Genomic DNA, 71,129 nt, shown 5'->3' with positions numbered 1-71,129 from the left:
ATTACCAGTTAGATGAAGATAAAAACTTTTAGGCCACGTATAGCTTAATATAAATCACTGGACTGATTGTTTCACGATAATTAAACTGACATACAGATACGATTGTCCTTTAATAAACAGAAATCTCAACAAAATGACGTTCATATTAAGTCTCAAAGAAACACAAAAAGAAAAGAAATTTGTTTTCACTGTTATTACAGATTAAATAAATATCGTGATAGCACATTTTAACATAGGACCTTTCGATTCCCTCCATTTTGTGAAATGTGCACTAGCAGGCTATAATTTTGTATTTTGAATTTAGTAAATGAACGACACTGACTGTGCAGGCATTTTTGGTACTAATGAAGCATGAAGTCTTGTGAGAACTATAAAGTCACCCAAACCCTCATGTTGGAAGTGCATCAGGATTCAATTCCAAAGGCAATTACGTCCTAGCTTTGTATGAAACTGACAAATGGTATAGTTTACAAAACCTGACCTGCTTATTTAAACTTATCAACAGATGGCATTATAGCCAAAGTCTGAAATATGCTCATGTCAAGGGAGGCAGTATCTTTGTGGGCATAACAGGCTAGGATTGAGCATAGCTAGTGCTTTGCCAGATTTTAATAAGACCAACGAATCGAATGTTTTTGTTGTCTGCTATATAAACATATAGGAAAAAAAAAAGCATTGAGAAATACTATGCAAACACTGCAGACACCCCTTAGACAGTCTGAAAATGTGTTCGAAGTTAGGACCAGTTTGTTTATTTATGATGCTGTGTAAGGTAAAGTGGGGAATATGTAACACCTGTCAAAAGAAACAGTAAATGATACTGAGAATACTGGTATACATAAAATACTTTTGAGCTGGAAATTATTTCCTTTGTAATAAGACTACTAGAAAAGATTTATTCTAATAATAAGCCAAATGTCCCATGACAACCCTCCCAATAACAGATTTGAAGTAAAAAGTAAACCAAGCACTTTGAAGAAGTGCAATGAAAATACATCACCACAGCAGAAGCGTCTCTGCAGCACCCCTCCGCCCTCAGTACCACTATGCAATATTTCACCGTTGGAACTAGGAGCTGTAATTCCAATCATATGCCATGGCAGGAGAGAAATCTTTGACATTTGCTTTAAGAATATTAACAGAACAATTACTCTTACACTGAGAAAGGTATAGGGTACTTGGTTTTGGAATAAGTCAAATTTATGAGCACATATCTGGAATGAAATTTTCCCTTGGAAACTGGGAAGTCAGTAGTAGAGAAACAGTATGTAAGAGCAGGTATTTCCCACAGCCCCATGAGAGGTTGAAGGATTTCCATTTTACCTGCCTGTCAGAATCACATCCAGTAATAAACCTTCAGCACAAGATATGCAAACACTGATATAATACCCAGATTGTCTCTGAAATTAAGAGACAACATCAGAAGTAGATCAGCATGCAGACTATCTTGCTCAGATGATCTGCACAGCATTGCAAAGGCATATACAGAAACCCAGGCTGAAAGAATGCAACATGCTTATAAATGAAAACTGTATTATTATTCACATTAAAAAAATGGGTCTCTCGGTGAAAAATTACTATTAGCCTTGCATTTCAATGACAGCAATAGTGAAAAGCTTCTATGGTAGAGAAAGGAAGGTCAGCCACGTATAGGGAAAATGAAAATTTGACTGCAAGTGGTCAGAACTTGTTCACCAAAGGCTGAACCACTGAAAACAGATTAGTCAATATGAACTCTGTAATAGTTGCTGAACAAACCACAACCCACTTGTGGAAACGGGTATCAAGCACTAGCAAGAACTCTGTACTGAATTCATAGGAAAAAAGGAAATTGTTATCAAGTGCAGATTAGTTGTATACCACGTGCCCAAAATGTACATAGAGCACATGCTCCCAGAGTTGAGTTTACCAAAGCACTGCAGAGAAGCCTGTTAAAGAGGAGTCTGAGAGCAAAGCACAGCTGAAACTGAAGTTGGAGAATGATCAGAAGAATCAAATAATACTGTGTGAGGCTCATAAATTAAGTTTCAACCACTGTTTTAACATAATTCCTTTTTATTATTCTTTTAGCTGTTATTCTCAAACTGACAGAACTCTCTTCCAGTAGACAAAACATCTGACAATCCCTGGCCTGGCTCACAACTCGCAAAGATTTGTACCACACTTGAAGGTCAAGAGGATTCAGAACCACACTGCCACAGAACACACACCCATTAATGGTTTCTCCTTGCTTAAAACACTAGTACTGCTGCTTGGCTTTCTGCAACCTACTCACAAAATGCTCCATTTTGTGTATCATCCTGAAACTAAATCTTCTGTCCATCTCCTTACAAACACTGGAAGAAGTCCCTTTCTTCCACACACATGCTTGCCACAGTTGTCACCTTGCAGCTTCAGGTAAATATCATTCTGCTCTAACCTCGAACATTCCAGTCTTCAAGATGCTGTGTCTTTGCTTATGACAATCTGTATTCCTTTTGCAATCATCCTTCTTCACAAAAGGAGCCAGGGAGAGTGGGGTACATATAGTAAGATGACTACCTTTGAGTATCAGTTAGACCTTTGGATAATTTTCAAAAATGCAAATAATGGCTATTTGTATATTTGAAAACAGCTAATTGCAAATATGCAATTAACAGTGCGACTCAATGATCTTAAAGGTCTTTTCCAACCTTAATAATCCTAGGATTCTATGAAATAAGTACTTTCCAGTATGTCTGGCCTCTATTGGCTGGCAATATTCCTGTGTGTATCAAGGTATGAGTCAGCTGAGGAAGAATGCAAAGAGATGTTCATGCAAAAAATGGAAAAGCACAATGTCATGCTAGTGTTGCTGGCAGAGCAAAGGACAATGCAGTAAGAGACAGTGACAGATAGGGGAGAAACAGAAATGTGAAGGCCCCTTAGAGTGAGCACAACAAGCTGGAACCTTATGTGGTGGACGATAGCCAAAGCACAGGCTTGTCAAGGAGGAGATGGCAACGTGTTGAGAAAGCATGCCAGGAGGACAGCTTCAGCAATCATGTTTTTTAAGATGACGAGAAGGTAACACGGTTGTCAGAGGCCAGCAAGAACAGCTCACAGTAACAGAGATGGTAAATGAAGGAGGAAGCATAAGGGTTACCCAAAGAGACTGAAAAAGAAGCAGCAAAAGATTCAGGCCATGAACAGGAAGATGAGTCCCTACACTGTATGTTCAGAGCGAGAACATATTATAGAGGCCCAACTGTGGAAGCTTGCAGCAGAGGAAAGCAGGAAACAAAGGCAAATCTCAAAGGAGCTTTCTCGAGTTCCATAGTGGCCTCAGGGGTCTTAAACTTGCAGCAATTAATTTTAAAAATATGTTAAGGTAGTATGCAAAGTTGCATAATTTAATATCCCTGGCATGAAGGAGGTAAAGAAAAGCAAAGAGAGGATACTAGAAGTGGGTCATTGTGTCTAACTTACGAAAAAAAATAAACGGAGGGAGGTAAATAACTTAGTGCAGAAGCTACTGAATGAATGACTAGAGTAGTTAGGAGGGAAACCAGGAAAATACTGTCACAAAAGTCAAGGGAGGACAAGATTTCAAGACTGGGCACGATCAAGTGTCAAAAACAGCAGGGAAGCCAAGAAGGATGAAGATGGAATAGAGACCCTGAGACTTGGCCAAGAAAAGGTCATTAGAGATCTCAGGAGAAGCTCCAAGGGAATGAGAATATCTATACTGAAGTCAACTTACAAAACAGTTCTAGACTGCACACAATCATACAGGATCTTTCAATTTTGGAGTGACTGGTCCCTCAATGAAACAGAAATGTATTGGGGCATCATGCTTTCACTGTTTCCTAACAGCACAAAACCCAGCATATATAAGTTCTGAGTTCAATATCACATTGTAATTAGGGCAATCAGCAGCAAGAACAGGCAGCCATTATAAAGTGGTTTTCATCCTTATACTTTGGAACCCTTATAAAGGATCAATAACCTATTCCAGGATAAATGGGAAGCCATGCATGGAGAAGCATGCAGCCCAAGGTCAGCCAGGAAAGGAGTAGCAGAACCATGCAGACAACATTGCTCTCCCAAAATCCAGACCAGTTCTCTACATTCAAACCTTGTCTGCTCTGTTCAGGTGGAGATAAAAAGAATTTCAGATATAACTATTCTAGCAGCTTGTTTTCTCTGCAAGTTCCTGATGGGGAGGGAGAATTTGCCTTGGTTTTACTTAACAATAGTTTTTTTAGGGGAAACGGAGAATTCAGAAACTTTGCTCCTTTAATTTGTGACCACAAAGTGTTCAGATTCTTTCCCAATTATTCAGATTTGAACTTTTAACAGTAATTACATATTTCTGCTATAATCAGCCACAGTCTTTATAGAGCAGAGAGCATAAACAAAATTTGAATTGCTAATGGTAAAAAACAAAAAAACAAATATTTTTTTTCCTCAAGGTATAAAAGCTCTCACTCATCATCTCACCCTGTCCCTCATTACTCACTCTCTCTTATACATAAAAAAGGCCAAAAAAGAACACACATTCCCTTAGTTCTTGATTTCACATCAAATAAACTGACCAGCTCAGAAAGATGAGGAATAAGGTACAGGGCCTTGCACAAAATGTTCAGCCCAGTTCTGAAAACCAAGATCCTCAAGTGCTAGAGGGAACCAGAGAATGTAATGGAAGGGTTTTTCATTCTAACCAACTAAAATCTAGCTATTCCTGAGGAAGGAAAGGGGCCAGAAGAGAAGGGAGGGTGGGAGACTTAAATGAGTTGGACTATGGAGACCAAGTGCCATTTCCCAGCCAAGCAGAACTGGGTATTATCAGTGATAAAGAAAGAAGTTTCTTGAGATAACCTCAGACAAAAAATCCTATGTGCCCACAGGCATATAATCTAACAAAAGGCAAGCCAGGAACAGGTCAAAATGCAGATGTGGAAGTAAGAACAGAGCCTGTGAGATGCAGTAAAAGACTCCTGCCAGTGAAGAATCCTAGAGAGGAGATGAGGGATGCTTGCTTGATGAAGAGAAAAGCAGCATTTTAGGCTTCTAGGACCACAGGACAGAATGCCACACGAGAAAAGAGATGCAAAGAGCAGGAACAACTGAGAGGAGGAGTGGGTGCAGGAGGAAATGCGAGTCAAGAAGTAGGCAGGCTGGAAACATGCCGGGCCTTAAAGGTGCAGGAGAGGTACATGAGTGCCACATGATGCTATGGAGCCCAGGGATTCAGGAAAGGTCGGGTACTACCAAAATCTCTGCTGCCTACCTTTAAATCTGTGCTGCCTACCTAAGTAAGTATCAGGTTCATAACAGGATGGGGTGGAAGACTGGGCAGGTCAAAGACAGATGGATAAAACGACAATCTAGTCCGAATCTTGGCAAAGCATCACAGGATACAGCATTAGATTGGTCTTAAAGCTGGTTGTGAGATCTCCAAATTTTGAAACATTCACAGTATTTTGCATTTCACTTCAAACTTAAGATGAAAATTTGCAATTAATTAATTGTGAAAACATACTGCAGCATGCTTGCTCTCTCTCAGTAACACACATACACAGATGGCCTTTAAAAGTGAAAAACATCAGTACAGGGCAGAAATATGTTACAGAGTTTTTACATTCGTCACATATCCCTTAGAAGGAAGAAGGAAACAAAACCAGCAGAACAGATAGCAAGTAGCAATACTGCCTCCTACAAAGACAATAAGCATTTGGAGGTTGAACACATCAACTGGATACTCTTGTTAAAATAACATGCGCAACTGCCAACAATACAGCAAATTAAAGGCTTTTCTTTAGGCTTCAGAGTTAACACAACTGGAGAGCTCAAACATGTTAGCTACCACATTAGGCTGCCCATTAATCTAGGGACTATTCGTCTTCTCTAAGATGCCTTCCAGACCAAAAACAGTATCCTTCAAAGTTTCAGTTCTGAAGCATCACTCAGAAACAGGTTTGGCAAATGGAGTACTACAAAACATAGAAGGTTCTGTGTGAAAGTCACTGATTACTATTCTACCCAAGGTTGGGAGAAGCAAATGGAAAAATGTGTCCAGAACCATTTTTCATCTTTTGGTTGCTAATGACTGAGATCCAATTCCTGCCTAACAGCTGTGTAAAATGAGATAATCAGCTCAGTCCTGCTCTTGAGGGACAGCTGTCCATATCACAGTTGCCATTAACCACACCTCCTTTCTGACATTTGAAGTAAAGGGCCAAAGATCCAAACTGGGATTCAGACAATCTCCCACTATATGAAGGTCAGCTGAAGTTTAAGGGAAGAGGTAGTAACCTGTACCTATGTGATAAGAATAAACTTCTTCAGAGACACCAGCATTCAGCTGTATTTTTAGAGGGGGAAGAGAAAAAAAACCCAACAAAAAAACCAAACCAGAAGTATTACACTTCCCTTGGACTGAAAAACTAGATCCCAACTCCTCAAACTGTTTCATTCTTTCATTCCAACTTCTTGGACTCCTTATTCTATCCTAGAAACTTGCCTACAAAACCACATTACAAGATGAAACCCAAGAACTTATAGAACACATACTTAAACAGTATTATAACTTCATGATCTCTCAGGAATCCTTTTCCCATAACTCTTTAGACCATCTCATTTCATTTTGCTTAAGGGCTTGACCTGAGAAATGCCACACCATCAGTTCTCAGATGGGAGCTGACTGCCCACAGGACAGGATCAGACTGCTTCAACTTAAAAAGTCAACTTTGGAAGCATGAATGTCCAAATTTAAATTTACAGAGCCATATACACACAACTAAGTGTCTCTTTCCTCAAATGTAGGAGGCTTCGTTGCTTCTGTTGAAGCCAGGTCTGTGTTCCTGGGCATTTACAAGAAATGGGCTATTTACTTGGATTCATTAATGTGGTTTTTAAAGTCTAATTTTAGGTGGTCAGGTTTAACATTCTTAATGTAAACTCTTATAACACTTGCATTTCATTGTGCCTATAAAGTATTCTGCACTTTCATGAAAATAAATAATACTCTCCTTTTTTCTTGCATAGATACTTTTGTATAAAATAAATGGTGCAGAACAGCTGCAGTATTCTACCTCAGAGGAAGCTGCATTTTCACCTGTGATAAACGTTTGATGTGAATACCATGATCACACTGAAGAGCTGTGCTCTCGAAAAATTATTCCCTAAAATTTATGAGTATGTCCCAGCTTTTGTATAGCTGGATTTTAGATTATGAGATCTTCAGAGCAGAGATTGTCTTAATTTTGTGTCCAAGTCAGTACTGAATGCCTTGTCAGCAATTAACAAATAAATAACAATTAGTCTATGGCACACCACTTCCAGCTTTTTATGTCTGTAATGAACATCTAAAAGCTCAGGCAGCAAATACAGAATCTTTATCATTAATGGAAGAAAAAAAAATGTTTCATGTGCACAAAGGTAATTTGTTGTGGAAGAGCAGAATTTTTTTAAGGCTGGCATACATATTCTGTAAAGTGCCCAGGCATCCATCAGAAGCAAAAGCACTTGAAAAATGTCAAGTCATTACTGTGAGGAAGGGGGCAGCGTGAGGTAAATTAACCTCAAGAGCATGAAAAGTCAGTTTATCCCCTTGAATGTACAAAGGCCAAAATGCCTCAGTTATCTCTTCCCTTGTACTAGATAACACAGCTCTACTCAAAACAGGCTGATTGCATAACTATAGGGCAACAGGTAGGAGGGCATCTAACAGTACCCCCAGAACACAGGTATGCTTGGTGGTTCAGCCTTCCCTGAGAAAGAGCCACCTTCTGAAGCTATGGCTAACTGACAAAATTCTCTGCCAAAATGGGGAATCACTTTGGCATCTTTTGTCTGATCTTGCTAGCACATTACACCAAGGAGCTCCTTCTTCAGGGACTCCCTGTTTAACCACTGCTCTCCCAAATGGCTTCCAAAAGGGCTCCCTGTCCTGACCCTTTGATCTTGGATTTCCTCACTGCTATCTCACTAGAAACAGTAATACCTCAGGTGAGATATCCTTAAGCATGATTCTTCTGCTACTGGAATCTGCTTTGGCTTTATTTGAGATGAAGTCTCCCTCAGACTTGATTTCTCAGGAAACCACTATGTTGGTGTCAGAATACTGATTTGTGGCTGGGAATTAACTGCCTCATTTACAAAAAGCACCAGCGTGCCTCACTCACACAGCACCAGCATCAGGATTCACATTCCTAGCCCCTGAACGCAGCATAAGACACAGATGAAGACTGGTGGCAACTGAACAGCTTCTTTTGGCTTTCAGGGCAGGTTCCACCAGCATAGCTTTCATTCCCAGGCCCCTGAGCACCACAGGACCCATTCTCAAGGGCACTCATTCCAGAATTCATCCCACAGTCCCTTAGGTCCATTAGGACACGCATCTCAGAGTACCTGCATGGGGATCTGTACATTCGGACCCCAAGCACAGCGAGGTCTGCACTGCACAATGGCTTTATTCTCACAGTTACAACCATAGTAGGACCCACATGGAGATCTGACACTCCACCCCACAGGTGCATCCTTGGACACTGGCACTACAAATCACTGCTCCTGTCTCCTCAAAGCTTTTTTTGGCCAGTATTATCGTTCTCAATGACCCCTAAATGACAGAAATCAAGTCACACCAGTGATGATTAAGGCTGAGCCTAGGACGAATAAACCAGGGAAAGAAAGTAGAAGGGAAAGGGCAGAGAGGTTTCTTACAACTAAACAGAGCTAAGGTCTCCCATAAGCTAAACAGTGAGGGAAAGAATCAGGTCAATTCCATATAGCATATAACGGAGCTAAACGACTGAGAAAGAGACACAGAAAAGAAGGTGGGGAGAGGTTCAGAAACAGAAACACCTAAAAGATTAAAAGCAAGCAGATACAGTGAGAGAAGAGACATAGAAAACAAGGACAGAAGGCGAGAGAGGACAGCTAGGAATAGAGAGGTGATATAATGTGGTCACTCACTCTGTCTGGAAGATTTTCTGGAGGGAGGTGGATTATCTTCAGTGCTGGTTGCTGGGGTGCTGCCCTTCACACTCCTTCTCTGAGACCCATACTCAGACGGTTGCTGTCAGCTATTCCAAGGGCTTCTTCGAAAAATATTTCGAGGGCGAAAGGATTGTGGATGAAATCAGGATCTTGAGTATTAAAACAATCTGTTTGGGACTGTCAGTCCCCTAAAACTGCTGGTTTTATCCCGGGATGGAGATCCTCTCTCTCTTTTGGCAGCTAACTACTAAAGGGGTGTTCCCCTGGGAAACAGCCTTTTCACTAATGGTCGGATTATTTCAGAAATCAATTTCCCCAACCTGCCTACCAAGAAATCTCTTTTCTCTAGATACACCTTGTCCTTAAGGGGGGAGAAAATCTCTTACTCTAAAAAAATTCTTGCTATGTCTGTGGATATTATCAGCGAAATCTGCCTTTTCCTCTCCCTGTAACTAGGAGGTGTGTCTTCTCTCCTTGCACGGGGTATTTGAAGAAAACCCTCTCGGGATTAGGGGATGAGGGATCTTCCTTGGGATGAAGGAGGATGAGATCAGTATTGGAAATTACCTTTATCTCCAGTAACCAGCAACTGGAAAAGGAAAGAATAGCTAAATCTCTCTCTGCTTTCTCTCCCTTGTTTTGCTCTATCACCAGCTGAGCAGATGTAAATAATTAAAATTACTAGGTAAGTATCTGCAGCTCCTGCTTATTTCTGTCTTGGGAACTGCCTCTCCTGGGCATACAGGATTTCTTCTGTAAAGACTCCCGTTACTACCTGGTCTGGGGAAGGGCTGTCTGCTCTGCTTGAGAGAGGACTTCCCTCAGTAGCAGGAGAGAGTAAGCAGTAAGGGTTATTCTCACAATCCTCAGAAACTGGGGTCGGAGGACACCTCTCCCTTTAACAAGTATTGAGGGAGCTTCAGAAGGCTCTAATCCACAGCGAGGAAGAGCAGCCCTGCTTCTAGGTAGTTACTAGGGCTGGGTGCCGGAGGCCTCTGCACACCCTTGGCTCGTTAGTGGGGAAGAGGGCAAGTGTTAAGCTCCCTCACCAGCTGCGGGGAAGGGGCCTGGCGGGGGGGGCCGCCGGGGTGTCCGCACACCGGGCGCGGGGCTGCCTAACGGGGCTGCGGACGGGGCGGGGGGCGGCGGACACGGTCTCTCCCCCACCCCGGCAGGCTACGGGGGTGTCCCCCCACCCCGGCCGCTGTCCCTGGCTTCCCCCCAGGCCGCAGCTCCTCCTGCCCGGGCTCGGCTACCCCGGGAGGCCGCGGCGGCTCACGGGCCTGCGCGGCGCCTCCGCCGCCTTCCGCCGGGCCGCGGCTTCGTCCCCGGGGGGCTCCCCGGACTCCGGTGCGGGGGGCCCGGCCCGGGCGGCGCTGAGTCTCTCCAGGCCCCGCCGCTCCCGCGGCTGCTGCTCCGGGCTGCGGCTCCACTGCAGGCCCCAGCTCCTCCCCGGCCGCCGCTCCGCCTCCCCCGGCTCCCCCCGGCCGCGGCCGCCCCCGCCTCCCCGGGTTAAGGAGGCGCCGGTGCGGGGAGCTGTAGGTGCCCGCTCGCTCTGCCAGGTGGAGGGGAGGAGCTGCCTGCCCGCCGGGACCGGCCAAGGCCATCCCCGGCACCGGGGCTCGAGTCACCGCGGCGGTGGCCTGGGGCCCCCGCCCCCCGTCCGCTGCCGGCAGCCGCCTCTCGCCGCTTTCAGCGGGGGCAGCGGCTGCGGGATCACTCCTGCGACAGCCGGTCATCGCCCCGGCACGGGGGCTCGCAAATGGCCACCCTGGGCCGGGATCTCCGCCCTGGGTGACCCGCGCTGCTCACACCGGCCACGCAGTGGTGGTGCTCTGCTTCAGCCCTGGGTGCTCTGAGGCAACTCCCACCCCAAAACAATGCAGCTCTCCGTCCCTAGTAATCTTCCCTCAAGCCTTGTGTGCGTCAATAACCTACTGCAGGGACATCACCAGATCTTAAAAGGTGTTTCCACCACAACCCTTTTAAAAGTCTCATTGCTATCTCTCCTGTGTGTTACAGTCAGCTAGAACCATATAGGAAACCCCATTAATTCACCTCATTAATATGTATAAATATCTAAAGTGGGGGTGCCAAGAGGATGCAACAAGGCTTTTCTCGGTGGTGCCAACCACTAGGATGAAGAGACAGAAGCTGAGGTACAGGAAGTTCCACCTGAACACGGGGAAGAACTTCTTTACTGTGCAGGTAAACTGCACTGTACAGGTTATCAACTGGAACAGGCTGCCCAGAGAGGTTGTGGAGTCTCCCTCACTGGAGATACTCAAGAACCATCCGATTGCAATCCTGCACAATGTGCTCTGGGATGACCCTGCTAAAACATGGAGGTTGGACCAGATGACCCACTGTGGTCCCTTCCAACCTAACTCATTCTGTGACTCTCTGAATTACACTCAGTGCTGTCCCACTTTCACCCAGCTGGCCAAAAACTAGGAGTCTCCTGCTGATGTGTCTCAGGGATGCAGACCAAGGAAACAGTTCATTATCTTATGACATTAAAGGGGACTGTGCAGTGAAGCACGCTTGCTAAATAAGAGCAAATACTCCAAAATGAGTGTGTAACAAGGAGCAGGTGCTGCCTGCCACCCCATACACCTGCGGCCAGTGTCGTAGGCAGATCATTTTGATGTGTCAATCTGAAAAACACGACTGAAACAGCCTCTCCTGGGGCCCCTACCCCAGATATCTGAAAGTCGTCCTGTATTTCATAATCTCATCTTTTTGCGTGTGGTTTCACATCTGCATCCTTCCAAATGGTAGCACTGCTGTAAGGCTTGAAGTAGAGGACAGCACACATACTGGGAGGAAATGGCATTTTCTGAGTAAATCTTTTTTTTTCCTTCTGGAAACTGTAATATGGAAATTGAGATAGTAGAGGGGGTGTTGTAAAACTTGCTGCTTTTGCAGGGCTGAGTTTACCATTGCACCTGCAGTGACTCCTTGCATTCCTTCAACAGGTCAAAACCTGTGCCAAAGTTCCACGCCTTCGTTTCAGGAAGTCAGTCATCATCCTCCATCCTCTCAGGATTCTCTGTGTCCTCCTTCTCCCACACTATCCCTTTCTTCTGCACCTATGCCAGCAGCTCTAGTCACACTTTTCTTCCCTATGCTACTAGCTGTTCACTCAAGAAGGGTTTCCTGCCATTCTCCCCATACTATTTGCATTCCCTCACTACAGATCCCCATTATGGTGTTCCTGATCATTATCAAGGGCCAACAACATCTCTTTCCCTCCCACCTCCACAGCAGAGCTCTGTCCTATTCTGTCCTTTCTCCCAGCTCACTCCCAGGCCTGTGTGGACAGCTTAGTTTCAGTTCTTTTTTTCTTCCACCTCTCTTTTGACTTCTGTTTGGGCTAGGTGGTCTTTGGGTGTGTCTGCTACTCCTAGTCCAAGTTCCCCAGTCCCCCTCTAGCTAGGATTTGTGTCCATACAGAGCTCAGACTTCTCTTTACTAAGAGACAAGGCAGGAGCATCGTTGTGCTGGGAGGCAGACGGGTGGTATCTGCAAGTTGTTTGATCTGTAGCCAACTGCAGAGGTGTTAAAAAGCTGTGGTTGGACTCGACGTGTGCCAGGCATCCGATGTGTGTTCCCTACTTATTTTTCCTTTTGGTTTTCAGGATCCTCTCCCTCAAATGAATATCTGAAGTACTGCCTGCTTTTTATAGACAATTAAAAGGTATGCTGTAAGTAACTTGTTCCACTTCTTCAAAGAATGTAAATTCAAAAACTGCCATCCGACACAAAATGTGCCCTAGGGAGGCAGGGCAAAGGATCAGTGTGGCAGAAATGCAGAGATAAATGTATCGTGATCCATCATCATATTCAGCATTCAGAGAACAAAGACACATCCCAAAGCTTTTCACAGCTAAGCAGAAGACAGAGGAGAGCAGATGGAGACATGGGGAAAAAGAGTAAACTAGTCACCACATAGCTTATTTTTACATTACATTTAACGTATTCTATCCTTCTCCCAATTTTTTCAATATGCCACAGGCTTTGCGCATGACTGAATTGTTAATATTTGTCTAAGGAGATCTATAAATTTTGACAGATGGGTAGCGGGCAGTTGGGGCTTCTGGCATGCAGGAAGGTGTAGGAGGTGCCTTTGGTTTTTGGCAGTTGGGACACTGAAAGTCTCAGTATTTGGGAAGGAATTCTCTTCCACATCCTGGCTGAAGGACTGTTCCTTCCATTTGCAACTAGTAATAAACAGGCATCTCAGCAATCCTGTGTAATATGCAGGTATCCTAATGTTTTTCTCCCTGGGCAGGGTTGGGTGTTTGGCTTGGGTTTCTTTTTAAAATCTCTTCTTAGCCAGGAAAATCTTTGTTTATGTACTTGCACACAAGTACAAGAACGACTGAGGGAGCGGGGGTTGTTAAGCCTGTAGAAGAGGCTCAGAGGTAACCCTCTCATCTTTACAGCCACCTGAAAGGAGGGTGTGGGGCTGTCTTTTCCCCCAGGTAACAAGTGAGAGGACAAGAGGACATAGCCTCAGGCTGTGCTAAGGGAAGTTTAGGGTGGACTTCAGGAGGAACTTCTTCACAGTAACAGTGATTAGACGTTGAAATGGGCTGCCCAGGGAGGTGGTGGAGCCAATGTCACTGGAAGTGTTTAAGGAAAGCCTGGATGTGGCACTCAGTGCCATAGTTTAATTGCTATGGTGGTCAGTCAAAGGTTGGACTCGATGTTCTCAGATGTCTTTTCCAATCTCATAGATTGTGATTCTGTAGATAGGTATGTAAAAATGTACTGGTTGCTCAAGTTGTGTATCTTGACTAATTTCTTAGTGTACTCTACGGAAATGACATTATCTGTGCGTGTAATGATGCATCTTACACAATCAAAAGGCCAAAACTGGTGGTTTAAAACTCTGTGCTTCAATTACATTTGGATTTTTCACGCCATTACTAGCGTTTAGGATCCTAACTACAAGAAAGCCACAGTGTACCTGATATCTCCACCAGTGCCAACCGCACCTGCCGGGAGTTCCGAAGTTTCAAAAGCTGGACAATCGTCGAGGGACGTGTTTGCTGGCCTAGCCTCGGACACACAGGAAGGCACACACTGTCTCCAGCCGCCGCTCCCCGTCTCTGCAGCACGAATCCTCATCTGACAGGCTCTTATCTCCCGCTACAAACCTCCACCCGGCTCCCTCACCCTGACGGCGAAGCGGGAATTCTCCAGCAGCCGGCCCCACACACCGCCCTCGCACCAGGCAGCTCCCGCCGCCGCTGCCACGCCCCTCCTCCGCCCCACCGGGGACACCCCGGGCTGTCCCGGTCCCTCTCCCGTCGGGCTCTCGGGCCACCTTAAGAGCGCGCAGAGCCCCCGCACGCAGCGGCCGGGCGGCTCCTCCCCGCCCCGTGTCGCATCCAGCCAGGGAACGTGTGGCGGGCGGCGGGGCTGCCCGGGGCCGGGAGCAGCCGGAGCCCCTCACGGTGGTGGCGGGGAGGGCGGCGAGGGGGCGGCGGCTGCCCCCGGAGCAGGAGAGCGGCCGGCGGCGGCGGCAGCGGCGACTCCACCGGGGCGGGGGCGTCCCGCCAGGCCCTCCCTGCCTGCCCCCGGCCCGCGGGCGCCGCATTGCGCGGCGGCCATTGGCGGGAGGCGGGGGCGGGGCTAGCAGTCTCATTGGCTTCCGCACCCATCCATCAAGGAGGAGATGGCGACGGAGGCGAATTTGCCCTCCCGATTGGCCGTGAGGCCCGAAGGGAGGCGGGGCCAGGCGGGCGCGGGCGGAGCCGGTGCCATTGGTCACCGCCGCGCGTGTCAGTCACATGAGTCACAAAGGGCCGCGCGGGCGGCCGCAGCCGGGGCCGCTGGTCGCGGCGTGCGCGCGGGGGCCACTTCCTGCGCGGGGCTCGGCAGCTTCCGGCTGACCCGCCCCGCCGCTTCGGGCGGTGGCGCCCCCTCCCGCCTCCGTTCGGCGCATGCGTGTTGTGCGTGACGTCACGGCGTGGGCGGGGCCGCCCCCCGTGTCTGGGGCACGTGGGGAGCGGCGCTCGCAAAATGGCAGCGGGGGGTCCATGTTGTGTGTGAGGGCAGCGGCCCCGCGCCGCCGATGTCATGGCATCAGCTGGGTTGGAAAAGACCTTAGAGATCACCGAGTCCAAGCTGTGACCGAACACCACCATGGCAATAGACCGTGGCACTGAGTGCCGCGTCCAGCGTTCTTTAAACACCCCCAGGGATGGTGACTCTACCATCTTTAAGGGCAGCCTATCTCAATGTCTAATCACCCTTTCTGTGAAGAAATTCCTCCTAGTGCCCAACCTAAGCTTCCCCTGGCTCAGCTCAAGCCTATGTCCTTTTACCCTGGAAGCGTTTAAATTTAATTTAGTCACTTGAACAGTGGGTATGACAGAATTCTCAGGTCTGACGTGTGTTCCTTTCCCCCACACTGCACTCGGGCGTCCAGCAGTGGGGTGTGTTTTGTCTCTTACAACCATTCCCTGCCCGAGGAGTGCCAGCGCAAACCAAACTAGCCGTGCTCCAGTGGTTTTAGGCACTGGGAAAGACAGTAAAATATTTTGGGTGGACAGAAGCCCCTCTGTCTCTCACTACCCACAAAAGTGGTTTCCACATGGACTGTCCTGTCTCTTCCATGGGCCCACCTCTGCTTTCAAATAGGACCTGCAACAGTACAGACTCTCCCTGAAATCCTCAGAAGTCCAAAACAGGCGCAATGGCTGTACTTCCAATACAGAGAGGCTTTGTTGAAAGTCCCTGCGCTCATTCCTTAGGGACTGCAGGTTGGGTCTTTGTTTCCTCCAAGACTCAGTGCAGGCTCCATGCCATCCCACGGAGCTGTGATAGTCACTTTTCTGGCTGCAGCTGCACTTTAATGTGCTTTGAAGCAGGTAGTTCTGTGAATTGCAGAACTAACAAAGCCTGGTTTTGGTCTTGTAATTGGATTCTTTGATGAGTGACAAGGCACAAGTTCTAGCTGAAGCTTTTCCCCTAATTGGTGCATTTGTAATGTCTCTTTTCATTCTGGTTCTCTTAAGCCTTTTAAATCTCTAGTTTGTACTGTGACCTTTCCCTCTGTAAGGACAAAAATAAAGTCTGTCTCCTGTATTTGGTCTCTTATTTTCACGAACCCAACATGAATTCTTGATTTTTTAGATCTCTGCAAGGGACCTTCATTCTTCTCGTGGCTTTTTAGCAGAGGTTTAAACCTGGCTCACCCGCTTTTCCCTTGATCTTTCAGACAGTCATAGTGGCTGTAGGTAGGCACAGGAACAGAGTAGGGCTCGTTCCCAAGGATCATGAGCAGAGAGAGGCTGCTCTTTCTGTGTCCTAAGGTCAAACCCCCTGTTTGAAAAAGAGATGTGCCAGCATATCCTAGGCAAATGCTCTTGTTATCCAGCTTTGGATAATTGGAGGTAATTGCTTTTTAATGCTTGTTTTTCCCCCTTGAAGCTTATCCTCTTTGTGTGAATGATTTATTAAATATTCACGGAGACAAAAATAGGTAGATTATAAACTCCAGTCTTTAGGACATTCAGGCAGTATATGGGAGGTACAAAATGACAAATACTTGCTGCACGATGCTTAACTGCGTGTTCGGATTGTGGTATCTCTGACAGAAAGCAGTGCAGTGAGGCAGGAGTCTGGATACATATCTGCCACAAAATGGGGAAAATATTTTAACCACGATGTTCTTGGTCTGCCCCAGCCCTTCCTATGGGTTCCCTGTGGCCGAGTTGTGCTGTGAATGGGCCTCTGGGAACAATGTCCTCTGGAAAGGTTGGTGGGGAAAGATCATATGGAGGAGTCCTGGAGCTTCCATTCAGACGGAAAAACCTGGAGGGTGAAGTTGGAGCTGTCAGAGTCTGCAAGTGCCTGCATGATTCTAAGTAGTACTTAAATGCAAACTCCTGTGTGATCTTGGTGCTTGTAAGGATAGAGAGCAGGGGACCCCTGGGGAGGGGACTCCTGGCCATCATGATCTGGCAGACCGGGGTGTTGAGGTCTTCACAAGAGTTTCCAGTGGCTTAGGGTCTGCTGTGCCCTATTCTAGCAGACTTGGGTGAGACAAAGGTGCTTTTTTAAGAAGAGAAAGGAGAGTCAGTGGATGAATTTGTTCTGCATACATTTTCAAGTCATTTTTTCCTTCAGTGTAAAACATCTAAAGAGTTTTCCATGAAAAAATTATTTCCACGATAATTGCACTTTCCTGACGCAAAAGGTTTGCACAGTGTTACTGCGTTAAGGATTGTGAAGTACTCACAAGGGAAACATTTCAGTCATTGGACAGACAGACAAATTGGTATCAAAGATCTGATTCTAGGGCTCCAAAGCTCACAGAGATACTGTTAGACGTTGTATTACCACAGGCTCAATGAATACAAAGTACAGCAAAGTTATAAAGGGATTCTCTAAAATGCCTACATGAAAAGGTACCTTCTTACACAGCAGTTAAGATGCTTACATGCATTTTGGCTAATTTGACTTGATAGGCTGAAGTAGTTTTTACTGGTTTTCTTGCTTGTTAGCCCAGCAGAATAAAAATAGCTCTGAGAGAGGAAGCTGGATACTGCTCCTTCCTTTTGAATTGACAAAATTGTGTTCTAATTTTGGATGCTCATAGCAAACAAACCAAAAGATCAATTGGTAGCTGTCCTTAAAGGAAAACCCTGTTTTGTGCATCAAAGTTTGGGTCTTCATACTGGGCAATGGTGCCAGGGAAGGAAAGCTGTGGACACATTCCCAGGACTGGCAGCTAGGAAAGCTCTGGCTGCATGTAAGTGTGGACAGAAGTTGCTTGAAACAGTAAATGAAGAAATTAAGAACCACCTGAAGTCACTTTTCAAAGAGCCAGTACACTTCACAGGCACTGAAGCACAGTGAGTCTGATTAACAGCCTGTCTGCCACTTCAAAAGCAGATGGTGTGAAAATGCAGACAGGATATAAAGTTTGATCGCAATAACTCAAACTAATGAGCAGTTCATGCCGTTGCATTCTGACTGAGAAGCAGACATCAGAGTTAATAGTAAAAGATTAAAATCCTCAGAAGTGCTGGCAGATACCTATGATATCAGCAATAATAATAGTCTTGGATGACAAGCATTCCCATGGATCAAAAGGAAAATAGGATACCTGTGTGACTTAACTTATAATTTCAGAGTCATGCGAGAGGTTCTTCAAAATTTACAGTAGGGAGAAGCTTGAATTTGCAGCATTTAATAATTAGGAGGGAAGATAGAAGAGAGATTTGCAGAGCAAACAATGGAATGAATGAAAAGGATAACTGAGAATCTTCCTGGGTCTGAGAACTGGGAAAGCTGTGAAACAATTCGTGGATGTGTTGGATCAAGGGAGGTTAAAGAGAACAATTGAGAAAAACCTTGTTTTTTCACAAACTTTCAGTTTTGAGGCTTTTGTATCCCTGTCCTGTGTGCATTCTGGTTTTTTTACAATGAGGCAGCTTTCAAGGATTGAGAGTTCATAATGAGAAATGTTGGACCAACCTAATAATTTTAAAACTTAATATGGTATACCTCCAAGAATTGTAGAGGACTTCAAGTGAAAAGTAGTGGGGCATTTTGACTTCTTGGGTTAGAAAAATATGTGGTCTCTCATAGAAAGCTGCCATGGTACCAGGGCTTCAGAGAACACAACACAGACTGTACCCACAATTTTAAAAAAGGTGGTAGGGATGAATCAGGGAAGTAGAATAGTGAAGCTTTTATCTGTTTCTTGAAAGCTGGTCAGAATGGTAATTAAAAATATGTCAAAACACCTGGAAGATCCTGATAACTGAGATTAATTCTTTAAGCAAAGAGTATCTCATAAATCCTCTTCTCGGTTTTCGGGATGTGTCAACAAAGAAGTTAATAAAAGAGAAACATTTAATCTGATATGTTTGGATTTTTTAAAGGCCTTTGAGACTGCTCCATAAAGGCAGAATCTTGATAGGGAAAAGGGATTACTAATGGAGGTCACTTTGGGGCCTTATCTTGTTTCGTATTTGAATTCATGGCCTTGGCATAAATAAAAAGAGCATTTGGATGAAATTTGCTGATGGCACAAGGACAGAATGATCAGGATGTTATAAATGAATACTGAAAGATGGATGAAATGAAATCTTGGATGAGATTCGAGTATGCAAAATTTACTACCATGGATATAGGGACTAATAACTTTTGTTCCTGGGAACTCACCAACTGGAAATGAGAGAGAAGGAGAAAAAAGGATCTTTGAGTATTAGCTGGTCACACACCATGAACTGCTAAAAGGTAAACAGTATACAGAAAAGTATCAAGAGAATATTCTATGTAAAAAGTAATGTAAAAAGAGAATATTGTGAATAATTCTGATCATTCCTTCTCAATAAAGATTCATTCAAATGGAAACAGGTGTAAGAATGGCTTTTAGGAGCTTCTGGAGAATGAAGATCCTACCACCAGAAATTTGATTTAAAAACTTTGCCTAGTAAAATGAAGGCTGGAAAAGGATCTGATGGCTGTCCAGAGACACACTTGATGATAATTAACAGATAGGAGAAGAAACTTTTAATTGGGAGGATGCTACAAATTTAAGAACAAATGCATTGCCCAAGTGAGGATGAACAGTAGGGAAAAAATTCCAGAGTTAATTAAGGACTTTCTAAAATGTCCTTCCCTAAAATCACCCATAGAGGGAAGGTGGCTGGGCAGCACAGCAGTATTTCAAATTCAGTCTCAACAGTGCAACTGCAAGGGTTGATGTTACCCTCGTGGGGTTTAAATTAACTCTATAATAATCATAGGCATGAGATTTCTTCACCATTGAGGACAATGTTGTACGAATGCTCTGCAGACGACACAGAAGTCTGTCCTCAAATAGGAGACTGCAGGAAATGGTGACATGAGCGACTAAGGCATGTAAAAACTGTGAGACACTGGAAAAACTGAGATTGCTATTTTGAAAAGGAGAGATATAAAAGTGGACAGATAGTTTAAAAAATAATTGCTGTGGTGGGAAAAGTAGACTTAGCTTCTCTTCTGCCTGTATCATATATATGAGAACAAAAGGACCATTCAATGAAGCTAGGAAGTGAAAATTGGGAATTCCATATAATTTTTCGTTGAAATTCCATATCATGAGGTTACACTGGAGAATTCATCGCTGAAGGAAGTGGTTGAGCCAAATGCTTCACTAGCTTGCAGAAGGGCCTGGAAATTTGTATAGCTCTCATGGGTGTGTAGTGCTGTCATCAGTGGCAATACAATTGGGGCAGGAGTATTTGTTAGGGTTATGTCCCCACAAGCTGTTGAAAGGTTCTGAGGGGGAACATCCTGGCTACAGATGCCGAGTTATCTGTTGGGTGACTGATGCCCAGGAGAGACAATCGCAAAGACTGTCCCAAGGATGTGTGAGTCACACTGAAATATAACTGAATTTAAAATGAAGATACAGAGCTTGAGAAGGGGACTTACTAATGTGTCCTTTCATGGACAGTCATCTGCTGTCCTACTCTTTCACTCAGCCCGAGGTGGAAATAGGAAAAGGAAACAGCCATTTAACTCTAACTTAATTAACTTTCTTGTCTGAACTAGTCAAGCTTTCTGATCAGTCCACATTTGAAAGCATAACGTATTCCTTCAAGTGGTGTTTACCATTGGCCGGACATGATCCTAATTAGTTGCAGGGGTTTTTGACAGTATTGCTAATTATGTTCTAAAGTTGTTGGTTTATAGTAATAGCCAGGATCAGATGCCCTTCTGTCTAAGGACAGAGGAACGGGGACAACTGTGTTCTTGTGCATAATCAGAAGATTTTTGTCTCAAATGTTTCAGGAAACACAGGATGAATAGAAGGGGGGAAGTATTTTTAAAGGCTTTTTGAGGTTTTCAGTGCATTTCTGAATGGTTGCTGTCCCAATAATACTGTGCCCTTCTTAAGGAGTGAGTCTGTGTCAGGAAGAGAGATTACTTGATACCTGGTAACAGATTGGTAAGAAACATTTGCAGAGTCCTGAAACACCAGTAGTCTTGGTTCAGTCTGTGAGCTTTGAAATCTTAATGTGATTCATTCTTAGTCCTTCTTAAAAATTAGTATGAGCCAGTAGTTCTGTTCTAGGTTGCTTAAAATGGCTTTGCTGGGGTTGTGGCATACAGTCGGGGATGATGTAAAATATTCAGAGGTAAGTTAGTCTGCAGCCATTGGAAAACTTACTGTCAGCAAGATGAGTAGCCATATACCCAAAATGACCAGTTCTGGCCTGGAAGACGAGTTTACCATTTGTATCCTATTGGATTTAGAACAACTATTCTTTCCCAACTCCATCTTTGTAGTGATTTTTGCCATATGCAAGCCGGTAGGTCAGGGATGCAATGCAAGAGGTATTTCCCAGTATTTCCTCTGCAATTCTTGGAAGGCAGCACAAGATTTAAGGAAGCTCTCCTTACCAGCTGTGAAAGAACATGGAGATCTGTAGGTGAAGCTCTGGGAATAAGGAACCCTATGTTAAGCACTCAGAGTAACCTGGCTTTGTTTCAAATCAGCATTGGCTTTGGTTCTTTTAGGGAGACTTCATGTCTGGGATCAAATCAATGGGAGCTGAGGAGAAGAGCACAAATGTGGTAGAGCAATGCACTTGACCTATTAACCAGTGTTTCCAGTGACCCAGATCCTCAAAACCAGCAACAAGCTCTAATTTTCTAAAGGCAAATAAAAAAAGAATAAATAAACCTGGCTCTGTCATCATAGTGAATCAAACATTACGTGTAGAGACAAGTTAGTGAGAGATTACTTTGAACCCAAACTGCATTAGTCTCTTGACCCAAATTATTTTGGTACCATGCAGCGAGCCTGAAGTAATTGGGCCACATGAAAAGTGAATAAAGTGTCGATAAATTGGCTCAATGCCCACTCAGAGAGTAAGGCTCACTCTGGCAGTAGATTAAACTTCGGTTTTGAGGCTATTGAGCATGTAGTGGCCATACTGTTAAACTCTTACCATCTGTAACAGTCTGACTGCAGGCAGACTTCCTTCTGGAACATTCCTTCCCATGTGCTGACTTCTAAACTGTGTACAGAACTGTAAGAACAATTTCTAGTGGGCTGCTAACTAAACTTTAAACATCAAATTTTAGTGGGGAACACTCACAGCCACCATTTCAACTAGTGCTGTTGTGTAACCAACTAATCTCTTTCACAAAATAGTGCACAGTGACTGAGGATCTGTTCCTGGCCTAAATTATAAAAAACGGTTAACATTCTCAATAAAATCCTGTCTTTATGAAGTTTGTGGAGGCTCCTGTGTCTTTTAGACCTATGTGATTCACTGCCACCCTACAGTGGTGGGATGAGGTTTCCTCATTTTGGAGCAGAGTGGTGGACTGACAGGTCGGTTGGGCTGCCTGTGTTTGTGGTGTGACTCTCTAGTGCCTGCCTCTGCTCTGTGGCCTGAGGTAACAGTTGTGAATGCACTGAACATGAAGATGAAGCATGAAGCTGTAGAGAACTGGATGAGAAGATCACTGCCAGTTATGAGCCCTTCAGACGCTCAGCTTTCCTGTCTTGAAAGTGGGTGTCAGAACTGATGTAGAGAATAAAATAATGAATTAACTAAAGTGAAGGATGTTTACAGCTGCACCAGGGCTTTTCCAATCAGGCCCTGTTGGAACTGGGGCTGCTGCATTGCAGAATTCCTTTCTGGGACCACGCTGAGGGTCACAGTACTGCCGGATACTACAGAATCCTTCTGCTTTTGGTTTAATGTTGTGAGTGCAGCTTCTGCTCACTGCTGTCTCCTGGGATCTAAATAAAGGATTAAAAGCAATGCCTCACCTTCTGCAGGGGAGGGCTTATTTGGGCCCTCACCCACACCCTGTGTCTGGTGAGCAAGAGCACATACAGAAGACTGGGTCAGAACCAACCTACAAGAAAGATGAATAGCACCGAAACAACATCAGTGGCCATCATTACTTTTGTGTGGCAAGGGAGGGTTCAGCTCTGAGCTGGGGCTAGTGAAGGAGCTGCTGCACTTCCTCGGATTATTTCACATGGAGCAGAAGCTGATACTGGAGCACCAACATGGATCTGGAGTGTGGCTGGCTGCTCCTGGGATTTCATCAGCTAAGTTACTTGTGACAAGATGTCATGAGTCATCCTTGCCTGTGGGAACAACAGAGTGGAAAACTCTGTGGGCTCTCTGCCTGACTGGTAAAGGCAGTTTGTTGGAGTTTAGGCAACACGGTCATGAAGGAGATTGGGTGGTTCCAGCAGGCAGATGTCGCTGGGCTGGAGCAGGGAAAAGGGGCAAGAGCAAGACTGGCATGAGGGAAGGTACAAAGACAGCTAAGCATGAGTGAGAGCAACAACCAAAGCAGGATTACAATCAAGTGCCATTAGGATGTCCTGCTTCTGCACTGTCTATGCAATCCAATGGTTTGGTGCCCTCCTTAAAGGGGAAGGGAATTATTCTGTACCAGAGAGCAGTGAATTGACAAGAGGGTGAATTTATGGCTATCTTCAGAAATGCTGGTGCTGCAGTGTAAGCCAGGCTCCGGCAGAAGCTGCCATAGTGCCCACAAAAGGAACGTGTCAGGGCAAACCATCTGATGAGAGAACTCTGCCTTTCATGAGCCTCTGCCCCTAAGCCAGAGATGGAATGGGGCCCTGGGCTAGACACAGAGGGAGTCTGAGGCTGGCTTCTGGTTCATATGTTCCTCGATAAGCAGGGATGCAATCCTTTAAGGAGATTTCTGCAACAGCCAGGTGGGGTTGGTAATTGTACATTCATTAACTGACCAACTGTGGATGATTCATTCAACAACTCTCAGAGGCAGAGGGAAGATTTCTAATTTAGAGTGAGCTGAACTGCAGGTTTTGGGGGTTAGGAGAGTCCTCACTACAGCACGTGGAGTAGTCAAGAAAATTGCTAGTGTTTAATTAAAAACTGTGGAGAACACTTGCAATGGCAGGTATAGTCTGAAATCTAGATATCAAATCTAATCTAATATAATCTAATCACATTAACATTCTCCCCTGTTCCCTTTTAAAGTGAGGAAATTTTGATGTGGCCCGAGTAAAGACCTGTGGAATAAACAGAGTCACACACTCATTTAGGTTGGAAAGGATCTCCAAAACCATCTGGTCCAGCCTTTGACCGATCACCAGCTTGTCAACTAGACCATGGCACTAAGTGCCAAGTCCAGCCGTTTCTTTAACACCTCCAGGGATGGTGACTCCACCACCTGCCTGGGCAGCCCATTCCAATGGACGAGAACAAGCCCCTCTCAGAGAATAGCGGGGCGTGGATCTCTGTAATTTGTCTATATTTCCAAGTGCTCTTCACTTGCCACCAGATGGCAACAGAAATCCGTTTCAGCGCGGCAGGATCCTGCAGAGACTGCTCAGTTCCAGCTGCTTTCCAAAAAAGATAGAAGCTGACGTGATCTTGTCGTCACGAGGCGCGTACGCGATGACTTTCGATGAAGTCGGACTCCTGAGGACAGCGAAGCAGTGGTGACTGGCGAGCTGAGGCTCTGCTGGCCGGTGGTGGGCTGGTGGCCTGAGCCTCACAGCTGTGGGCAGCCCCTGCTCACGGTTCAAGAGGAGCGAGGATGTGCCAGCCCACACTGCCACCAGCCTCTGGTGGCTGTGCAGATGTGATCTCGGTGACCCAGAAACAGAAATAGCTGGGGGTGAATTCAGGGCAGGCACTGAGAGAGATGATCAGGCTTTGAGAGGGCCCCGAGAAGCACCATAGCGGGGAGCAGTGCGGTGCAGTTTGGGGGGGGAAGGGGGGTGGCAGATGAAGGGGGGGTGCCGGGCTGCTCAGGCACCCAGAGCTGGCAGACTGAGTCATGCGGCCACTGATGTGGGATTTATCCTCACATCAAAATTAGTTTTCTCTGGCAGCCTCGGTCATCATTTTGACCTCAGATGACTTGAGCGTGGTTGCCGTGGGAACGGGATTGCTCTTCCCTCCATCCCCTCCACTTACCGTCTCTGAGAAGCAGCTAAATGTTCGTCAAACACTACAATAAATCAGCCATCCCCGCATGCCCTCTGCCGCTGAGCAGCGGGTGGTCCTGCCTGTCTCTGCCCTCCTGTTCTGCAGCAGGTGAGGGAAGCGCTTCCAGATCTTAGCTCTGCTTGCCCCTGCCCCCAGGCATGAGCACACACCGCTCAGCAAACGCTGCCTGGGTGACGGCTGAGCCGGTTTCCAGGGGCAGCAGGCACATTTATTTTATCCTATAAATAACTGTCAGGGTGCATCACTGCACACCTCACAGCCTCGGCTCGGAAGCACACAGCGTCAGACAGCTAAGATAAATGGAATCCCTAAAAAGGGCCCTCTGGTGTCCAGGATCGGCAGGGCTGAGCTTGCGAAAGAGGGGTTTCCCCGTCACGCACACAGCTAATGGAGCTAATAGAGCTAATTTAGCTAATTCTGAGACAGGGGCTGGCTCATCTGCCAAGTCCTGGCAGCGTTACAGCATTCAGAGAAAGCAAAAGGGAAGAGAATGGGAAGAAGGAAGAAGGAGGGGGAAGGAGGGGAGACTGATGAGGGAAACAGGGAAGAAGAAAAAGGGAGTGGGTGGAGGAACTGTGGCCAGGAGAGGCAGCAGGGTGGATTGACTGGGAGGGCAGCTGGAAGGCTTTGTGATGGGCACCAGAGAGGAGGGTGGGGCACAGCCAGAAGTGGGAGGTTTCGGGGATGAACATGTTGAAATGAATGCTTACCAAGATTTAAGTACCCCATAAAAACCATCTGAAACTTGTAGCTAAAAAAAAGATAAAGGAAATTTGAAGTTACAAAAGGATCTAGAGATGGGAACCTTAGAAAAAAAATGGGACTTGGCTGTAAGCCTGTGGTCTTACAGCACAGGAAGGAAACCCAGAAACTCTCTTTAATACGCATAGAACTGACATGACGTACATTGCAGAACTGCTGCAACAAAACAGCAAGAGCTCTGCTGTTGCCAAATAGTGCCTTCTATATTGCAATGTCAATAGAAAGGCTCTAGGAAATTTTACAGATCTGTGCACATCTGGGGAGCAGGCCAAGAAGCTCCTGCTGCCTGCTAAGCTGAGATCATACATCACTATTTAAGTACAAAAGGATACAGCAAAACAAATAACTCTTTTCCATGCTATTTAGTGTTATCCACAATACATTATGGATACATGTGCCTACGTGTTGTTCTGTAAATGATCTGGCCTTTTGGGGCTTCCTGTTTATGGTTTTCTTGTTGCTTCTGCCCTCTTTCAACAGCAATGAGGCAAGAAAATCTAAGCCACTGGAGGAAATGGTTAGGTGCCATAAGGAGACAGGAGTGTTGCAGTAGATTTGTGTGTATTTCAAGACATAAAAGGCCTACTAATTGACCTTAAAGTTGAATGAGAACACAAAATAGATACCTAGAATTGAGCTAAAATTCCCCAATAATTCAGCCATCCTTAGTCTCTGAAGAACGCTGCAGTTCAGCAAACAGGTGGTTCAGGTGCTCACCCAGGTCCCTCACATGGTTTGTGTCCCAGGACAAAGCAGGGCAATCCTGAGCCCCCTTTCCTCTGCACTCGGTGCCCTGCCCGGGGCTCTGCACACCGGCCAGCAGAGGGAAGTGCTGGAGTGAGCTGGATCCTGTTGTGCAGTCCGGTTTTTGCCAGCACCTTCCTGTTCCTGGGTACCAAAGGCACCAGTGGGAAGGTGGACTCGGGCCTCCTCCTTGTTCTTGATATTAGCTTTTACTCAGCCCTATCTGTAACCTTTTGCCTTCATGCTTTCACTGCAGCCTTATTTTCTAGTCTCACTTTTGTTCCCTCTTTGCCTCCCTGTATGATTAGCCACAGCCTTCCTGGATCATGGCCTCACCTTACCCATATCTAAGACGGAAAAGAAGTTCTTTGTTCTTCTTAAAAAAAAAAAAAAATTGTCTTTGACTTTGAGGCAGGAGCGATAAACTTGGAATAAGAAGGAAGCACGTTAACATAAACACGTGTGAAAGGGAAGCAGCTTGTATCCTGTTTAGGGTGATGATCAAGTTGTAAAATACAGCCTTTTTTTTGGTGAGAAAGGGAGGAAAAAGAGATACGTTTCAAAAGATAATGACCAGAACAAAACCGAGGAGAGACTCTTGGAAAGGATATCAGAAACTGATAAAACCTAATAAATATGCAAAGTGGTAAATCAGTGTTTCACTGATTTCTTGCCTCAATTAGGATTGTTAACATCACTTAAAGCCAGTCTACTGAGTCCATATCAGGCTGGTTAAATGACCACATTATCCTTTGTGGCTAACGTCACACCTTAAACTCAGTCTAGATTAACTCAGAGAAAGAGAGAGAGAGACAGGAGGAGGTAGGCATTGGAAAAAATGAGGCTGGAGAGAAGAAGGATGATGGAGAAGAGATTATGCATAAAATTAACTTTTATGTTGCAAAAGCGAGGGAGATGGGTAATGTACAGGTGATGGGCAGTGCTGGGTACAGAGCAGGGCACAAAAGTTTGGGGTGAAAGGGGACAGGAGAGCAAATACACTGCAGATGTAAGAGCATGAGGTAAGGAAGGGAGGCTGGGGAATCCAGCTGAACACTTCTGTCATGTTACCTGTCTTGGCGCTTTCGCTGCAGAGGTGCTAAGTTGAAAGAGAACAGAAGAAGTGCCAGGAGGTGGGGAGCAGGGGATAATGGGATTATAAAATTAGAAGGCTTGAAGTCTATTTCCAGGTCTGGCATGACTGATCCATGTCATATGGCAAGGGCATTAAATAACTCTGACCTTTGTTGGGAATATTTGTTGCTGCTGCTGTGGACGTTTCTCTGTGTAATCCTTAACACGCTGTTCTTAGAAAAGGACTTAATGATAAATCAAGGCTGACTTTATCTGGAGTGATATTAATATGTCCAAGAAGGTCCCCTTGTTCTAAGGCCTTTCTGGCTACAATGGCTCATGTTGTCAGTGAACCTAGCCGTACCTAACTTACGAGGGGAAGTAAACTGGTGTACATCTCAGTGGGATAATTATTCTCTAATGATTATCCTTACATCTCTTTCTATACAAAATAAAACCTACCTCAATCTGTAGTAAGTACACACTTTCAAAGCCATTTTTAGTCTGGAAAAAAAATTTTAGAATTTCGAAACAACATGCACACCAAAACCAGATCATATAGCTATCAAAATAATCATCACTGTGGAACAGTCTGATAAAAGATTTTTACAACAGATCTGAGACAACATGACTCCCATGAAAAACTACAAGAGGAATTTGTTTACCCTTGTCAAAAGCTGCCCATTTGTGACCCATACTTCAACAAATTCACATAAAAACCCTAAAATTATCCAGTGCACAACAGAAGAGTCATATTTTCTGTGCTTTTTTGTCCCATGGTGGGGTGAAAGGAAGTGTTGCCAGGAGAACTCATCGTGCTTTAGCATGTTCACAGACACCAACACTCCTTGTCTGAGAGAAGGAAAACTGTCAGCCTTTTACAAAGTTTATGAGCCAGAGTAATGCCAAAGTAGTCACATTTGTTGTATACACATAGAGGCAGAGTCCTTGTCCCAGGTGGAGCAGGTCAGGACACCTGGATTGCTTGGGCTGTGAACAAAGACAACTGGATAGCTTTAAAGAGGAGGAAGTGCCCTATGGTGCTTCCAGGTTTTCCTACATGCATTTCACCATGCCCTTTGGAAATCCCAGAGGCACTGGGGAACCTCTGCAGCCTACTTGTGTTTAAAGAGTCAGCCTAACCCTGCGGGGTCAGTGTTTCTGTCCCTCCAGCCCCTCTGGGGAACAGGGAAAGGACAGCAAACCAAGGAACCTTGCAGACGCTGCATCTGTCCAGGATTTCTAGTCTCAGGTTAGCGCTGGCATGTTGGCTCTGTCCCTGTGACAGTGAGATCCCCTCAGCAGCACCTCTGCCCCAGCCTCTTGGGAGTGAGTGGGGGAGAGGGAGAGCATAGGTGAGGGAAAAGGAGAAGAGGTCCTGATGGTCTGATCTTGGATTGGATCTGAGACCCAGCAGTACTAGAGTCTGGGTTGCTGTCTTCAGTGTAACCACATTCCAGTTTCCTTGGCCTTCTTTTCTCAGGATGTTTGGTCAGTGCTTGTGGAAGAGCAGCAAACAGAAGCTTTCTCAAGGGACAGATATAAAGAGATCAGCCCCTCTGTTCCTCCCAATGGGAGAAGATCTGGAAACAGGGTGAGATGGCATAGCTGATGTGCTGATCCAGATGTAGCTCTTCCTTTTGCTGTGCTACCTTTCACCTTTTCCTCAGTGAGGTGAGGCTAACAGGTTACGTGGAGGTTGGAGATCAAGCCAGGTCAGCTGAGACTGGAAGCCTGGGGGGTGTCACAGTCTTCAGAGCAGAGCGGGAGGTGTTGCCCTGAGGAAAGTGCTTAGAAAATGGGAGGGTAATTGCATGAGAGGGAGTTAGGAAGGTAGCGGAAGAAAATGTCATAGGGCAAGTGGTGAGGGCAAAGATTTCAAATGGTAACAGAGCTCCTCCATGAGGATTACCTGAGTGCATAACAGAGAGATGCTGCAGGCAGAGGGGGCCCCAAGGGAAAGAAGCTTGTGGGAGAGCTGTTGTAAGGTAGGAATGACAGAATTGGTATCTGGGGTGAGCAGATGCAACCTTGTCTGTGTTGGATTGCTGTGTTTAATCTCCAGCCAATTTTTCAGGTTGTGATAACTTTTGTTTGCAGGATTTATGCATTGAGTGGGATAGGTGACATCTCCTGTTCTCATTGAAAGGGAGTTTAATTTATTGTTCACCTAAACTGCCATGGGTCTGTCTTAATTTCACATCGGTGGAAGCTGGCAGATTCCCAGTCACGAAGTGGGGCAGCTCTGGTAGGACTCCTATAGGCAAGGTGGGGATACAGGGAGCACGGAGTGAGTGGAATGCAGTACTTGAATGCCTTTCATTGCTGCCAGATGTGGCAGCACCTTTCCATCTGGGAAAGAGCCAGAGTGAAGTCAGGGCTATTGTAAGATCCTCCCTATGTGGATAGAATCCATATCTGCTCCACGTGTCCTGTCAGCGTCTTCTAACACCTAAAATCCTTTCCACTTTTTGTGCTTCCCCACAGTGTCCTACTCCCACTGTTTAACGTGCCCCCAAGTCTGGTGCACATATGCACTTACTCCTGTTCTGATTGTGCCTTCCTGCTTGAAGGGTGACAGAAAGGAGTGCAGAGACAACAGAAGAGGAGGATAAGCTATTTCATTATGCAAAGCATAGGGAATAAGTTACCTGCCTTACATAATGGAAATCAGCCTCAAATGGAAATTTGAAAGAGAAAATGTTCCTATCAGAGATTCTGCCTGGACAGTTCCCCACAGAGGTATCTCGGACACCTTCATTGGTTTGGGGGAAGTTGAAATATAACTGCCCAGCAGCTGAGCCTGTGATGGGAGGAAAAACAGAGTGGAACTGGAGAAGTTGGTACCTGCTGGGGATAGTGGCCACTGCTTATTGCATGAGACCCACGTGTGTTTGTCATCTGCATCTCTCTGGAACTCTGTAGCCTCTCTGTAAGAAAACAGAGGACCCAAAATGACCTCTCTGCTGTCTTCTGGGCACCTTGAAAACTAATGGATGGAAGGGGCTGGGCAGGTTTAATGTTCACACCTGCTGCCTGGCAGGAGGAGACAGTTGATCTCCACAGAGCACACTGAACTCATATAAACCTGCTTCGCCATGACAGTTTACATCAGGTCCAGATATTAGGTGATTAGGGAGCCAAAATTAGAGACTGAAAAGGTTGTACAGTATTCAAGCATGTCATGTTGTGTCCCTGTGACTGGCAGGCCTTTTACTTGCCCTTCAAGCCACTGAGGTTTGGTTTAGCCTTTTGAATGTCCCAGGAGGGAGAACAGGCCATAGGGCTGCAAGAGTAGGTTGCCTTTTTGGTGTTTTCTTCAGTGGTAGTGTGGTCCTCTCTTAGTTGTTGGGAGGAGGCAATCTGTCTGTTTAGGAACAATGTCAGAGTACTCAGCAGCTCTTGTTCTTCTCAGTAAAAAGTAAGAATATTCTTAGGCTCACATAGGCTGTCTCAACAATACTTCCATGCTCTGTGCAGCAATTTCCCAAGGGCTGCATCCTAACTTCTTTTGGTGTACAACACCAGCCAGTGAGTGGCTTTGTTTTTCTTCCTAGTTTAGGAAGTGTCCTACTGCAACATAAGTTTCTCAGTCATCTAACCACAAAAATTTGGAGAATGACTCTGAAGGTCATTTTCTTGTTTCTGGTCTGGGCTAGATGGACAGAATCTGACATGTGTATGTTCCCCCGATAGCATCAGCTGTGCACATTCCCAGCAGGCAAGTGAGGGTTTATGATCCATAACTACACTTTCTTACATCCCAGAAAATTTTTTGTTGGTGCCAGAGGCTTCAAGTAAGTAAAGGAGCATGAAATCAAGAATGAAGACAAACAACACTGAACATGCAGCACATGTAGTGGCTCTGTTCAGCAGACCTAGCAGCTGCCTGTGTCATGTTTTCTGCTTTTAGTCCAGAGAGAAACTGTGGATTGCCTACCTGGTGAAGCACTGGTCTGGGTCTCTGGATATTGGGGTTTGATTTATGGCTCCATCACAGATCTTCTCTTGGGCCAAACAATGTAATCACTACATATCAGGTTTCCATATCAGCAAAACAGAACTAATACTACTTCTTTTCCCTTATGTATGTAGGCCTTGAGATAAGTCTTCAGGATATAGCTCTCTCTTACTCTCTTTTTATACATACAGTGCTTTCTACAGTGTCAGCCTGATTTAAGTTGGACCCTTTAGGAGGACTAATTAATCCTATTAATAATGCAACTCTAGCTGGCTCCAAGCTCTGAAAATCATGTCATCAGTAGTTTCATATGTTGGTTTCTGCAATATTCTAAGCTCTGTGGGGTGAACTCTGGAAGAATCAGAGGAGTGGCTGCCATGGGAAAATAATTCCAGATTCTTTCACTGAGCCTGGCACAGAATGGGGTGGAATTCAGGGAGGCTTGGGTCTGCTGTATGAATGTCAGATAATGGCAACAGTGGTCAGACATTTATTTCACTTCACAGTTTAAGGTGTTCCCAGAAATCTTGCATCAATTCTTGATCAAGAATCAGTTGCAGATAAATATGTTATTCAGAGAGTTTTGAGCTTCACTGCATTTTTAGGTCAGTTCAGGATTTAGGGTCCCATGTGACTAGCACATTGTCTTCTCTGTCTGATCCAGTGATTCTTCTGAAAGGCTAAAGAATGTGTTATCTGATAAGTCTTTGGACCTGGTAAAGGTGGTTTGGCTCAGGGTCCCAAATTCCCAGGGAAACCTGAACTCTTGGCATAGGGTAGCTGAATGGTTGTGGTGCCCTGTGCCTTTGTGACAGGAAGAGCTGCACAGTCTGCACTTAACATCAGGGATAGTGCAGGAGATATTTCTCAACCAAGAGACTCTTCGAAGATCTGAAAATTACCAACTTGCTGAAGTAGTGGTCTTTCACCCACCAAGAAAATCCTGCAGGCAGTGGAGGAATCCTGCACATGTTCTGTTCCTGTCACTCAGTGCTGCTCTAATTGCTTCACTGGACACAACAGTGCTGCAAGAACATACTTCCCTTACACTGTCACGCAACCTTCTGAGAATTAGAAGAATATCTATCACCTACTAGAAAGAGATGTGTTTCTATATCAGCCATTTTTTTTCTATTTCTCCTATTCTTAATTTTTATTACATCCTTGTACTTTCTTTCACAAATATATTTATTTTACCCAGCTGTTCCTTTCTTACATTGTCTTAACCTTGCACCTTGGTTTTCTCTTTCTTTTTCTGTCCATTTTCTGTAAGACATATTTCCTTCCCCCTCTTTTTTTTTGCTTCAATTCTTCTTAATCCCTTTTTCTGTTTTATTATCTCAGTCACTGTGCTGCCACAAGATCTAGAAAAACAGATGAGAGTTAAAGTTGCAGAAAAGAAGTGTTACAGTGGCTGTAGTGCCAGGACACTGGCTGGAGCTGAAAATTAGGTTTAAACAGGCTGGACTCCACTGCTGCTTGTTGTTTGGACAGGTACTGCAGTGCTTGTTAGTTAAGGCAGGCTTCAGTACAGTGGCTTATGGATCTGAAGGGGGATAAAGGCAGCGTTTAGGCAAGCACACCTAAAACAACATGTTCCAAAAAAAACTACACTCAGTAACTATCATGTGCTGGAGGCAAATTTTTGTCATTGCTTTATTTCTGAAAATACTGTTTGCTTCCCTACCAGAGATCAGACATGACATGAAATGCAAAGGTGATTAGTATGTTTTCATTTCAAAAAAGCCTCCATAGGAAGCCTGTCTCACCACTGGAGGCGGCTGGAATGGTGGAGACCCTGAGAACTGGGTCACGCAGTGGGACACATCCCCATACAAAGGATAATTAAGGATGCATTGGCTATGAGGCAGCCTGATTCCTGCCTTACCTGGCATAGGTACAGAAAGCAGGTGATCTTGGCTCCTAGTCTTTTTTCACTGAGAGCATGTTCAGATTTATTAGGCAGAGCATATGTATATTCCAAGGACTACAACAGGTGGTTTTGAGACTTAATCAGGCATTCAGAGCAGCATGGTGAGTGGGTTTGTCCTTCCGTAGCAACTTGTGGATCCATGAACACCACGTCTAGGAATGTAGAAAATGGGTCCCTTAATGGAGAAGCTGAACACTGGTCTCTTGTTCTGCTCTAACCATAGAGCTACCTTGTTAGTGGAAAGAAAGCAACTACTAAAGAACTGCTCTTTTTTTCAGAAGTGAAGAGAGGGGTGACAAGGTTCATGAAAGCAGAGGTTGCAGGCTCCCCCTCTGAAGGAAGGCACCTCTCAGAAGTTCTGATTGCTGCAGTATAACCTGGAGAGTGCTGGGATTTACTATTTTCTTCTGTATCATTTTGTATTATGGCTCCCCAGGGTATTTTTTTTCTCCTTCTGGGCTCTTGGTTTCCATTTAAGGGACTGAGAAAGTCCCAATGCTGCAGTGCTCAGCATTGTGGCGTCTCAAACTGGGATCTGCTTTTTCTTTCTCTTTGTCTTGGTTCTTTATTAGTTCTACATCTGATAAAGGCTCTTTTCTCCTTGCAGTGGGGTGCTGTGAAAAATCAAGACTGTCAGATGTCCAGATCCTACAGTGCTCCAGGAGTGGTGTAATGTGTATGTGCGTTGTGGATGGGAGAGGCTGTGCAATTAGTGACACATTTTGAAGCACTTGACATATTGTTCTGTGATCCCCCAAAGACTGAGAATCTGGCAAGATGCTGCCCTATCCCGTATCAGGTCCCAGCTGGCTGTACCAGGAGTAACACAGCAGTCCTTCAGTTGGGGGACTTTAGCTCAAAGGCATAGTCTCTGATACCACACCTAAGTTCCAATGCTTAGTCTCACTCAGCCAGGTGGCCTTTGTTTTTAGCATGTTTTATTCCTACCCCCTAAATTCTCCTGCTGTGTTTCTGAGTGGAGGGTATGTGGATGTCTCGACAGGAGATGCCTGCTCCATGCTCTTATTCCCGAAAAATCTAATTCTGTTTTGCCTGTCTCTTCACACTCCCATTGCCAGGGAGATTCGGTTTTCCAGGGCGGATGTGTGTCAGACTGGCTGCTGTGAGGTATTCATTTCTTTAGAAATTCAGCTGCTTGGGGATCTGAGTTATGCACATACAACTGTGTGAATAGGTGAGTCAGAATGAGGATTACTAGGAGGGACTCCGTGATATAATGTGGGAAGGCCTCGAGGAGCCTCACTGCAGCCCAGAGGAACACACAAACAGCACGGGGGACCAAGGGGCCTCCGCAGAAAATGACACTTAATATCCTCCAGCTGCATAAAGTACAGTCACTCATCATATCAAGCCTCTTCAATCCTCGTGTGTTTGAGGTTTCTGCATGTGGCACTGGCTGTGTCTGCCAAAAGGTCTGCTTTACATGGCCTCCCTCCTTCCCTCCAGCCTGGCACTGGCACAGCTGATAGCAGGGCTGCTGCACTCCCCTGAGTGCTGAGGACGTGAGAGACTGCATGAGGATGCAGCCCAGCTCCCTCGGGACACCTGCTGCCTCCCGAAAGGCTGATGGCATTAATCAAGGACAGAGGAGGGCAGCTCCCCACCCCCACTCGTGCTTTTAACCCTGTGGGAACCATGACGTCCTTTCACAAGGGACCTTGGGATGCAAGTGAAGGATCACAGCAGCAGAGGCTGGAGGAGGAATAGGGATGCACACACAATGAAAAATGATGGGGGGAATGATGAGGGGGAGTGTGGCTGCGAAAGGAGGAGCCACTGGTATGAAGAGCAAAGAAGAGATACGTGCTGAGGGGAGAGTGTATAGAAAGATGTACCCTGCTTGGAAACAGACACAGCAGTAGGGAAAAGATGGAGAAACCACAGAGATGGAAGCAGACTTGAAGGAAGAGAAAGAAGGAAAAAAGAAGACAGTCAGCCTGCGAGGGTGAAGGCATAAATGCAGGAGGTGCCAAGAGCTGGCTAAAGGAGGGTCGTGTGACATACTGAAACTAAGGCACTTGGCCAGTGGGTACAAACGTGACATCTGGGCCTGCCTGGGGCAGAGTTTTGTAGAAGGGGAACTATGGATGTTTAAAATGGGTGCTTAGTGGGGAGAAGACCACTGGCTAAAACCACAAAGTTTAAAGGCTGGGTGGATTCCCCAGTCTTTCCACATGGGTGGTTTCCCCCATATGTCCCCTGATTACCATTCTTGTAGCTCTGTCAGTAGCCAGGAATATGGGACTGGCCAGTGTGTAGTCCCTGCCTTATGGCTCCTTGCTGTTCTAGACCTGCCATTTAATTTCTTTATTTCAATTGCTGACCTGGGGAATGGCCAGTTCTACTTATCTGTGTCATCAACAGAGGAATCTACACTCTTCCTCATGCATCTAGTCTCTGCTTTCCCAGGTGCATTTCCCCATACTCACATTGTTTGTAGAGCGATAATGCACTTGGCAGGAGAGCTAATTCAGCAGTATAATGTCTTTCAAACAAAGTGCACCCTGTTCCCACCTGGTCAATTAAACTGGAACAAATCTGTGCAGAAGCACTGACCTGAGGCCAAGCACTTTGCCTCCTGGAAAGATGTGTGGTGACTTCCCCTGTGAACACTGCCTCAGCCCTACCTGGAGCTGTGGGATGGGCAGCTCGTCCCTGCTGTCCTGTCCACTGCTGGTCTGCTCAGGCAAATTACAGCAGGGTCAGAACCAACTGTGATGGTGTTTTCCGTGCAGCACACAGCTGTAGTCTGCCCCAACCCCTTGAAGGAGTGACTCCAAGAGTGAAGCCCCTACTGGAACAAGTGGTATCAATGCTTTCTCTCATAGAGCAAAAGCCATGGAGTGGTGCTGAGCCTGTTTCCTACAAGCTGTCTTGTCTCTGGGGAACTTGAATCCAAAGCTTCTCAGTACTAGAGATGTTTGTCAAAGCTTATTCTTGGTCCCTGACCTCTGAGCAGGTGGCCTGTACCTTGCTGAGAAACAGGGCCACAGTGAGAGCTGTTTCAGAGCAAACAAAAGTATTACGGGAAGAGGACTTGCTGGAGTGACGTGGATTGGAAGGAGGAGGCCATGCAGCCAGGCCTGTGACCTCTCCAGCTTCCAGAGCTTTCTCTGGAGAGGCCTGGGCCAGAGCAGCCACAGCTCCTGTGTGAGTCTCCCAGGAACCTCTCCAGGGTGTTGCCAATGGAGAGTACAGAGAAGCTCTCCTTATACTTCACTGTAAAGCTGTGCAGAGCAGCACTTGTGGCCTACCCTGTTGCAAATGGTCATGTAAAATATTAAAAGTATTGCCCTTCACATCTGGTTGGAAAGGTACAGATTTCTTTTGAGGATTTAGTCAATAGCATTAACTTTCTTAATGCTTTCAGCAAAATCTTTACTGCTCAAGCTCTCCTTTTTTCTGGGTTTGAGACCTTATCACTATAAGGAGTGATATTTTTTGCACAACAAAATACAAAGGAAAAAACCCCTTCTTCCTTACCTACAGAAGTTCCCCTGTAGGATTTTGTTTTTATTTTTATGAATGTGAAAATTGAAGTTTGGGTAAACTTTGCCCAGTAGCAATAAACAATAAAAATAAAGGCTTTCAAAGAGGGAGCACGTGCCTACTGGTACACAGAAATGCATATATATAAACAAATATAGTAGCTCTATGAATGTGAGCAAGCAGAGATATGCAAGCAGAAACAAAGATAGAGCTATATATTATGTGTACATTCATGTGATCACATGTGTATCTACATGCCTTTGTATGTACAAATTAGCATGTGTGCAAATATCTTCAGGTATTTAAAACTCAGAAATAAAAGTGCGTGCATAAATATATATGTGGACGTAAGTAATATGTACACATTTTAATATTATGATACCATTAATATTATGAATTCATGCACTGGTAATCTCAGGCACGCCAATGTTTGTACAGGTGCACAACATCACACATTATGTGTCTGTTTATGTATCAGAACATAAAGTTACTCAGATGTGAACATTTTATATAAAAATACAACTGTAATGCAACAGGCCCCAAAGAATCCTCCACGTGCCCACCAAAACACACCTGGGCAGCTGTGCACAGCATCCTTGCACAGCTAGGCTGGCTGAATGCAGCCGCTCTGGTTTTCAAAGGGGTGGGGAGGGCCACGGGCAAGCAGGTACATGCATGTGTAGGAGTGCAAGTGAGCCATGAAAGGGTGCAGGAATGATCCTGGGGGAGCACAAAGGGTATGTGGAGCACCCAGAAGGAGCAATACAAAAGCCAGATGGGTTTACATGAGCGGGGCAGCATCACTGGAGGGTGAGAAAGGAGGCTGGGGAAGAGGCAAGAGAGCACGAATCAGGAAACGTGGTATTCCCCTGAAAAGGAAGAAGTATGAGGGGACAATATAGGGGAGATACCGCCCTTTGCTGGCACCTGTTTCTGAGGGGGAATGGGGCAGAACTGCCGGGATGGGATGGGATGGGATGGAATGATGAGGTTGCAGGCTGGAATTCCTCCTGCCCCTTTCTGGTGGTTGACCCTGCCAGCACTAGAGAGCAGGACTGGCTGCAAAAGGCAGCTCTTCCTGAAGATTAGTTTAATGCCTGGATCTCAGTACAGGAGCAGTGTGCAGGGTTTGGAGCACCCTTCCCATCGCCCCTTTTTTGACCTGCATAGGCTGCTCCTTGTGCTCCTGCTGACTGAGCAGCAAGCACGGGCTGCTGTGCTTGGGAGGAGAGGGGAGCACTGCCCCGGGGCAGCTCAGAGCATCCCGTGCTGGGAGAGGAATGATAAACCCCGGTGCCCTAGATCGGTTTAGCCATTGTTAGCCCGCATAGGGACAGGGGGAGGCTCAGGTCCCGCTGAGTGTTTACAGCTAACTTTAGATTACAGGGGTGAGGGGAGTGGAGAAGGGTTGGCCAGGGGCTTTTTTCCTTTCCTAGGAATCCTGCTGCTATAATTACTTGTGATCTCAGCCATTTTCACAGTCTCTGTTCCCCTCCGCCCCAGGCTACAATCCTTCACTCTGTTGCTGGAAAATGTAGTGTGATTCGGGTCAGGCACCTGGGAGCAGAACATGGCTTGGAGAGAAATGCCTTGAGAAGTGGTGTTTGCGAATCCGCAGCTCTGCTCGTGCCCGGTGTGTCTGTGTGTTTGTGTCAATGTATTTGTGTTAATGTGTGTGTTTGCTGGGGCGTGTGTAGGTCTAGTGGGTGCGTTCAGCTCTGCACACTCTGTGTGTGTGTATGCTGGCCCTGCTGTAGTTTTCTCTTACTAATGCTGGGGCGTGAGGAGTATGCCTAAATGGGGACGTGAGATAAGGCAGCTCACACTGATGAAACACCTCCACTCCGTGCCATGGGTGCAGGCCCGGACTGGCTCTGCGTGCCAGCAGGCAGCATTCCCCAGCACCTATTCCACTGGTGCTGGATTGACCAGGCTGGGCATAAAATGTGAGGAAGCTTATGCTTTCTGATCGGTATCTGTGTGACTGAAACACTGCAGCTGGTTAAGCAGCCAGAGCACATTGTCGAGCTGCATTTGTCAAATTTCCCATCATCCTTTCCGCAGGCTGGCACACTGCCCTGCACGTACCAAAGAGAGTTTCTTCTTATGTCTTCCAGAGAAAAATTGTTTCCCACCCTCCTTAAGAAATAACGTTTTACCATCGGAATATAGTAATCTCTTGGGCAATATGAAGTAAAGATTAGCTTTGTGAAGATTTGTCAAAAACAACCCAGTCCTTATGCATGTACTGTTCAGCCCTCGGGAAAAGGAATAAGAAGGAAGGGGGGCTCAGATGACTGGCAACCCTAATTCCCTCTATCCCATACCTTCTATTCTTCTCCAGACCTTCTCATGAACCAACCCCTAGTCCAACCACTCTCCTGGACTGGGTGTATCTTCCTATAGCTATGCTGCTGCCCAGGACTTTGCTAGGGAATTCTCTTTGTAATTTTGCAGGTTGGTACAATTTTTTTTCTCTGCTTATGCTGACTGGCTTTAATTGAACTTCATGAGCCAGGCTGTTTTCTTACATTGCCTTTAATTTAGTTTCTTGCTCAGGGTGGAGAAAAACACAGTGACATTCCTCCTGCCCCCGTTCTGGTGGTTGACCCTGCTGGCACTAGAGAGCAGGACAGGCTGCATAAGGCAGGTCTTCCTGAAGATTGGTTTAATGCCTGGATCTCAGTACAGGAGCAGTGTGCAGGGTTTTGGAGCACTCTTCCCATGGCCCCTTTTTTGACCTGATATAGAAAAAGCCCACACCACATATGTTTTGGCCAAAGTGTCTCGCTCCTGCAGCCCTGCAGCCTCCTGCTAGCTCAGCCCTGAGCTCCCATCACAGCTCTGCTGCTGCCTCCACCACCCCAGATGCTGCAGCATCCCCGTTCACGACTGGGACATGGGCTTTGGGGCAGTTTCAGTTGTAGTTTACTTCCACATTCCAGAGAAAAGGAGGGAAACACTGAAAGAGATCATAAGAAAGGCAGTTGCTTGTGGTAAAAAAATACATGCATTTATAACATTCTCTGTGAGTCACATGCACATACTTAATTATTGCTGTTCTGAGATATGTACCAGTGTTAGAATAAAATAAGATAAATAAATAGCGCAAGAAAAGGGAAATGTACAGGTATATTGCTCCTCTCTTTGCTAGAAAGCCTGGTTTCACAAGGCAACATCAATCAGGAGAAAAAACAGGCTTGTGGCCTAGATGCTGGTCAGGAGTCTTTTTCAGGTCGGAGCAAAAGAAGAGGACAAGGCTTGAAGCGTTATAGGAGATGGGACTAGGAAACCTTACATGACTTTCAGGGGGTTGTCACGTTTCTCACATAGCACCACGACAGAATTTTCAAGGGGATGCTGGCTTCCTCTCCAGCACGTGGGTTTCTGCAGAACTATTCATTCTTTTAATAAGGTTAGTTCCTCTTTGTGAATCATTGTTAAAGCATTAAATATTGGTTTCCGCTGATTTTTTTTTTTTTTACAACACATACTTCCCCTTTTGAAAGCAACGGTGAAAGTAATAAAACTTTTAACTTCAGTTTACTTCAGATTAACCAGCCAGCTTAATCACCAAAGTTTTCAGATAGTAGCTTCAGCCTACACTGCACCGAGGTTGAGGGTACAATTGCAGAATTTAAAGGTGTCTTAGGTTTACTGCCGTGATCTCTCCAGTGCTATGTCCGTGCTCTTTTAGTTGGGTAATTTTGCAGCTTCCTCCTCTACCTTTCTGTCTGTTCACCTTTCCTGACTATTCACAAGTTATCCTTTTTCCTCTGGTATTTTGCTGCTGCCTTTTCCTTCCTTTTCTCTTCTATTCCTCTGCCTTGCACTTCTAATCTGCTTTAGTATTTTCTTTCTTCACCTCATTATGTCCTTTTGTTTTTGCCTTCTGTCTTTCCATTGGTTCTTTTCTCACTAGCTTAACCTCCTGTTGTTTACAGGCCAACCTACATCCCACCCATCATCTTGTTTCTCTCTTTTATCTTTCCTCCTTTTCTTCCCCCCCCTCCTACTAACCTCCTCTCAACAATAAAAGTTACTCATGGCTTGAGGGGGAAGCTTCTGGCCCATGCTGGCTCTCATTCTCTCTCTTTTGTTCTGAATGCTCTTTTGTTATAAACACAACAAACAGAAAAGCACAAAATCAGCTCTCAAGGCAAACACTGCATAATAATCCTCCTTGTCCCTGCTCCTCTTATCTCTGAAGAATTTGTTCTCCAGGCAAAATAAGAAGAAACACGAGATAGGATTCCCTAAATGTGGAGGCGAAAGAGATGGATAGAGCTTCATCATATGGGGCAGCACCACTGAACTGCAGCTTGGGCAGATTCAGTAAAGCAGGTGAAATACAGCTTGCCAGGAGCTTGGACAGCAGTGTTATGATCCTGTGGTTGATCAATCTCTGTTGATCAGTCTGTGTTCCCATTAGGTTGTAGAGGCATGGACAGGATCAAAAAAGTTAGGTTTTTTATTTTTGTAGCACGGTGCCTTCTCCTCATTCGTGCCTTGAGCCAAGACCTTTTGTACATGAAATGTGTTTGCCAGAGAACTGTACCTGGACCTCCACTGACATTCTCAAAAAGTCATAGCAAGGTGCTTCTGTGGGGTCACATGCCAGCTCCAGTCCCTGAGATAAATTAAAATAAGAGCAGGCTTGCCCATTACTGGGGCTCTTGCTTAATGTTAGGGATTCTCTGATAAAACCAGCTTTTCTCAGAAAATGGAAGCTCCCTGGAAATGAAATGCTAGTTGGCATGCACTAGTTTAGACATGCAAGTGTTCTCAAAGCCAAAAAGAAAAAAGCTTGTCAAGCAAAAGACAAGCCTTTCCCAATCCCCATAGCTCTGTGGTTAGGACACCGGTGTTTCATGTGGGGCAGCCAGCATCAAGTTCTACCTGGGACCGGTTCTGCCTGGCCCTTCCCCCAGCAACCTTAGGTCTGGCTGCCCACATGCAGTGGGCCTCCATCCTAGTGCAGTAACTGCACTTTGCATAATACACGGGTATTATTCACAAAAAGATTGGGTGAATAGTTTCACTTGGTGCAGTACCAGATAGCTCTGCTAAGGAGGTGTTAAGGTACTTCCCCCAACAGCCGATCTTCAGAAGAATTAGCCATGATGTGGGAGGTAGGTGTGTGTCCCAGGACAGAAACAAAACTGGTATTTAGGAGGAACGGGCTGTGATGCAAACTTCAAATCTAAATATTTGATCACATAGGGGGAAAACTCACTGAAATGGGTATTTCCCCCCACATTCCTTAGGGAAACTAGGGGTTCAGTTGATGCATTTTGAGCTTGAGAAAGAAACAGTCTTTTATATTACTGTTTACTTCTCCAGCTCTGTAAAATAAAGACGTACTACCCACGATGTTCTGCATTATTTGTTAGAAATTTAATTTTTAGCTAAACTTTTATTGCTTCTAAATTGGACCGGTAGCTATGTATGTATTTAATCTAATCTTGAAGTTTGGATTGCTCAGCACTTGCAACAGACTTAGGTGGGTTAAGAATAAACAACGAATGAGGACATTTCAGAAGAATGCAGTCCAAAGATTGTCTCTGAAATGTGAATATGCTTAAAGCCTCCACAAATATGGCAAATTCTCGCACTAACCAGTAAATGAATATTTCCAGAGCTAATGCCAGAGTTTGGGACAGATGGGTGATCAGATTCAATGTGGAGTTTGCCATGCTTGCAAACAAATGGAAAATAAGCTAGGAAAAAGAAAAATGCGAGCCAGAATTACTCAAACAAAGTGTTAGGGAATTAGGCTGGACCCATCAGCCTGGCAGAGGTGAGGCTGACACAGCTCCTTGCTCCCAGTAGCAAGAATGACCCTGTATTCCCCGTAGGCACGTGCATAACCCCACACATACACGCTGTGTTATACACAGCTGCCTCACAGAGCTACACAGACACACATTCAGCACCAGTCACCTCACAGAAGGAGCAGGATGGAGCTCCAGCAGTGGGGAGTATACATGTTTATGTGCACATGTAAATAGGATGAGGTGGATCCTTCCAAGGAGCTGGGCTCACACAGTCTGACCACAGACACCAGTCTCTGATGCTGGCACAAGGCTGCAGCCCCACTCCTGCTGCTGGTACACACACACAGAGGTGTCTGCATGGATGGCCAGGATACTCCTGATTCCCCACGGGAGCCAACCTGGCATGGCCTCACCCTTAGAGACAAGCAGCTATCACTGGTACTCACCCCTACAGAGAGCACCTCAGAGCCAAAAGCAGAATTTAATAACGAGATAGGGCAAACTGTGCTAACCAAGTGCAGGACAAGGCTGGACACTTGTGCTGGTCAGCCAAGAGTTTTCATGCAACTGTCCCTTTTTTCCCCATATCTCTCCCTTTCCCCTCTTTGTTACCTCCTCTAAGCATCCCATAGTAAGTCCTGTGCAATCCCAAAATGCTCTTCCCCTGCATCCTGCAAGGTGTCCGTGCCCCCGTGCACAGCACTGCCTCTTTCACAGTTTGAAAGATGCTCCAGCTTTGGCTTTGTGATGAATTTCGCACCTGGGCTGATGGCTCTCCTGAGCTGCTGGCCCAGGCAGGGTGTCCTTAATCCGGGTTGTCACCTGGCATTGTGTCCCTGTTTTCCTCCGGGTGTATGAAAATGCCACCTTTGATGTGCTAATGGCTCTTGTGAGGGGCCTGGAAGTAGCTGGGGCAGAGTGTTAGCTGGGGGCCTCCTTCTGCCATTGTCTCTCCGTGCTCCTTTTTGGGTATGAGGAGGAGCTTTTGTCACACAGCTGAAGAAAGAGGACTGTGCATGCATCCCTTGCCCTTCCACATTGGTTTTTTTTCTGGCAATAATATTTTAACAGCACATGGAATACCCATGAGATATTTATCAAATAAATATAACACATAAATACCCCATGAGGTTGTTTATCACTCACCCTCATAAATGCCATAAAATAAATGGGAGTTTCTGAGAGTGAGTGAGGGACCTGTTAATTTCCAGTTATGTGTGGGCAGGTGACAACACCAAATAAACAGCAGAATCGAATTTAAAATGGGATTGTTCCAGTTCCCCAGAATTTGATGGCAAAAGTGGTGTCCGGTCTCAAGGTATTTTTCCTAACAATAAAAACCAGGGTAAGTCAGTTTTTTCCTCACTGTTCTTGTCCCCAGCCCTAGCTCTCAACCATAGCTGTTTTCTGAAGTCAAAGTCCTTGACAGATTCTTAATTCAGGGAAGACTTTTATTGTTTGACAGCACTTTTGCTTGATTCAAAGCACAGCTCTTCATTATTCTCCTGGAAGAGTTTGGCAATTGTTTGACCTGAAGGATGGACGGTAAATGTGGAGCACAGTAGTGTTTGATTGAACTATAGACTCATCAAACGGTTTGAGTTGGGGAGGACCTTAAAAATCATCTTGTTTCAATCTCCCTGCCATGGGCGGTGACACTTTTTACTTTTTTTGCTCAAAACCCCATCCAACCTGGCCTCATGCACTTCCAGGGATGTGGGATCCACAGTTTCTCTGGGCAGTCTCTGCCAGTGCCTTACCACCCTCGCAGAAAATAATTTCTTCCTCTTATCTGATCTAAACCTGCCCTCTGTCATTTTGAAGCCATTCCCCCGTGTCCTGTCACTACCTGCCCTTGTAAGGAAGGGTATAAGTCTGGGACTAGATCCAGCTTCAGCTTTGCCCCCGTAGATTCTATCATCATATGAAAAATGTATTTTTGGCAACCAGACAAACAATCCCCGAAACTCAGCCATCCAGAGCTGTATTTCATCCGCAGCTTTGCGAGGTGGGAGGACCACCCGCAGAGCACAGCATTTGACTTCAGGCTCCTGCCCCTGCTGTTTGTGTGGCTGCCTCTGCACCGTCACTGCCGGCCTTGCTGCTTTGGCTCACAGACCGAATAAAAGATATTTATTTCTAAATACAACGAAAAATAAATAAAGACGTCGCTTCACGTCACGCAGCTGCTGTCGGTGCAAAGCACTGGTTGTGCCATGAGCCAGCGTTTCGCGCGTGGCATCCGAGGTGTGCTGGCTCCTTGTGCGGTCCCTGCGGCGCGGGGAGCGGGGCCGCCGCTGCCCCCGCCCGGCCCGCTCCATCACGGCCCGGCCGCCCCGCACGCAGATTCCCGTCACAGAGGGGCGTGAGCTCCGGGAGGGGGGGGGGTGTTTCGTGATTGCTGCGTTTTTTGGTGGTTTTTTTTTTTTTTCTTCTCGCGGCGATGGGTTGCCCGGCGGCAGCTCAGCCCCGCCCCCTCCCCGCCCTCTGCCCTGCGCCTCCCCTCCCATGGCTGTGCCCATAAATCCGCGGTGTGCAGGCGGGAGGTGTGCGCGGGGCGGGTTCGCGGCAGTCTCGGGCGCGGGCGGGCGTGGAGCCTCTCGCGCGTTCCGTTAGGTGCGGGCGGGCGGCCGTTCGCCGGCAGTCGTGCTCCGGGGGCCTCCGACCATGGATGCCAAAAAGGTACGGGGGGCGAACGCGGGCTCCTTTTCGCCCTCTTTTCCGTCGCTCGGGTCGCCGGGCGCTTCGGCGGAGGGCTGGGGGTGGTGAGATGCAGTCGCGACCGGCGTGCGGCCGGGGATCGTCGCCGTCTCCCGGTGTCTGCGGGCCGCAGTGGGGATGGATGCGGTGGTGGTCCCGGCAGGGCCGCTGCTCGGCCCTTCGGCGGCTGCCTGCGGGAGTGGGGGAGGACCGCACAGTTCGGGAGAGGTTGTCGGAGGTCGCTGGATCGATTTGGTTTCGTGCGCGTGGCCTGATGATGCGCATGATGCTGTCCGTGCTGTAGGGTATTGATCACGAGGTTTGTTTCGCTGGCGGCGCCGCACTCGGTTTGTCCCAGGGTTTAGGATGCTAAAAAGGGGATTGCTCTTAAAGGCACTTTTTGGGTGGTGGTGGTATGAGTTATAAAGGCATTTTTAAATTTGAAGAAGGTGGCAGAGCATGGGCTTCCCCTCTTTCTCATATGGAGAGCAGGGGACATCTGCTCATCTGCAGCTGCGAGTGAGGTGTGCAGCAGTGGAGTGAGCTCATGGCTGCGTGTGTTTGAACGTGCTAAGGGAGACAGCAAATACCCAGCTGGACCTGGTGCGGGATGCCGGGGAATTACACGGGAGCAGCCAGAATTGGAGAAGGCCCGGGCTCTCATCGCCATGTTGTTGGGAGGGTGATGAGGACAGCGTGAGAGGATGAGGCAGAGGAAGGGAGAGCGTCTGGTCAAGGTCGCTCGGAGAAGCGCGGAGAGGCCGCTCCTGCCGGGCTCAACAAGTTGTACAACTCTGGGGTTGCAGTCAGCGAAGGAGGGGAGCTGGTGAGGAGCATCTCCTGGGAAATGAATGCAGCCGATGCCTGTGGTCGGAGGGAGGGATGGTGGTTCGAATTCCGTGCTGGTGTACAGACCTCAGTCTTGAGCCTTTAGATAGAGTGGGTGTAGCTGTGCTATTTCCGAGCTGCCCGCTTGCCTTTCGGGAAGCGAAGCACTTGCAGCATTAACAAATGATCCATACATTAGATCACAGTCTGGCTCACTGGAGGGGATGGGTCATGCCGTGTGATGTCTAGGTGGTGGGAGGCTGGGTAGGAGATGAATAGCAACAGCCAGGAGAAGAAGTAGGAAAGAGGGTAGAACAACTAACCTCCTTACAGTTTATTTATGTACCACCTCAATGAGGGGTACCCACAAAGCAGGGACCTTGTGGTCCCTGCAGCACCCAGAAGAAAAAGGCCAGCTGAGATCACTGCAAGCCATGACAAAGCAGAGTCCTGGGGGAAAGGTGCTTTTGTGTAAACCATGTGGAGAGCTGGGGTTTGCCTGCAGCTTTGCCATACTTGCTGGCTAGAGATGGCCTGGCCTGGAGTCCTAAAACTGCTTAGATATTATAATGCATTTCTACAGGCATCCAGATGCTTTGAAAGTTCTGTGTCCTTGTGGTTCTCTGCCAAATTTCCTTGAGATAAAAAAGAGGGGAGCGGTCACAGGGTGCCTGTGAGAATGCCTGGACTGCCTATGGTGTGTTCAGGTGTGAATGCTACCTCTGTGCTCATCTGCTCCTTGTCCACTTTGTCTCCACCACTGACCGGGGCAGGAGGACATTTACATGATGTAGATGCAGGAAACCATGGCTGAGAGTAATTTCCTCAATTTCTGTTTATTCAGGCTGAACTGGTTGTGTCTGAGGGTTGTGCAGGCCAGAAGCACAGACGTGCTTCCCTTGAAAAGATTGGTGAAGGTGTCATGAGCACTGACAGAAGGTTATTGTCAAAAACTTTGGGCAGTTTGAGAACCACTACTCCTGGAGCTGAGCTAGAAAGTGAGAGACTGGAAGAGCTGTGACAGTAGGCCTCAACAAGTAGTTTACTCTGCCAGGCTTAAGTACAATAATAGGAAAGTCTTGGAAAATGAACTGTTGATATTTTTGGAAAAGCTTTCAAACCTCCTGAGATGGGAAGGAACACAATTTTTCCAAATTGTGCCAACTCAAGCACTGGCTGCCTAAGTGCCAACTCTTGAGTCACCTGCTCCCCCACACCTCCCTCACTCAGAGCTGGCTTAAATGCCACGAGCTTTAAAAATGAACAACATGTCAGATGCTTTTCGCTGACACTTAAATTTCTCGGTCTGTGGGGCTTCTGAGGTTGGACCTTCAGGCTTTCCCTATGGCTCTGAGGGCTCAGCAGTTTTTTATTTAAATAGAGATTCAGGTACACTGAAATTCCAGGCAGTGTACATCATTTAAAATACCAGCTATTGCCACAGCTTAAAGAAAAATAGATGGGGAGCTTGGTAGCAGCTGCTGCCACCTCTTGAGGCACGCTGCTCTGCCTGGTGCCCTGGGGCAGGGTTGGGAAGCTCTCGCCTGGGAAAAACACTGTTGCCGCTGAAGAGTGCGTGTTGTAACTGTTATGAGTGACTGCCAGTGTAGCTCATGGGCAGATCTGTGACTCAATTTATGGGAACTTGTCAGCTGGCGCAGGAAAGAGTTAGACCCTTCTTTCATGACATGCCAGAGATCAGCAAAAGCTTCTGTAAAGCAGATCAACCCAAAATAACAGCCACTAATGCAGCCAGTGTATTCATTACTAATGAGCTGCGAAAAGTTGCTGAAGGTCGGGAGATAATAAAGGGGTGGCCCTGACAAGCCCTCCTACTTGTAGTCACAGAACTTTCCCTGCTGTACAGTTGCATCCCCCTTTCCTGGGAGGGGGATCCAAGGGATGCTACTGGTACCCACCCACCCTTGCTGGATAAAAGCCCATTCCCTGCCCTCAGAGCCCTTGCACATGGCACCTATGAGCGGCAGCTGCTGTTTATGCTGAAGAGAAACTCAAGTTGTGTAGAAAGCCAAATTAACTAAATAATTGTTCCCTCTCTTTCCACAGAAAATCACAGCGCCTCTTGTCTATGCTGTTTGCATTGCTGCCATTGGATCTCTCCAGTTTGGGTACAACACTGGTGTAATTAATGCACCTGAGAAGGTGAGACGAGGAATGAGCTGGGGAGGTGGGATGAGTGAGGGGCTGATGGGAAGACAGTGGTGTAGAAAGGAGAGGGACTGTCTCCCCAGCAGCCAATAATTTGGTTCTGGTTTATGTAGTCAATAAGGCATTTAAAGCCCCCTTTCAAATATAACATTGAACAGGAAGGGCAAACTTTTGGGGAGGAGAGAGAGCAAACAGAGAGATTAATTCTCCTAATTAGGAGCGCAGGAAGGGCAGGGGGGCTCCATCTGCCATATGTGGTGTGTGGAGGAATGTGAACCACTTTGGTTTTGAGTCAGAATAAACCAACCATGGCAGAAGGAATGCAGAGAGCAGCAGGCAGAAAACAGTTAAGGGCTGGTAGGAATTACAGCTGCCCTAATTTAGTTTATTTCAAGTTTCTTTATTTTACTTGTTTATTCATTCCTTGTGTTAAGTATAGATTCAGTACTTGCAAAAGGGTTGTGACTTGGCCATTCTGACCGAATCATCCCATGACTGTAGCCTAAGAACCAAGACGTGAAGAAAATGAGATGTGGTTTTCATGTAACTTTAAGATGGTTCCTCTGTCAAGAACTGAGTCATGAATACCACATCCACCCTGTCTCCGGGAAGCGATGTTCATGACAGGATGGGGGATGGGGTTGGTCCCTCCCTAGCTAATGTCCTGCTGCCATCTGCTGGGGGAGACACTCTGTCCCCCCCGCCCCCAGCCCATGCCAGAATTTACCTCGCTAGCTTAGAGAGATGCCTGGGAAATCAGCAGCGTGGCCCTGTCACATCCCCATGGGGCAGCATTATGTTAAAAATAAACATTTTTTCAGGTTTACTTCAGTGAAGCCTTGTGTCTCCAACTATTTCTGTCCCAGAAATCCTAACCCTGCTGCCAGTGTTTTGACATTGCCAGAAATGTTCCCATCCTCTCACTGGTCATGTTTTCTTGTTCCCTTTCACTCCCAGCTGTCTCACGCCTCTTCCCAAGAGCCACCAGTGACTCACATCATCTGAAATATTCAGAAGATAAGCCTGTTTTCCTTAATAGACACTGCTGTCCTGTGGGTACCCCGCCTGCCCCCCCCATTGAGTGAAGCACTCTCCCTCATCATACTGCTACTTCAGTGCAAGCTCCTCCTTCTGCACCCTCATTTTCCCTTGTATAACTTACTGCTGCGTTTTTGGGTCTATCTCTGTTTTCATGGCAGCAGGAAGCAGAAGGAAGACAGCAGTCTCCCCTCTGGATTGTGACTCTCTACCTGATTCCTGTTGCAGATCATCCGGACGTTTTTCAACAAAACTCTGTCAGAAAGGAGTGGGAAGGCTGTCTCCCAAGAACTCCTCACCTCTCTGTGGTCACTTTCTGTGGCCATCTTCTCCGTAGGAGGCATGATTGGCTCCTTCTCAGTCAGTCTGTTTGTAAACAGATTTGGCAGGTAAGTTGGGAAGAGGGATGCAATCTGTTGGAGAACTTTTCCCTTCTGCAAAGGAGCATTGGGAGGAAGAGGGCAGAGGTGGGAAGAGATGTCTCAGGAGGAAGCAAGAATGTGTGGGCTGCAAAAAGGATTGCAGACCAAGGCAGGAGCTGAATGGGAATTATTCCATTCTCTTCCCACCCCTGAGATGGGAGATCATGGGCAGGTTTACCTTTACCAATATTCCCGCTGTATTGCCAGTTTAAGCTCATTCTTGACATCTTTACCCTGGCAGGAGGAACTCCATGCTTCTGGTGAACATCTTGGCCTTTGCTGGTGGCCTTCTCATGGCCTTCTCTAAGGCAGCAAAAGCAGTGGAGATGTTGATTCTTGGCCGCTTCATTATTGGTGTCTTCTGTGGCCTCTGCACCGGCTTTGTACCCATGTACATCAGTGAGGTCTCACCCACCAGTGTCCGTGGCGCCTTTGGCACCCTCAACCAGCTGGGCATTGTTGTGGGCATCCTGGTGGCTCAGGTAGGCGTGGTACAACCTGATCCTACCCTCAGGTGGGGGAAGGAGGGCTGGGAGAGGGCGAGGAGGGCTTTAATTGCCACCAGGTGCAGTATGTGGATCCTGTCATACTGGAGTGGGGGTGAGGAAATGAAGTGTTTAAAATCACTCTTGTTTCTCTCCTATTCTTGGTGTAGATCTTTGGACTAGAGGCAATCATGGGCACTGAAGGGCTTTGGCCAATGCTTTTGGGGTTCACGGTCCTCCCGGCAATCCTGCAGTGTGTAGGTCTTCTGTTCTGCCCTGAAAGCCCCCGTTTCCTATTGATCAACAAGATGGAGGAGGAGAAAGCCCAAGCAGGTAAGGACTCATCTCAAAGGGGCAGGGCAGTGTTCTGGCTCTCAGCCTGCACTGCACTTGAGTGGGAGGCCAGGACTGATTCTGGAGCCTGTGGTGGATTAGGGTGTGACTCCCGGAGGGCACCAGGCCTGGCCTACCTTCCCATCCTTTAGGTTGCACCAGTGCCAGGAAGCATGAGAAACCTGGCAACCCAACAGAGACTCCAGGTGGGATTAAGATGTGAGGAGTGGCACCTGGCCTGGTGGGATGTAGCAGCACCAGCTGCTGCTACTCCACCAGCTCCTCCTGAAAGGCAGGAAATAGGTGGCATTTAACAGAGAGCTTGGAGGGCGGGGGTCGGCTCTGGCAAGAGTGTGAACGGAATTTCAGGATCAAACATAAGCTTGTAGATCAATCAACATGAGCAGGATCTGGTTTCTGTGCTGATCACAGCACCCTGACCTCTGGGTTGAAAAGAAGAGCAAGGCTGCCTGCAGAGGCTTGGTCTTTCCCAGGCAGCAGGCCTTAACACCAACTGGAGGTGTTCAGTCTTCCTGCCATGCCCTCCCTGCTATAGCAGGATGGGACGCACACCCCCCACAGCCAGCAGGTGTGTGTCTCATACCTGACACCTTTGGCTTCCTCCCTCCAGTTCTCCAGAAGCTCCGTGGCGATCGAGATGTGTCTCAAGACATCCAGGAGATGAAAGAAGAGAGTGCTAAAATGTCCCAGGAAAAGAAAGCAACTGTGCCAGAGCTCTTCCGTTCTCCAAACTACCGTCAAGCCATTATCATCGCCATCATGCTGCAGCTCTCCCAGCAGCTCTCAGGCATCAATGCTGTGAGTTACCTTCCTGTCCCATCTTCTGGGCCTCCCTTATCTCTGGCTAAACTTGCACTTGCCACTGGTGTGGAAAGATCTATGAGTCCCAAAACCTCTTTGTGCCTTGACTGGAGGGTCACTGTTTTGTCATCTGGCTAAGATGGAAATTGGATATTATGGCTTTTGCTTTTCCCACAAGACACTGCAGCCTTGCACCAAGTGAATGAACCTTGACTGGAAGCATGGTGTTTTATAGTGTGGAGTGTTGCTTAGAAACTCCCTGCTGGGTGTGCAAGCCATTAGGCAGAGGATGAGGGACATGCTCTCAAACATGGAATCATGACTGTGTCCAACCTTCTCTTCTCTTCCAGGTATTCTATTATTCCACAGGGATTTTTGAAAGAGCTGGTATCACACAGCCTGTCTATGCCACCATTGGAGCTGGTGTGGTAAACACAGTCTTCACTGTGGTGTCGGTGAGTGGAATAGGGCTGTGTGTCTGCCTGGGTCTGTTCCTGGCAGATGGAACTACAGACAAGTAACCAGGCAAAGCACTGGGCTATGCACTGACCTGTAGGAGCAAAGACAAGAGTGCATCCAAGGCATGGTGGGAGGAGAGATAGGCAGAAAGAGGTGTTGTTGCCTTAGATGAAAGAGAAGGTGGAAAAGGAGTGCATGTGGGGAAAAGAGTGATGAGAGAAAGCAGTAGCAAGAACCAGAGTGGAAGAACTTGTGCTGAGGATGGAGCAGCCTGGTGACCTGCACTGAGATCACCATGGTCACTGAGGTTTACAGGCAGATAAGTAAGAGGTGCAGGATACTGAGCAAGGGAACCTGTCCTGCTTTTGCTGCCAAAGTAATGGATTTCTTTTTTTCTTTCTGCCTTCTCCTTTCCAGCTGTTCCTGGTAGAGCGTGCGGGGCGCCGGACCCTCCACTTAATTGGTTTGGCTGGCATGGCTGTGTGTGCTGCTGTTATGACTGTAGCTTTAGCTCTGAAGGTGAGTGATCAATGTTACTGTCCAGGCTGACCCTAGCAGGAACCTATAAGACTATACATCTGCTTTGCTCTGCAATGCTGCCCTGTAGGCAGGTAGAGCTGGGGCTAGAGCCAAGTGTGCAGTGGAAAGAGCAATTTTATAACTCTGGGAACTGCTACAGTGTTCGCAGTGCAGCTGAGAAAGTTGTGACACTGGAGATGGCGTTGTGCTGATCATATCTTGTTCCCTTGCAGGACATTGTGGACTGGATCAGGTACATCAGCATTGTTGCCACTTTTGGCTTTGTGGCTCTTTTTGAGATTGGCCCTGGCCCTATCCCCTGGTTCATTGTGGCAGAACTCTTCAGCCAGGGCCCACGACCTGCAGCCATGGCAGTGGCCGGTTGTTCCAACTGGACCTCCAATTTCTTGGTGGGAATGCTCTTCCCCTATGCAGAGGTAAGTCTCAGCTAATAAAGCACTGTAAGAGCACTGCAGTATTGGAATAGGTGTCCAGAAGGGTAGCAGAACCTGCATCTCTGAGACATGACTATATGACCTTTAATAACCTGGCCTCTCCTGGAAGTTGTCCCTGCTTTGAGAAGTGGGCTGGTGAGTCTTCCAGAGTCCCTGAGTCTCCCAGAGGTCCCTGAGTCAATGTTAAGATTGTTACTGAAGGCTGTTGCTCACCTTATATTCTGCTGTCTTAACTAGTTGTAGCTTACAAATATTTGGAAGAACCATCTTAGTTAGGACATCAAGGCTTTTGCTTTAAAAGCCTCAATTTTGGTCACCCTCAGGAAGATTAAAGACCTTCAGAAGCCCATGGGAACCTGATTTCAATTTTAAAAATGCTGTGATGGCAAAAAAGTCAGTAAGGGCACTGTTGGAGAAAGGTGTTGGAATTTTAACCTGTTGACAGCAAATGACCTTACATGTAACTTCAAAATGAAACCTTTTTCATTTGTCCTCCCTGCAGAAACTATGTGGCTCCTATGTCTTCCTCATCTTCCTTGTTTTCCTGGTCATCTTCTTTGTCTTCACATTCTTCAAAGTGCCAGAGACCAAGGGCAGGACTTTTGAAGACATCTCGAGGGGCTTTGAAGGACGAGGAGCAAATGCCCCCACGTCACCCCAGAAGAGCCCCATGGTGGAGCTGAACAGCATACAAGCTGACAAAGCAGCTGCCTAAGATCCATGACACACCCATTCTTCAACTCTTACATGCTTAAAGAGTCATTAAAGGAATGAGTAAAGAAAACCATGAGAACTGGGACATTTTTCCCCTCCTCAATTGCTGCTATTTTCTTCTTTTCACCCACATGCTCGCCCATTCTGCCAGGCTTGCCAGCGTTAAGCAAATCTGATATGGGTGGTCTGCCATACTGGGAAGCACCTGGCACTTGCAAAAATAATCTCATCTTTCCTGCCACAAACATCAGGAGAACAGAGAAGAGCTGGCAATATTTTTACTTTTCTCACGTAAAATGGCCGTTTGGGGTTAACATACTTATGCACACAGTGACCATTATGTATTTGAATCTAATCACTATTTTTGTAGTGAGTTGAAGTGACCCGCTAAACGAGTCCCCAGCCCTTTGAGTCTACTCTGTGTGTGTGTATGGTGTTACACTGGAAGTTAGCAAGCTTACCAAAAAACCATCTTGCTTTTTCCTATCCAGTGTGCACTTTTTTTAGCCTCAGGAAAAAGGGGACCAAGTCACATGCATATTTTTTTCCTGCCCTTTAATGTTTTTGTTGTATAGACAGACTGAAAGCATACTTTTACTTCAGTTTATTTATTTGTATGTCACTTTGTAAATATTTATTTTTTTAATGGTGTACAAAAATGTACAGATAATGAAATTGGAGAAGTTTAAGAGAAATAGCTATTCTAACAAAAGATGCTGTAGACTTGAGGTGCAATAAGACTGTAAAGGAGAAATGTGGTACTAAAAAGGAGGTTGAGCATTTAATGTGGTATGTACAGCAGAGCCAATTATGCACATCACCTCGAAGTTATTGGTGCCCTCTGGAAAGAAATTCAAAGAATTGTGTACTTGTGGGAAGAGGTATGTTTCTGCACTAAAATCTCTGTTATTAGGGATTTTTGGTGGCTATTTTAAATAATTGTTCTCAAGTGTTGATGAGAGTGTGATATTGCATCTTAAAATGGATGTTGTTGGATTATATTTTCAGACATGGTTTTAAGCATTCTATGGATGATTGAGGGTGGTGATTGCAAACCAGAAGGTAATTATTCCTGCCTTCTCTTAATTTTATTTCTTTTTGGCTTCTCTATTTGTAGTCTAGTACGTCATAAAGTCTGAAATTTGCAGATTGTCATTTAAAGGAGTGTGAGGATAAAAATTATTTTTCCAAGCTGTATTTTCTTAGCAATTGTTCCTATAAATATTACAGAGGCATGTAGCATGACCCTTCTGGACACAGGCATGGTCAGTTGTGGTACATGTAAGTTCATAAGGGTAGAGATGCAGGACTAGACACCAGAGCTACTGGAATTTGCTAGTTCAGCAGTGTGAAAGGTCTGTAGTGCTCAGTCCCCTGCTTGGTTGAAGGCCAGATGTTTTTTGCCCCATATATCCTCTCTGAAAGGTCTGCATGATGTTGTGGTGCTCACCAGTGTGCTTTGTAGACGTGTACAGCTCTGTAATAGTGCCTCTGTTCAGAGGGATGTGGCAGGCGGTAATTGTTCATCAGTAAGTGTCCGTCTCCTCGCTTGTCATTCCGCCAGGCAGTTGAGTTTGTGTATCCCCCACCCTTGCTGCTGAGCTAGCACAGCTCAGGTCAGGCAGGCAAAAAGTAGCACATAGGGTACACTTGCAGTCAAGGAGGGGCAGCTTTACTTCACTGCAGCGTTCTGTGACAGGGTCCAGGCCTGTGCCTGTCCAGACCTGCACAGAACAGGTAGCACAGAGGTGGGTCTGATTTAAACTCCTGCTCTTCTGACATCAAGCTGCAGTTTTTGGACTTGGTCAAACTCAGGGTGACCTGCTGGAATTCATTACTGGATATCCCAGAAGAGAGGCAGGCCCACAGATTCTGAGGTGGTAAAAGGAAGAAAGGCTTAGAAAGGATGGAATGACAGCAAGACTTTTGTAGTGTGGATAGCCCAAGCTTTCTTGCCAACACAATGCTTCACAGCAGGTTAGAGAAATTCCCATTGATGTATATTCTGATGGGGCCTGTCCGACATTTTCAGTAACTAGTGATGACATTTCTACCTTCCCTAATGAGAAACAGTTGCAAAGATCAGTTAAATTTGCTGCTGTTAAATGCTTCCTGTGAATTAATTTAAAATGCCCCAGCTTTGCACAATACAATCATATTACATCCAGTTTTCCCAAGCTTTTTATCAGGCTTACATGCCAGATAATTATTCTCAGAAGTATTATGTAAGACTTCTCTCCCAATTTTGGTATTTTGGCTCAGTTATGTAGATTTCTGTGCCCTTCCTTTGACCCTCCGGCACATCCAGACATGATATTTATGGGTATGTATGTTAAGAAATTCTCCCCACAGCTGTGCATAAGAGCATTCCATACTTTGCATCAGATGTGTGTTGGCTTGGACCGAAATGTGTTGGCCTTTCTCACATGGTATTTCTGTTATTTTCTTTTTCTGTAACAGCATTGTGAATATTTTGGATGGATTTTATATGCTTATTAATGTGGTTGTTTCCTGGTTTTGAAATAAAAAATATGAAATAAATACCTGATTTGGATTTTACCTTTATCCTGTAGGTCTTCTCTTACTCTTTTATCACAGCCTGAGACTGCACCCTGAAATGTCACCAGCATCTACCCTGCAACCTTTTTGGGTAGCTCAGCACTCTGGATTTGCTGTTTTATCCTACTGGAAGTGGTAATTTTTCTCAGCCTCTATGCAAATCACCTTTAATTCCCTCACCATTATTTGTTAGCAATTTTTAAACTAAAAAGATATGCTTCTCTGGTTCTTGTTTGCCCAAATCCTTTTGGTTTGTGTGCAAATACTTTCCCAGTGTAACAGGAAGGGAGAGGAAAAGTGGCTGGAGGTTGAGAGTCCTGCACAGCGCTAAAGAACCTGAGACATCAGCCCCTGCTCTGTTCCCAGTGCAGTCCTCAACTCCTCTGCCAGGAAGAGGAAGGAGCCCTTTGCAGTGTAGCTGGTGCTTTACCTCCCTCTGTCTGGGATGTGACCTTCGTGTCCTGCTCTGAGATCGTGCCTATGTATGCTCAGTAGTGGATACTGGAAAGGAGCAGGGTGGTGGAGAGAGAATCCCATTGCCCCAGGAGCTGATCCCATAGCTCAGGGAGCACTCTCAGGGCTCTGGGCTGCTCTCAAAAACTGTGTGAACAAAATCTCCTTCAGCAGAAGAGGATGAAATGAAGTGAAAGGAAGGAAAAGATAGCAGACCCCAGAGTACCTTAGAGCAGGAATATGGCTAATATAACTCCAGAATCAGCGGGCTGCTCCAAGCCTAAAACAAGGAAAGAGTAGGGAACAATATAAAGCCTGAAAAAGCTCAGCATAGCAGAGCTCCCATGAAGACTTTCTGAAAGCTGCTGCTGCTGGCTGCTGCGTGTTCCTAGCTCGCGCCAGTGTTTTGCTAAGCTTGGTATGCAACCAGCCTTGGAGCAGAGGAGTGCCCTGGGCTAATCTGTCTAGGATTGTTTTTCAATTCTAGCTCAACTATAAAAATAAAGCCCAGCCATCCAAACTCATAAGCATATCCAGCTCAAACTTAACTCTTAACATTTCAGTTTTCTTTGTCAAAAGTGGAATCAGAGAACAAAATCATTTGGGACCAAAGCATGTGATTTGCTGAACCCTAAATTAATCTGCTGTGTAGTTTCTTGTGATAAACTTTGGGTAGGGAACAAGGCTTTGGTTTAGATCTGGTTAGTCCTCAAAATTGTAAGGAAGCTTGAAAAGGAAAACCTGTTAGCAATTAACTGGTTTGAATGCAATTAAATGGTTTGAGAATGGGTTGTTTTCAGCTGAAACTGTTCACATCCAAGTGAGCATGCAGGCAGTTCTTGTAGCCACCACAATACCCCACAGAAATGAATCCCTGGAGAATTCTTGGAGTGAAACTACTGCTGAGTGGACAGGAGATGAACCCCAAGGGTCCCAAGTGATATCAGCCACATCAAAGGTTTCAGTCCTGTTTTACAGGCAGGAGCACAATAGAGTATCACAGCATCACTGCCAACATTTGGCACTTTCTGCTTGTGTTATTTCTGATCAATGTCTTTGCGTACTGGGCCAGAAAATCAGTTTATTTCTGTGAGAAGAAACATGGGAAAAAAACCTCCAGCAAACCACATTTTATTGGAGGTAGATTTCACTGGTGCATGTCCAGCGTACAAATCTTTTTATTTGGTTTTGTGTTCTGAAACGAGGACACAAATTCTAGACACCTCAGTAGCTGGGAGATATGGGGCAGCTTCTCCCTTGGGAAGGTGAGAGCACAGGCAGGACTGCAGTCTTACCTCCAAGCAAAGCTGCTAACCCCTTCTTTGAGGGTTGCTCCAAGAAGGAACATTTGCTAGTTTGGTGGGGGATTGTGCCATCACTGCTTTCATTTGAGAGGAAGGAAGGTGTGGACACACTGCCAATGTCATTGTGATGGGCCCCGATGGAGCAGCATCAGGAGGTGACTCATCACTACCTTTTCTCCCACCGTACACATCATGAGAAAGGCCCTGCCAGCAGGTAAATCAAATGCACATTTTGTTGCACAGAAAATTTATGTCTGGCTTTTTTTTCAGACTTTCTGTGGACCAGACCGAGGACACAATTCTAACATTTTCTTCACTTTTAGAAGGACTCTTTGAAGACATGTGAGATGCTTGCTGGAAAACCTGGGGTCCATGGCTCTGGTCTGTCACTTGTGCTTTAGCCTGGCTCTCTCTTTACAGTGTGAGTTACCAGACGAGAGACGGTTGTCTTCATAAAACGCTGCGGGGAAAAGGCAGCACTCAGGCTGTCTTAGACAAGGAAAGAAAATGGTTTTCTTTCCTAAAATATATATTGCTACAACAATTTAATTGGTGTTACTTGAAAGTGTTCAATTTCTAGCGGAGGCAGGCTGTAACTTTTAAAACAACTCACTTGCTGTGATAAACCTTGTTTCTATGCTATACCTCACTAAATTACACAGTATTTACACAAACTGTCTCTTCCTCTTCCATAAGTTTCAGCAGGCCTGATAGCCACATGACTGACCTGCTAAGTCTGTTTTCTGCCTGTGTTGCACAACCATTCTCTGTTTAGCAAGTGGTCACATGGGTTTGTGTAAGGCAGTCATACTGGTGCACCAGTCACTGTGACATGCATTGAGGGTCCGCTGCAGATCCTGTTCTGAACCAGCAACTGGTCATCCATGTAGTGATCAGCCTGGTCAGACACCACCCTGTTTTTCCATCCCTGGTCTCTGTTTCATCCTGTTTTTTAGTCTTTTCCATCATGAACAAATTTGCTTTCCATTAACAAATTTGATTCTCCATCACAAACATACTCCTATGTTTATTGCTTCCTTTATATTCCTGTCACCAAGTGCTACTGTCACTCAGACTGCATAGTATCTAGTTACATTGAATTCTTTGGGGTCTGGACTAGATTTATCTCTCCTTTGCTTATTTCTTGCAAAGTGCTCTCTCTGGTATGGATCAAATCTCACAGTGACAGTCTTAACCTAATAACTCTGCTTTGAGTCTAGTATATGATCGAAAGAGTCCTCAAGGTTTAGGGCAAAGTCACCAGAATAATTTTCCACTGAGGAAGGCATAAGGATGCAGAACCAGGAGAGGATGAAAGCTAGGAGCAGTGGTGAACATGTGGAGGGATGCAGCAGTGTAGCAGGAGAATGAGGAAAGAGAAAAAAGCAACCATACCCAAGACCTGGAAGGAAGATAAGACGTTTATAAGTATGAAAAGGTGGAACAGGATCTAAAAGAGAGGAATATGAACTTTAAAAGACTGAGGAAGTGAAAGATTGAAGACAACCAAAGTACGGGCCCTTGACCTGCACACAAAATAAAATGAAGCCCAGTAGCACTCCAGTAGCTTATGAATCACAGGGGAGAGCTCAGCGGTTCTTCAGGGTAAGAGAAACAGAGGTGTCACCACCATGTGTCTACAATTATCTCTGCTGCTGAAGCAAATAGCTATGTCAGAGTCACAGTGTTCCTTGCAGTACAACTTCACTCTTGATCCACAACGATTGGGTTCTACTTGCTTGAAAGATGGCAGTAAAAATGCCTCTTAAGAGCCACAGGCAGGTAAAACTGATGAGCATGCAAGATACAGCTGGCTCAGCTGGACTGAAGGGATCACAGTGGCAAATCAGAAGCAGCCTGGCCATAAGCACAAAGCAGAGGCATCTTCCTACCTGTGTTAGGTAGTGCCAGACAAGATCCAAACAGAACCGGCCAAGGCCAATGTCAGCAAAGCCTGGTGTGGACAGACACCACCACTGCTGAAACCTGCAGGGGCTGGTCCAGCTCAGAAAAAATATCCAGGCAGAAATGCTGAGAGGAATACTTTTCTTTATTTCATGCCTGGCATAGGGCAGATGATAGGGAATGCAGTATCATACAGTCACCCCAGGACAATGCAAGAGACAAAATTTTTGTGGAGCGATGGAGCAGCATCACCCCACCTCTGTGCCCCTTCTTTTTCTCACTCTGACACAAGAGTGACATTCACAATGGTCATTTGTAGTTCATAGGTAATGGTGCATATTGTAATGCTCTGGTCACATACACACAGAGACACAAAAAGTTAAAAGTGTTGTATTAGTATAAGGTTTTGGTGTTTCGAAACACACACAAAAACGAAAACCTAACAAAACTGAAAAAAGGTGAAAAAAAAGTAGAAGTGAAGGGAGAGAAATATTTTTCCTTGTGACTGGAAAGTCCACTTCCTGACTGGCTGTGTGTGTGAGAACAGAGCAGCCAAAGCAACAAACACCAGGGCTGACTAGAAATTAAGGTGTAGCAAAGATTTAGTGCACAGTGTTGGCTTTTGAAAAGATGGTTTCAGGTTTTTTTCCTTGACTGGGACTTAATTTTTAGTCACAGGTTTTGTTCTGCTGAAGGCAGGGTCAAAACAAATTAGTGGCACTTTAAAAACAGAGACTGAGGAAATCTAAAGCTCATAGGAAGTCTTAAAGGAGTGAATTCTGCAACGAGGGTTGAGAGGGAGGGAAGGATGGGACTCATGCCTGGAAATGCTGACAGCTTTTAGGAGCCAGAACCAGCCACTGCAACTTGAACTGGGCAGGCTGGACACACCTCAGTTCCCTGGCAGCCTTCTCTGGCCTGGAGGCCAAAAGGGACACAGGAATGGTCCGAAATGCACTCACTTGGCACTGGATATGCAGTCACTGGGTGCATTTTCTTGTGCAGGGCCCTGACGTGAGGGAAACTGCAGAGGCATAGCATGGCTCATCATGTCCTTGTCTTACCTGACCTGGAAGGGCAAGGTGATGAAAGAGGAGCACAAAGGAATGGGTTGATCTCTCCCTGACAGTAATACTAAGGACTGCAGGACTGGAAGATCTGGTGCCAGGTGACTGAAAGATCCGGATGGGTCCAAAGGGGTTACGCTGCCCCTGCTCCTGGACTCTCTGAACTGGGTGTTCCCGGGAAGGTTTTTGGAGCACAGCCATGAAAACCATATTTGAAGTGGCTTCCCACCAACACTGCAAACCCCAGCTGAGATTCATATTAGAGTCCAGGTCTTTCTTCTGAGATAAAAACATATCTAATGTGTGGTTTGTGGGTGCGAACACTTTGGTTGCACAGATACCTTTGCTTGCTCAAGGTAGTACGGTGTTAAAAGTGCAGTTGGATACAAGATATTTCTGTGATTAAGCCAGACTTCCTATCACTCCCGTTTTTTAAAATAACATCATCTGAAATTATCTCCCCCATGTCTGCCCCCTTGGTTCACATTGAAACCTTGACAGACAGACATGAAACCCGCAGAACAATTTTTATCTCCTTTCTTACAGAACTCCAGAGTCTGAGAGGTGATGAGGCACTGAACATGAGTACTCAGCAGCTAGGTCTGTGCTTATTGTGGAGAGAAGCGGTGTCTCTGTAAGGGAAGCTTAGGAGGGGCAGGTGGTGGGTTTTTATGAGTGAACTGTGAGGAGGTGTCAACACTATCTCCAGTTTCTCATGACCCTACCCTGTCACCTTCTCTCTATTTGCTTATTAAAATCAACTGTTCCTCCAAAATAGTCCTGCTACCTGGGGTTTCCCATTCTAGCTGGATCACCCTAGAACTGGGAGCCATAAGCTTCCTCCTTTCCATCTTTCCTCTCTGTGCCCTTAATGCCAGCTCCTGGTTCCCAGTGGACTGGGACAGAAATCTGAATGTGGTGCTTCTCTGCAGTAAGGAAACAACAATACCTTGTTCTCTGAAGCATCCTGTCACATGGGGCAGAAAATGGACCAGTAGCTACTGTGGAGTCTCATCTCCAGTCATTCCAGATCTGTATTAATCTGCAGATATTGGCATGCTGCACTTCGCCGTTCTACTTCACAGTGTCTGACCCAGCTCTCCCAGTACCTCTCTAGCCTGTCCCACACCCCAGTGCACAGAAAAATGCTAGTCAACCTGTATGGGCTGCTCTCTCAGCTCTTGCCCTCAGCACTGAAGCATCCTGTTGGCTGTGCCAGCATGGCCAGAACAGTGGCCATGTGGGCCCAGCAGCTTCTGCCTAGATAGATGCGCTGTTGGATATTTTGTAAGGAATAGCTCATAACCATTGCACATAAGCTGAAACCAGTGTGAAGACTTTCTTCCTCACTCTGTCTCCCTGGTTATGAATTTTCCATTGACATCTCCTCCGGCCTCATGGAAGTGCCAAATATTTCATGGGCAAGTGCATCTCTAAAAATTACATGCTCAGATAAAGCAACATTTAGTGGATGAACATCAGCAGAACATCAGAAGTATGTGGAAGTAATAGATGGGAGAATACTTCTTCTGTTTCCAGATATTGCTTAGGGGAAGGTTGGGGGAAATCTGCTAAAATTTCGTCAGTTGATTATGACTTTGTATAGTTTGTTGAGCTTTGTCTCCAGAGCAATGTTCAGTGCTGCAGAATATTTTGTTGGGCAATCAGTCGGTGTAGGTGCAACACCTACTCTTTCTGATGTGTTCTACCATGTGTCAGGGTGTGAAGAGCGTGATGGGTTGCTCAGGACAGTCTTTGGGCAATGTCAGAGTACCAACCTGGGGTTTAGAGGAGCTACTGATGCTGTCATTCACAATCACTGGGATATTTTACATCTTCCCAGCATGCTGAGTAGTGGTTTGCTGCCATACCTCCCCCTCCTTCCAAAGCAGTGTGCTGTGCCTGTGGTGTTAACTCCTGTCAAAGTGTATCACATCAGTCACTCTCCCCTAATCCATACAGCCAGTCCTTCCATTTTAAAAGGCAGTCAGTTTGTCCTTGGTAAACCAGCATCACCCTTTCCTGACTGCATTCTTGTCCTTGGTGCATGGGATGCTGGGTGCCAGGAGGACACAGCACTGAGGTAAGGATGGTTGGTCTGGGGTTCACCGAGTCGTCCTGGCTGCTCTCTGCACAGTTGAGTGTAACATTAGCATTTTTCCAGCTGCCAGGGATGAGAGATGGAAGACTCTTGTCTCATAATCACATCAGGTAATTCTTTCAGCAGCTTCAGAAATGTCCTAGCACCCTTGAAGTGTATTCTATTCAGTCTCATGCACTGTAATATATTCAACCTCCCTAAGCAGTATCAAGCCTGCTGCTGCCCCACTCCTGGCTGTCCCTCAGTTTTACAAAGCGTTACGATATTTCTGGAAATCTGGGAGCAGGCTTTGCTTCTACAGACTATAGCAAAGAAGGCTTTGAGTACTTCAGCCTCATCTAAGGCTGAGGCATTCATAACTACTTTGTCCCCCCCATTCTTCCACAGACCTGTATTTTGCCTGGACTGGTTACTAGGATAGTTGCACAATCCCTTTGTCACCCATCCTAATCCATGCAGGTTTCTCCTCTAGCTGGGCTCTAAGGCCTTTCTCACTTTGTCCTTCTGTTCCCAAGCAATGCTTCCATCTCCTTCTCCATAACCTTTTTTGCCAGATCTTATGCACATGCTTTCTGCATTTGAATTAGTTGTGAAGCTCCTTCCTTAGCCAGGATAGGTTTCATCCAATATTACCAGCCTCCCTGCACAAAAGAATGATTTTAAGATGCACAAAATCACTTCCTGAACAACAAAAAAATGAGGTTTGAAGATGCTTTCACAGTGTTGGCCAGGGCAAACAGTTGTGCTGGGTCACTGTCTTTTTACAACTCTCTCATGCTGCAAATCACTGGAAGAGTGACTGGTGGCACAACTGGAACTGCAGATTTCTGGCACTCAAGCGGTTTTCTACCTTCCTTCCCTGGTGTTACATGAGTGTGGACACAATGGAGGCTGTCCATATGGAAGGACATTGCACTCCCAAAGCCCAGTGAGCACTTTCCACCATCTCATAGCAGTCATCATGGCACTGGTGGATCGGGGCAAGGTTGATTTGAAATTGAAGATGGTGTTTAGGGAACTGAGTAAGAGGAAGATAAGGAAGGTTGGAATGGAGTGAAGCACTGAGAGATGATTGCAGCAGAAGACCTGGCAGAGACATTGAGTGGCTCTGGAATGGAGTCCTAGAGCTGTGAGGAAGTGGTCCTGTAGTGAGCAAGCCAGAAGGATTATCATATACCCAGAGCATTGGGACACTTGCTGGCAGTGTGTCTAGCACGTAAAGCAGGAGACAGGAGGGAGCTGTGTGTGATAAGGAGAGAGAAGTGTGCAGTGAAGAGGGGTCAGATCTCTGAAGGCAAAGGTGGTTGAAAAGATTTTATAGAATTCTTGAAAGTGGTGTAGCTATGAGTGGAGCCGTTTTAAGCAAGGTGGAGTGGCCATCAGGTAGTTTTAGCTAACTATTTCAGTGTCTTGGTGTGAGACCCCACTTTTCAGTTGTGGGATCATGACTATAAGGTGGGCTGGGAGCAGGCAGCCATGAGGGAGAGGAGGTAAATAAACTCTAGCCTATATCCACCAAGAATGTGCAGCTCAGCACTTGCTGTCACCCAGCAGCCTTTGTCTTTTTGTCACCATGCTCTCTCCAAAACAGTTCTTTCATGTACATCCAAGAGTGTTCTGTGAGTACAGAGATGGCTGCCGAGGTGGTGGGAATGAACAAAAAATGCTGACAGTTTTGGAATAAGTGGCATGCTGAAGGCTAATCTTGTTTCAGCAGCTAGAAATGGGACTTGGTGTGCTCTGGGCCTCTCTGTCCTGTGGATAAAGCAGAGCTTGATAGCCACTGATGAGAAGGCTGCGAAAACACCAGTGAGCTTGCAAAAATTTTGGATATGCAAGTTAATAGCAGACAGCGATACTAGAACACACACCACTTGTTTGGAGCATTTATGCAATTCTGACAGATCAGAGCTGAGAGGTAGGGAAAGACAGGAAAGGGAGGGGAATGGCAAGATAAGGAAAGAAACGGTGGCAGGGCATTTTGGGTGCAGCAAGAAGTGGTGCCAGTGTGCAATGTCTTCTCTGGTCTTTTGACCTGAGCAGTCTTGTTGGAAGAAGGGATAATCAGGGTGAAAGTTTAGCAAACAGAACAGGGTAGGTGATTAAGGTTTTATCATGGGGTGGTGCTTGGCAGGCGGGGTTCAAACGGGAGCTGCTGGCTGGGCTGTGTTAGCGCAAGAAGCGCAAGCTCCGGGCAGCAAAGCTGGCAGTGCCACCTCCTGGGCAGAGCAGGGGCTTGGAGCAGCTCGCATCTCACTCTCCTGGCTGATCTTGAGCAAAACACTGCCCTTCCTTGCACCTGGATATTTTCATTAGCAAACGGATGGCCCTAGGGAAGTCGGTGAGCAAAGTTCATGCCCATGTAAGTGAGATCTTCACAGTGTCAAATAAAAGTGCAGAGCTACACTCGGGTTGACAGTCACTGCTGGAGGAGAGCAGGAAGGACAAATGTTGCCTCAGTATTTCTTACTGAGTTTCTACACCCACGTGTGACATACTTATTAGCTGTGGGGTTTTTTTTAGTGGGCACCTGTCCTGGTGCTATCTCCAGCTGCATCACAGCAGTTTTTCAGCCATGTAGTTGCATCATATTGGCACAGAGATTGCACTTGATTTGGTAAATCCAGCACTGTCAAGTTGTAACAGCCACCACAATAAGGGAGCTGGGTGTGGTGGGAGATGATGGGTGGCCTTTTAAAAATTTCAGTTAAGCACACCATAGATATATTTCCTCTGGGTTATGAGAGCAACACCTTTAAGTCTGTATCTTAGATCCATGTAGACTAGATTGCAACTGCCCCACAGGATGTGAGCAATCAGTGTCTCCAGAAAGTTACTCACATCCTGCAAAACAGAAAATAGGATGCACAATTGTGTGCAGAATAAGATTTTTTCACATGAACCCAAAGAGAAACATGACAAAACCACACATTTTACACAGAGTATCAGCTGCTGGAATTTATTGTCAGCTGCCATTCAGAGCAACCTGCATAAAGGGCTCAGTGTAAACTGATAAAATGCACCTTTTAAGAGCCCCAGGCAGGTAAAACTGATGAGCATGCAAGATACAGCTGGCTCAGTTGGACTGAAGGGATCACAGTGGCAAATCAGAAGCAGCCTGGCCATAAGCACAAAGCAGAGGCATCTTCCTACCTGTGTTAGGTAGTGCCAGACAAGATCCAAACAGAACCAGCCAAGGCCAATGTCAGCAAAGCCTGGTGTGGACAGACACCACCACTGCTGAAACCTGCAGGGGCTGGTCCAGCTCAGAAAAAATATCCAGGCAGAAATGCTGAGAGGAATACTCACCAGTGTATTTCCTTATTTTGTGCCAGAGACAAAACTTCCATGGAGCAGCATCGCACCACCTTTGTGCTCCTTCTTTTTCTCATTCTGATGCAGGAGTGACATTCACACTGGTCATTTGTAGTTCATAGATAATGGTGTGTGTTGTAATCCTCTGGTCACACACACAAAAAAAGTTAGAAGTGTCATAGTAGTGTAAGGTTTTGGTTTCCAAACACATTGTTTAGAGCAATTTTTTTTCTATGAGAAAGTCTGATTTCTTTTTCCAAATGTAATTGGGAAAAATAAGAGAAAATGGGAAAAAAAAAGTAGAAGTAAAGAGAAAGAAGCATTTTTCCTTGTGAATGGAAAGTCTACTTCCTGACTAACTGTGTGTTTGAGGACAGAGCAGCCAAAGCACAAACACCAGGGCTGACTAGAAATCAGGCTTCTGCAAAGATTTAGTGCACAGTGTTGGCCTCTTGAAAAGATAGTTTCAGTTTTTTTCCTTGACTGGGACTTAACTTTTTTATTAACTAAACTGAGCTGAGAGAGCATTCTTTGTCCTGCTGAAGGCAGGGTCAGGACACATTAGTGACACTTTAAAAATAGAGACCGTGGAAATGTAAAGCTGCTGGGAAGCTGTGATGCACGCAGGATGCGCAGATCCTGGGTGCCTTTGCCTGTGCAGTGCCCTGACATGAAGGACACTGCAGAGGCATAACACAGACTGTGGCTCCTCATCTCCTTATCATGCCTGACATGAAAGGGAAAGAAGGTGAAAGAGGGACACAAGGGAAAGGGGTTGCCATCTCCCTGGTACCAGTGCAAAGGACTGCAGGACTGGAAGTGCTGGGCAGCTGCAGTGCCAGCTGACTGGAAGATCTGGGAGCCAAAGCAATTGTACTGCCCCTGCTCCCAATCCCTCTGAACTGGGTGCTTCCAGGAAGGTTTTGGAGCACAGCCATGCTGAGCACACATGTGATGTGTGAGCTGTGGGTGTGAGCACTCTGGTTGCACACACACTGCTTGGCTCTTGCCAGTAGTGTAATGAAAAGGTACAGTGTCCACACACCCAGCCTCGTCCAGGGAGGCCTTCTGACAGCCTTGATCACAGCTTGCAGACCTGCAAATTCCTTTCTTCTGCAGGGAAAATAAAGGCAAAAGCTGAATTACTCTAATCATATAGCCATGCACACAAGCCCAGCTTTGCAAGAGTCAAGGTTTTCACCCAGATCCCCTGAATGACCCAGTCCCCACACAAAACTCTCAGTGGTCTCTGTGGTAAAGGGGACACAAAATTCCTGCTGAGCCTGTGGTTTGCTTCTGATGTACTTGGTGCCTTGCAGGAAGAGTGCAATGCAGCGCCAAGGTCTCTTCCTGCAGCAGCCAGAGACCTGAGACTCTGTGTTTGCACAAGGAAGCCTCTATTACTAGAGCTGAAAAGACTGAATGCTCCTTGCTAACACTGTCTTTGGATGATTTGTCTACATCAGAGGCCCAGCTACCACAAAAAAGGGGCCAAAACAGCACAGAGATGGGTAAACTGAAAGTGTGGATGAAGACGAGCTCACACTACCCAGCCATCTCTGGATCCTCTCTCGTACCTCAACAATTTTCTTGTGCCCCTGAACACACCTGGTCCTTCCTTCTACTACGTTACTTTCCCAAAAGAATACACAATCTTACAAAAAATCTTCCCTGCTTATTTCATGCTGAGATTTTCACAGGCCACCACCCCATGCCCCCCCACCCCATGTTGTCTTCCCAATGAGTTTAACATTACATCCCCACAAGCTGATTACCTTTGGGCCATGAATTTCTTCCCTGCTCCTGAGGTGCCTCATTCCTGCTACAGCACAGTGCCCTGGGGGAAACACAAACTACTGAGTGCAGACTCACCCGAGTGTGCTGGCTCTGTGTTACCCTGTTTCCAGCCATGGAAATGTGCCTGATTATGTGGCAACACACCAGCAGCATGTCTTTCCCAGGTGCCTCATAGTTGCAAAGAGACCATGTATGTGTGTATATATATATATGTAGATGGCTGACGTTCACTCCCATACCCACAATTCTTGCAAAGCTTAGATTCATCTGCAATGTAATTATCAGTAAACATCTTTTAGGGCAGCTGACAGCTCATAGGGGTAAATCTTGACATGCCAAACCACAGGGCACTCTGAAATATGAATGCCATGCCACCACCCCACAAAACATGAAATCCCTTCCCTCCCACCCAAACCCCCAAACACTGAACCAGAGCCCAAGCCAGACTACAGCTCAGCAGCAATTCTGTGGCTCCAGGTGTGCACCTGAGTTACAGGCTTCAGAGATAAATTATCTTCCTGTGGAGTCAATGGTCTCGCTTCTCTTTTCCCTGCAGAGCTAATTCAGTTTCATGGGGGAAGCAGACCCATTGACAACATAGTTTATTAGAATCCAGCAATGATGTGACTGATGTCCCAGGAAAGCCTGCTGAAAGATCAGCTGACATAGCCAACACTGATGAGGCAGAGGACCAGACCTGGCTTGGCCCTCCAGCTCATCTCTGTATCGGTGAGATGATTGTGAATAACTGGTGGTGCTGAAGTGACACACAACCTTATTTACTTTCATCGGAGTTCCCAGAATTGTGCCTTCCAGTTCAGCCCTTTCCACCTGTCCTCACCTGCTTTGTAGGAGGTAGGGCAGCTTGAGTGGAACTGGCACTGGGAATGCCTTCAGACAAGACAGATCTCCCCCTGTGTGTAAACAGAGATTAGATCCACAGATTGCTGAGAAGCAGAGAGGCTGAGGCGCTGCAATTCTGGTTTGATACTTGCTAGGCAGAGAGAAGCTGGTTTATAACACTCCTGTGCCTGCTGCTCTTCCCTGGGGGTTCTCTTTCCTCCTCATCCCCACATTTTGCAGGGCATACAAAACAGAATGTGGCCTTCTTTGTGTAATCTCACCATAACTGTGGGCAGTATTAGTGCTGCCCTTTAGCTTTATGACAAAGGTTTTCTGTAATGACAAGCTGGTTCTGCTTAACCAAGGAGTGGCCAGTGCTGTACAATTACAGGCCCTTTCCTGAGCCCACATGCAGCCTCAGTCTGCCCATTCAGGAAAATAAGATTATAAGGATTTTTGCCAAGTGCTTGCTGGCAAACGTGCATTTCTCCTGCCTACCTTTTTTTTTTTTTCCCCTCCCATGCTGTGCTTTCTAGACATCTCCCTTTGAATACTTAACCTTTGGGATCCTTTCTCCTCAGGTGCATGACTAGCCCCCATCTTTTCTTCTTTCTCCCTGCCCGAGCAAGATAGGTTCCTTGCATCACTTCTTTGTTCTCTGTGGTATTTGCAACACCCTCCCAGGCTTGTATCACCTGTGAATTCCATTCCTCCTGGTTGTGTTTTCCCTGTCTTTTCAGCACCTAGAATGACGAAGCCTTTTGTGCTGCTGTTGCTGCAATTGAACCTGATACTTGAAAGGAGGAGAAAAGGTTGGAATAAACTGCCCTGATGATTCATCCCTGGGGCTGAAAGATTTGCTCCTTTGGTATCAGTCCCTTGATCAGAGCTCTGCTATGTTATCTCTGTCTGGGGAGACTTAATTCCTGGCACATTTGGGCTAGTGGAATCCCAGATACCAGAGCCGGTGACTGGAAAAGGAGCACACTACATTCTTCTTCCAGTCTTAGATATGTCAAAGAGTCTTCAAGGTTTGATATTCCAGGGCCTATAACCCCCCTAAGGCAGCCTTTGTCTGCATTTAATGCAACTGAGAAACCTCTAACTTTCTTCCCCCCTGCCTAAATCCATCACCTGCTCTCTCTGTAACTTACACCCTTGCACAGGTGTCCCAACAGCTTATTTATGCTTTGTTCTGTGGGCAGCTTTCCCTACCAGCTCACCCTCAACTTGTCTGCCACATCCTCACAAAATATTGAAGACCCCTTCACCATTGCCTTATGAGACTGTGCACTGATCCACTGGTCATGGAGCAAGATGAGTGAAAACTGTGGAAGGAACATGGAAAGTGTATCTTGATCCTAGTCCAATTCAAATGTTGTGGTGAAAACCTAATAATCAAAGTGCTGGCTGAGTGGGATGTACTCACAGGTACTGACAACTGAACTGGCAGAGGAGCCATGGGGACCTGCAGTTTTCTAAATTAGGTTTAAGTGGGAATTCCTTGGAAAATTTGCCTAGGAGCAAGTCTGGGGGATGTCACACAGGGACCACATCTCTGAAGGACCAGGTGAGTTTTCCAGTGGTGGGAGAGTGTTTTCTCTATATGCACACTTAGATTAAAAAGCTGTGCATGGCACAAAATGGTTAAACATGATCTGAGATTCCAAGGCTTCAGACAGCTTGGTGCCATGGCAATAACCACCAATAAAAATCCTCATAGCTTTTATTAAAGAGAAGGGGAAACAGTTCAAGTACTACAAAAAATGTAAGCATTAGAAAAACCCTCCCCTCCTTTCCTTTCGGGGAGAAAATATACCACAGATGACTTTAACAGCAATTAAGATCCATTATTCCAGGGAAGTTAGACATGGTGGATCTGGAGTGGAGCCTTGCTGTAACTTAATATGCAAACTTATTTCTTCCAAGTGAAAATTCATATTGAATAGGGAGGAAACTCCACCTTCCATTTCTGATGCTGGACTCTCACATCTCTTTCAGTTGGTGGCACACACCTGGCACAGACAGACACTTTGGGAAGTGGGAAACACACAGCAGCATCAGAGTGGATGAGAATTTGCTGTATTTGCCATAACTTGTAGCCATACATCCAGAGAAATT

At 46.2% G+C, this 71,129-nt stretch overlaps 2 protein-coding genes across 5 annotated transcripts in view; one reads left to right on the top strand and one right to left on the bottom strand.

Moving 5' to 3' along the window:
- FOXJ2 (forkhead box J2) overlaps window positions 1-10,398 on the bottom strand; it is a 27,424-nt gene extending 17,026 nt beyond the window's left edge. Inside the window, exons 1-2 of one of the 4 annotated variants that reach the window (XM_042024266.1) lie at window positions 10,218-10,398; window positions 8,938-9,062 (exon numbers count right to left, since the gene is read on the bottom strand). The gene's annotated coding sequence lies outside the window, so the exon portion shown is untranslated. Of the gene's footprint in view, window positions 1-8,937; window positions 10,189-10,217 lie in introns of those variants that run through there. The other 3 variants (XM_042024268.1, XM_042024269.1, XM_042024265.1) reach the window with 3 other exon arrangements.
- A 34,858-nt stretch (window positions 10,399-45,256) lies between these two features.
- On the top strand, window positions 45,257-56,229 carry LOC121662738 (solute carrier family 2, facilitated glucose transporter member 3). Its single transcript, XM_042024264.1, has 10 exons — window positions 45,257-45,402; window positions 48,316-48,411; window positions 49,684-49,844; window positions 50,119-50,359; window positions 50,533-50,695; window positions 51,327-51,514; window positions 51,868-51,972; window positions 52,394-52,495; window positions 52,729-52,932; window positions 53,453-56,229. Exons 1-10 carry the CDS (start codon window positions 45,388-45,390, stop codon window positions 53,663-53,665), a joined length of 1,488 nt encoding a protein of 495 aa, XP_041880198.1. The 5' UTR covers window positions 45,257-45,387; the 3' UTR covers window positions 53,666-56,229.
- Window positions 56,230-71,129: the final 14,900 nt, after the last annotated feature.

This window comes from Corvus kubaryi, unplaced genomic scaffold (assembly GCF_017639235.1).
Source record: "Corvus kubaryi isolate FWS band 111438036 unplaced genomic scaffold, C.kubaryi_AGA036_p1.0 37260, whole genome shotgun sequence".
Lineage (NCBI taxonomy): Eukaryota > Metazoa > Chordata > Aves > Passeriformes > Corvidae > Corvus > Corvus kubaryi.
This window is presented reverse-complemented; position numbering and strand designations above follow the sequence as displayed.

Excerpts from the sequence above, each read along its gene's own strand:
- LOC121662738 (XM_042024264.1), top strand. Across the intron at positions 51,973-52,393 it reads CAGTCTTCACTGTGGTGTCG|CTGTTCCTGGTAGAGCGTGC; the intron begins GTGAGTGGAATA and ends TCTCCTTTCCAG. Across the intron at positions 52,933-53,452 it reads TGCTCTTCCCCTATGCAGAG|AAACTATGTGGCTCCTATGT; the intron begins GTAAGTCTCAGC and ends TCCTCCCTGCAG.